We start from the raw sequence: 72,089 nt of genomic DNA on the forward strand, positions 1-72,089 counted from the left end.
TTCTCAGCCCACCCCCTTCTCTTGTCCCTTGCACTTCCCCCTGCACTTCTGAAGGTGGTTTTCACAGGGTTGCCTCCTGGAAGGGGAGCCAGGCAGGGCTGCTGGGGCCCTGTCACTTCCATGCAGATGACCACGCTGTTCTCCTAGTGCCCTGTCGCTCAGCAGATGCTAAGTGTGACGAGGAAGAATACAGTGCTACTCTCAGTGGTTTTATAAGAAAACCGTAGCAATGAAATCTTTAGATGAGGATTAGCAGTCCTTTTTCTTTTTTTTTAACAAATTAATTTTATTGATACATGTATGTTTTAACAATTCCGTTTTATTGATATTAAGAAAGCCTACAAGTCATTCAAAGTGTACAATGCATGGTATTTAGTATAATTACATGGATGTGCATTCATTACCTTGGTCATCATTAGAATATTTTCATTATTTCAATAATAAGAAAAATAAACTAATGAGAAAATTCTTCACACCCTCTGTTTGCCTGCTGGATATAACTTCCCTTTCTGGCAGCTCCAGCACAATTATTGATGTATTAAGCAGTTTTATTGAGATATATTCACAACGATATGAACTGTCCAAAGCGTGCCATCAGTGGCTTTTAGTATAATCACAGTGTGGTGCATTCATCGTTATAAAAATTTTTAGAATCTTTTTCAGTACTTTAAAAGGAAAATCTCAAGCCCCTTAGCAGTCATTCCTTAGCCCTATATAACCACTAACCTAACTTCATCTTTATAAACTGATTTACATTTTCTATCAGTGGAATCATGCAGTATGTAGTACTTAGAGTCAGGTTTCTTTCCCTTAACATAAGGGATATATTAATATTTTGTAGTGTTAACGTACATTTGTTCAATTTCAAAAATTACACTGATATACGCAGTTTTATCCATATTCATATTTCACACGTGATTTTTCCTATGCTAAAAAAGAACGTTTTGGTTACTCTATCTCTTTTGTTACCTCTGTTTCTTGAGCAACAGATGACATTTTAAAGTCTCCAAACTCAACTCTTCGGTGTAACCTCATCTATTTTCTTTTTCTTTTGTGCATTTAATAATTGAATATATAAACAATTTAAAGAAAAGAAAACACTTGAATAAAAACAATACAATTATAAATTGAATATATTGGGTATCTGATAAGTTTTTTCCAATCCTACATTATATTACACGATACGTTTGGTTCATAGTCAACACAACCATATAGTATTTGATCTTTTGTGTCTGGCTTGCTTCCCTCAGCATAATGTCCCCTAGATTCAGCCGTGGTGTCATGCGCTTTATGACTTCATTTCTTTTTACTGCTGCATAATGTTCCTTCATGTGACTACACCGCAGTACGTTTATCCATTCATCAACGGATGGACACCCGGGGTGTTCCCAACTTCCGGCAATAGCGAATGATACTGCTTTGAACATGGGTGTGCTGATGTCCGTTTGTGTCCCTGCTATCAGGGCTGTATACCCAGTAGTGATGTTGCAGTGTCATGTGGCAAGTTTATCTTTAACTGCTTTAGTAACTGCCAAACAGTCCTCCACAGGGGGTGTACCACTGTGCTTTCCCACCCACAGTGAGTTAGCGTTCCTGTGTCTCCACGTCCTCTCCAGCACTGTGGTTCTCTGTCTGTGGCAGGATCACTGGAGTGGGATGTCAGGGACGGGATAACGTGGGAGGAAGCCCACCTCGCATACATATAAGGCCCATAAATGTACGTTCGTGGGGCATCGCCTCGGTGGATGGAGGTTCAGACGGTAACCGAAGGAATGTCAAATTCCCATCCTGGGGAGCTCTGCCACGTTCTCTAAGACGTCAGCAAGAATCCCCCTAGAGTACAGGGACAATGACTAGTGGAGGAAGATGGTCTCCTGATGGACACTTGATATTGATGACTGTGTGTGCTTATGAACCTTCACACTCGAAATTGAAACTTAGCCTTCTGTTACAGGGTGCCTAAGAGTTGCCTCCTGGGAGCCTCCTCGTTCCTCACGTGCGGCCTCTCTCTAAGCCAAACTCAGCCTATAAATACATTGTCTGTCCCCCAGTGTGGGATATGACTCCAGGGTATGAGACTCCCTGGCACCGAGGGATTACTACCAAGTACCAACTAGCAATGCCACTGGAAAAAGACCTCGACCAAAATGAGGAAAAGATAAAAGAGAAATCAGTTGAGGTGCTAAGAGTCTGCAAAGGGAGGTGAGCCCAGAGGTTATCCCAGGGTTGATGCTTATGCATGTCTCAGCAGGGTCTCTCACTGCCAAAGTCGATGCTACCCCAGAGAGCTGGTGTCCTGAGTGTTCTGAAACATCCAGGCGCTGGAGCCAGGCAGACAGCTCAGGAGTTTGGTGCCCTGCCAGTGGTCCCTACTTTGGAATTTATGGTCCCGCCGAGTGCACTGACTTGGGCCCAGTTGTTTCCCCACACGTGGCTCTTCTGTCCTTCTATTTATGTCTGTAATTAGCACTGAAGTTAGTCCTGTAGAGGCCTGCGTGTCCTCCAGGTAGGTTGTAGACAGGCCTTGGTGGGCTGCTTCCAAGGGCAGCGTGGTGGGGAGGTGCCTGAGATTAGATAGGTAGAGGTGCAGATCTGTTTATGGATGCACCGCCTTTTGTTATCCATGCTCCAGCTCATAGACGTGTGTGTTTTTTTTCCTCCAGTTTTGGCTGCCGTACAGTTGCTCTAGGAATCATTGCACGGATACAGTTTCGTTTGTTTAGGAAAGACTTTTTGGAGTGGAGTCGGGATGAATTACGGTAAGTTCACATTTTTAAGAAACTGACAAAATGTTTCCCAAAGTGGCAGCACCGTTTTGCATTCTCACCGGAAATGTGTGAGGATTCCAGTTTTTCCACATTTTCTTTAACGGTTGGTATTACGTCTCTTGATTTTAGCCATTTTATTATCTATAGCAGATTTTAGCATGTATTTCCCTAGTGATGAAAAGGATCATACGTTTCTCCTTTGGTAAATGTGTATTCTCGTATTTCTCCCATTTTTAAGTGCTGTTTGCCTTTGTTTTAAAGAAGCATACAGTTCATCCACAGTGCACAATCGGTGGTATTTGGCACAATCACAAAGTCATGAGTTGATCCCCTCAGTCATCATTAGAGCATTTTCGTTAGTTCAATAATAATAATAAATGAAAAAAACAACTAGTAAAATACATCACCTCTTGATCTCTCTGTGCTTCCCCTGCTGTCCGCAGATCCCATTTCTAGGTATTTTTGCACAAATACTTTTTTTCCCTCTATACGTTGATTTATAGTGACATCTTACGTAGATGGAATCATACGTTATGTTACACAGTGCAATTAGGTGAGAGTAGTGCAAGCCTCCTGTATTTGTCCCGTTGTGTCTGGCTTGCTTCACTCAGCATCCCGTCCTCCAGTTCATCCATGTTGTCATCGGATTCACGACTTGACTTCTTCACACCCCGGCACGATGTTCCTCCGTGTGAATACAGCACAGTGTGTTTATCCAGTCACCGGCTGATGGACACCCGGGCTGTTTCCGGCTTCTGGCAGTTGGGATAACGGCACTCTGAAGGTAGGTGTGCAGGTGTCTGACATGTCAGTGCTCTCAGTTCTCCTGGGAATATGCCCAGTAGTGCTGTTGCAGGGTCCCGTGGCAAGTCTATATTCAGCTTCTTTAGGAACTGCCCGACAGTCCTCCACCGTGGCTGTGGCCTTCTGCATTCCCACCAACAGTGAATAAGTGTTCCTGTCTTTCCTCATCCTCTCCAACACTTGCACTTCTCTGACTTTTTCATAGTGGCTATTCTGATAGCTGTGAAATCACATCTCATTTTGATTTGCGTTTCTCTAATCATTAATGATGTTGAATATTTTTTCATGTGTTTTTTGCCATTTGTATTTCTTCTTTGGACAAATGTCTATTCATGTCTTTTGCCCATTTTTCTATTGGGTCGTTTGTCTTTTTATTGTTGAGTTGTTACATCTCTCTCTATATCTTGTACATTAATCCCTAATTGGACATGTGGTGTCTAAGTGTTTTCTCCCATTGAATTGGCTGCCTTTTCCCCCGTTTGATAAAGTCCTGGGAGGTGCAAAAGTGTTTAATTTTCAGAAAGTCCCATTTATTTAATTTTTCTTTTGTCGTTTGTGCTTTGGGAGTAAGGTCCAAGAAACCACCACATACTACAAGGTCTTTAAGACATTTCTCTACATTTTCTACTAGTAGTTTTATGGTCCTTTTTTTTTTTTTACAGAAACAATAAATGTATAATAGTTGTGAACTTAAAAAACATGTAACATCTCACTCTACCACCAGTAACTTGTATTGTTTTTAAACCTTTTAAACTAATGATTAAAGAACATTGTCAAAATATTACTACTAAACAAAGTATTTTTCCTCTAACCAATACAATTATTATCTTTATATCATTTATATATGAACATACATAAAAAAGTCTATAGCAAAAGTTGCGAACTTACAAAGCAAACATGCATAACGTCATGCAGGGGTCCCATACATCAACCCTCCACCAAAACCTTGTATTGTCATGGGACGTTTGCTGCAAACTATGAAAGAACACTGTCAAAATCTTACCACTAATCACAGTTCTTATCTTACATTTGGTGTGTTTTTTGGCCAAACCGCCCTATTATTTTTTAAATATGTATATTTTTATGACAAAAGTTGTAAACTTATCAAACAATTATGCACATGTGCAGAAATCTGATTATTGTCATGTCCATAGCATACATTTGGCTCACTTTTCCATACTGCCTCAGTATCAACACAGTACATCTTTTGCATAGATGCAAGAATAGTATATTATGACTACTAACCACAGTCCATAGGTCCCTCCAACTGTATTATTCCCATGCTTCTCCACATTCCCAACACCTGCCCTGGTAATATACATTTGTTGTAGCTCACAAAGGACACTCGTGCATCTGTGCCATCAACCACAATTCTCACCCACCTCTTGGTTTACCGTGCTATCCAGTTCCTAGATCATTCCCAAGCATTCCGTCAATTGGCATTTACATAACTAGACTACGATTTTCAGTCACATCCCCATTTATAAAGTAGCTGTTACTCACTGTGTGTTACCATCCACTCTATACATTTCCCCAATTTTACAGCACAGCTAACTAAAACTTCTACATACATTAAACATCAGTAGCCCACTCAGTTCCCCTCTTTTCTCCTTCAAGAATCCACCCCCTACCACTCGGTCTTGAAGATATTTTCCAATAATTTCTTCTAGAAGTTTTACGGTTCTTGTTTTCATTTTTAGTTTTTTGATCCATTTTGAGTTAATTTTTGGATAAGGTGTGAGATAGGTGTCCTCTTTTCCTTCTTTCAGCTATGGATGTCCAATTCTTTCAGCACCGTTTGTTGAATGGATTGTTCTGCCCAAGCTGTGTGAGTTTGACAGGCTAGTCAACAATCACTTGACCATACCTGTGAGGGTCTGTTTGTGAACCAGAAATTTGGTTCCATTGGTCTATTGTGTCTGTCTTTAGGCCAGTACCACGCTGTTTTTACCACTATAGGTAGGTATTATGATTTAAAGTCTGGAGATGAGGGTTTGCTTTTCCTTTTTATGGTGTTTCTGGCTATTCAAGACTCCTTTCCCTTCCAAATAAATTTAATGATTGTGTTTTCAATTTTTTCTTTAATGCTGGTGGAATTTTTATCAGGATTGCATTAACTCTGTATATCAATTTGAGTAGAACTGGTATCTTAATGATATTTAGCCTTCTAATCCATGAGCATGGAGTGTGCTTCCAGTTATTTAGGCCTTTTTTAATTTGTTTTAACACTGAGGTGCAGTTTTCTGAATACAAGTGCTTTCCATCATTGGTTCAGTTTATTCCTATTTGAGTTTTATCTGTCGTATTATTTTCCCCACTTTTTTGACACTCTTGGTTACTCTTTTTGATATAATCTTCATTTCTAGACTCTCTTCCAGGCCTCTCTCTCCTGTCTTTCTTTTGCACACCCTTTAGTATCTCCTGAAATTCTAGTCTCTTGCTTAGACATTCACTCAGTTTCTGTTTATCTGTGAATATTCTAATTTCACCCTCATTTTTGAAAGGCAGTCTTGCTGGATATAAGATTCTTGGCTGGAAGTTTTTCTCTTGTAATATCTTTAATATATCGGACCACTGTCTTCTTGCCTCCATGGTTTCTGGTGAGAAATCCGTACTTAACCTTACTGAATATCCCTTATATGTTATGCATTGGTTTTCTCTTGCTGCTCTCAGAATTCTCTGTCTTTGGCCTTTGACGTTCTGATGAGTATGTGTCGGAGTCGGTCTATTCGGATTTTCTCGGATGGGAGTATGTTGTACTTCCTGGACAGCGATACCTATTTTCTTCAATAGGGTTGGGAACTTTTCTACCATTATTTCTTTAAATAGTCCTTCTGCCCCTTTTCCCTTCTCTTCTCCTTCTGGGACACCCATGACACATATGTTTGCATGCCTTTTGCTGTCATTTAGTTCCCTGAGACCTTTTACAATTTTTTTCCATTCTTTTCTTCAACTCTTCTTTTGTAAGTTCACTTTCAGAGGCCATTTCTTCAAGCTCACCAATCCTTTCTTCTGCCTCCTCAAACCTGCTATTATATGATTCCAATGTTTTTTTTAATTTCATGAGTTGCACCTTCTTCATTCCCATAAGATCTGCTATTTTTCTATGTCTGCTTTCAAAGTCTTCTTTGTGCTCCTCCAATGTCGTCTTAATATCCTTAATCTCTTTAGCCATCTCATTGAATTTATTAAGGGGATTTGTTTGAACATGTATAATTAGTTGTCTCAACTCCTTTATGTCATCTGAAGGCTTATCTTGTTCTTTTAACTGGGCCGTAGCTTCCTGTTTCTTGGTGTGGATTGTAATTTTTTGTTGGTGTCTTTGCATCTGGCTTCCTAGAGTATTTATTCTGGGTGCAATCTTTCTCTTTAGTTTAGGGCTTCCTATCCTTCCTCCCTTGCTGATTGTGCAGTAGGAGCCAAGCATGTAGTTGTTGCTGTGAGCTGTGGAGTTTCAAGCCCCCTTCATTGCGCCGGGACCAGTGAAGCTTCTTCCAACTTTCTCCTTTGCCAGGGGTAGGGACAGAGTCACAGCCCCTGTGACTGGAATAATCCACGTGCAGGCCTAGACTGTAGTTGCCCAGAGAGACTGATGGAGCCTCACATCCCTTTCTCCCCTGCCTGGGGCAGGGATGGAGCTGCAGGTGTGGGCAGCAATCTATGCAGTGCGGGTCCTAAGATGACCACAGTGGCGCTGGTAGACTTCTGATTTTCAGTCTGTGCCAGCCAGAGTTCCCTGCAGTTACCTGTACAGGCTGGTGCAGGGCTCCTCAGTGTCCTCCCTGCCAGAGGCAGGGCTGAAACTTAGGCAGGCTGCAGGCTGATCTGCGGGAAAGAAACTGGTTCCTGCTGACCCTGAGAGTTTCAGTCAGCCCGGCTTCCCCTCAGGCTGGGGGTGGAGTCAGAATGGCGTCTGCTGGCCTGTTTCTGACTTTCGGCTTGGCTCGTTCTCACCCTTCCTGTTCCCAGAGTTATCTCTTAGCCAGCCAAGTCTCCCAATCAGTAGGTGAAATGGGCAGCCAACTGTCTTCTCCTCCTGTTTCTGGGAAGTGGATCTTCCAATTCCTGTCACAGAGCAGCTCCTGGGGCGGCTCGTGCCGCCAGAGTAGGATGATCACGGGCCTCCCTGGCTTGGCCGGTAATTTCCCAGAGAGGCTGGCTCAGGTCCCCGCAGCTTCCTCCCTGCTGGCTGGCGGTGGCACTGGGGCCTAGGCTGGAGCTGCAATGTGATCTTGGTGGGAAGAAGCCGGTCCCCGCCAGCACTGGGATCCTCAGTCCACCCCGCTTCCCCTCGTGACAGGTGTGGAGTTAAGATGGCAGCTCCCGGCCTCTTTCTGACTTGGACAGGCTCAGACTTCTCAGGATTATACTGTAGCCCGCTGAATTTCCTCATCAGTAGCTGAAGTTGGTGCCCATCCATCTCTTCCTCACCCATTTTTTAAAAAATTGTATTTACTTATTTATTTATTTATTTCTCTCCCCTTCCTCCCCCACCCCGGGAATCTGTGTCTCTTTTTGTTGCATCATCTTGTCATGTCAGCTCTCCGTGTGTGCCACACCACTACTGGGCACTCTGCACTTTGTTTTGCGCTGGGCCGCTCTCCTTACGGGGCACACACCCTGCGCGTGGGTGTCCTGCGTGGCACGGCACTCCTTGCGCACATCAGCACTGCACATCGGCCAGCTCCACACGGGTCAAGGAGGCCCAGGGTTTGAACTGTGGACCTCCCATGTGGTAGACGGACGCCCTAACCACTGGGCCAAGTCTGCCGCCTCTCACCAGTTTTGGGAAGTGGAGCTTTGATTCCAGCCTCGGAGCTGCTCCTGAGGCGGCTTGTACCTCCAGTGGAGGATGGCACCGGCCCCCAGGGTGTGGAGCCTCTACTTACGAGTCTTCTCTGCAGACGGGCATCTCCTCCTTCCACTCCCCCAAGGATGTTGCAGGAAGCTCTTCTGGCCTACTGGAGCCCCCAAACAATGCTTCAGCTGGCTCAGAGAGCTCTGGGTGTTTGCTAACTGCCCTGCAGCAGGAGCGGACTGTAGGAGCCCCTTACTCCTCTGCCATCTTCCTGGTTCTCCGGTACTTGCTTTGACATTTAGGTGTTTGATCCATTTTGAGTTGATTCTTGTATAGAGAGTGAGATAGGGGTCTTTTTTAATTCTTTTGGTTATTTATAACCTGTTCTATAGGAATTTGTTGAAGAGTCTGTTTTTTCCCATTCACACAGACTTGGTAGGCTTGTCAAAAACTGCTTGACCATAGAGGTGAGAGTATATTTCTGTACTCTCAATCTTATTGCACTGATTGGTGTATCTCTTTTTATGGCAGTGTCATGCTGATTTGTCCACTGTAGCTTTGTAATATGTTTCAAGGTCAGTGAAATTTTTCCTACGTTGGTCTTCTTTTTCAGAATACTTTTGGCGCCTCGTGTGCACTTTCCCTTCCAAATGATTTGGCAATTGTCTTTCCTATTTCTGTAAAGTAGACTGTTGGAATTCTCATTGGTATGGCAGTGAATATATCAATCAATCTGGGTACGATTCACCTCTTTATGATATTTAGTCTTCCAGTCCATGAACACGGAATGTCTTTCCAATTGTTTCGGTCTTTTTAAATTTCTTTTGGCATTGTTTTGTAATTTTCTCCTTATAGGTCCTGTGCTGCTTTTGTTAAATTGATTGCTAGATGTTGGAGTCTTTTTGTTGCTCTTGTACATGAAATTTTCCCCTGATTTCCTCCTCAGGTTGTGCAGCACTAGTGTACCTAAACATTACTGATTTCTCCGTGTCGATCGAGCTGCCTGTCACTTTGCTGAACTCAGTTATTAGCTCAAGTAGCTTCGGTGTAGACATTTCAGAATTTCCTAAATATAAGATCATGCCTTCCGAAAACAGAGTTTTCCTTCCTCTTTTCTTATTTGGATGCCTTTATTTTTTTCTCTAGTTGCTCTACCTAGAGCTTCTATTGCAATGTCAAAGAACAATGGTGCTAGTGGACATCCTTGTCTTGTTCCCGGTCTCAGAGAAAAAGCTTTCAGCCATTCCCCCTGGGTACGATGTTAGCTGTGGGTTTTTTCTTATGTGCCTGTTACCATATTCAGGAATTTCGCTTCTACTCATCTGTTTTGAAATGTTTTTATAAGAAACAGTGTTGGATTTTGTCAAATGCTTTTTCTGCGGTGATTGAGATGATCATTTGGTTTCACTCCGTTCACTTTGTTAATGTGGTGTATTACATTGATTGATTTTCTTGTGTTGAACCAGGTTTGCCTACCAGGAATAAATCCCATTTGGTTTTGATAGATAAGTCTTTTGATGTGCTGCTGGATTCGATTTATAAATATTTTGTTGAGAATTTTTGCATCAATCTTAATTATAGAGATTGGTCTGTAATTTTCTTTTCCTTCCAGTGTCTTTGTTTGCTTTGTTATTACGGTGATGTTGGCTTCCTAAAATGTGTTGGGTTATTTTTCTTCCTCTTCAATATTTGGAAGATTTTAAGCAGGATTGGTGTTAATTCTTTTTGAAATGTTTAGGAGAATTCACCTGGGAAGGCAGATGGTCCTGGAGTTTTCTCTGTTGGGAGATTTTTTAAGACAGATTCAGTGTCTTTAATTGTAATTGGTTTGTTAAGTTCTTATGTATCTTGTAGTGTCAATGTAGGTTAGGTTGTGCATTTCTAGAAATGTGCGCCTTTCATCTAGGTTGATTAGTTTATTGGTATACAGTTTCTGGGAATGTCTTCTTAGGATCCTTTCTAGTTCTTGGGTTGCCCCTTTTCATTTCAAATTGTATTTAGTAGGTTTTTTTTTTTTTTTTTTCTTTGTTAATCTTGCTAGGAGTTTGTGAATTTTACTAATCTTCTCAAAGAATCTGCTTTTGGTTTTGATTTTCTCTTTCTTTTTCTTCTCAATTTCATTTATTTCTTCTCTAATCTTTATTATTTCTTCTCTTTTCTTTGAGGATTGGTTTGCTGTTCTTTTTCTAATTTCTCATTTTGTTCACTTAATTCTTTGAGTTCCGCTCTGTTCTCTTTATTAATACAGGCTTTTAGGTCTATAACTTTGCCTCTCAAGACTGCCTTTGCTGCATCCCATTAGTTTTGATAAATTGTGGTCTCATTTTCATTTGTCTGATTTCACTTGCAATTTCTTCTTTCACCCAGTAATTATCTTAGAGTGTGTTGTTTAACCTCCACACATTTGCCAAGTTACCTTTTTCCTGTCTGTTATTGATTTTATTTCATACCCCTATGATCTGAGAAGATGCTTTATATAATTTCAATCTTTTTATATTTATTGAGAGCTGTATTATGCCCTACCATGTGGTCTATCCTGGAGAAGGATCCTTGGGCACGCATAAAGAATGTATATCCCAGTGAATTTGAATGCTGCCTTCTGTCTATGTCTGTTAGGTCTAACTCATTGATCGTATTGTTTCAGTTCCCTCTTTCCTCGTTGGTCTTCCATCTAGTTCCATCTAATGATGTGAGAGGTATTTTGAAGTCACCAATGATTATTGTAGAGATGTCTGTTTCTCCCTTCAGTTTTCCCAGAGTTTCTTTCATGTATTTCGGGGACCTCGGTTAGGTGCGTAGATATTTATGCCTGTGACATCTTGTTGGTTGATTGTCCCTTTTGTTAATATTTAATGGCCGTGTGTATCTCTTCGTACTTTTTTGCATTTATAGTCTGTTTTCTCCAATAGTAGCATAGCTACCCCTGCTCTTTTTTGGTTACTATTTGGATGGAGTATCTTTTTCTGACCTTTCACTTTCAGGTCTCTGGTTTGGCATACCGTGTGTTTACGTATTGCTTGGCTGAGTAGCCTTGGTATAAATTTCCCCCGAAGATTGACACTGATGGAGAAGAGAGGGGAGGGTCTAGGACTCTGGGATGGCAGAGGTGATACCACACTTGGGACATGTGATGAGTCGGAGTTGTGAAGGAAAGAGGTTGACATAATGATTTCATGATATTATATATTTTAATGATTCATTATGACCCCTACCCTCAACACTGTCCAGTACCGACAGCTGCATATCAAGAAATGGCAGCTTCCTGGTGCTTTTCCTTTTTTCTCTCTAATAACTTTTTTTAAAAAGATTTATTTTATTTCTTTCTCTCCCTTCCTCCTTCCCCCGCCCCATTGTCTGCTGTCCCTGTCTGTTCCCCGTGTGTTCTTAGGCAGCAGCACTGGGATACTGCGTCTCTTTTTTTGTTGCGCCATCTTGCTGCATCAGCTGTGTGTGTGGTGCCAATCCTTGGCGGGATGCACTTTATTCACGTGGGGCGGCTCTCCTTGTGGGGCGCACTCCTTCTGTATGGGGCAGCCCTACATGGGGCCCCCGTGCGTGGCGCAGCACTCCTTGTGCGCGGCGGCACTGCGTGTCGGCCAGCTTACCCCACGGGTCAGGAGGCCCTGCTGATTGAACCCTGAACCCTCCATAAGTAGAGGGACGCTGTATCAGTTGAGACACATCTGCTTCCTGCCATTTTTTTTGGTAAAGCCACTAGCAACCTTTACTTTTGCCTTTAAATTTAAAATAAAAGATTGTTTGATTTAAAAAAACATACATTTTTTCACTTTAGTAAATTATAACCTAAAACAGTTATAAAAAATACTCTAAAATATAATAAAACCCGTTATATTTATTTTAATTTTAATATTAGAAAATAAAAAAGGAACTTATCCATTCACTCATCCCAAGTGATCACTGCAAGTACATTTTCCTTCAGGCTTTGTTTTCGTTGGTATTTTACATACATATTATTACAGAATTTTATGTAACCTCAGTTCGGGACAAGGTGCCATGGGGTGACCTGGGCCCTGAACAGGCCTCCACTGGGGCAGAGGGCCCTCAGCACTTGGGCAGCTCCCAGTCGCGCCTGCTGAGTACCCACTAGATAGAAAGCTGGGCCAGAGGAGCTCCCCTGCTTGCATGGGGGGGCACCCCAGAGTGCCTCAGTCTTTATTATGGGTTGCATCGTGGCCTCCACAATGACATGTCAGGTCCTGATCTCCTACACTATGGCTGTGAACTCATTTATGAACATGACCTTCAAAGATCCCATTCACGACAGTGAAGCCAGTCTGCATAAGGGTGGACCTCAACTCAGTACGACTGGAGTGCTTGTAAGTAGAGGAAATTGGGACCCACTCAGGAGTGGGAGACAGAGAAGAGATGGCCAGGTGGTGGAGGCAGGGATGCAGTTGTGCGTTGCTGGCAACCTGCCACCAGAATGCTGCTGACCGTAAACGTGATCCTGCTGACATGCCGATTTTGGACATCTAGCCTCCCACCCTGCAAGACCATAAATTCCTGTTGTTTAAGGCAGTGAGGCAGTGGTATTTGTTAGAGCAGCCCAGCAAGTGAAGAGTGTTAATGTAACCTTTCCCCTGGAAAGCTTACCCTGAGGCAGTCAAGGCCACCCCAAACTCTCCACCCCTCTCAGTACTTAACTGGTGAAACTCCTTGTTGACCTTAAGGTGATTGGGAGGGCAGGGATCAGTCCTGCAGGACTGATGTTGAACAGTTCCAAGCACACACTTCACCAGAATGCATTGGGAATGGACATGTGGCCTTACAGTAGAGCCCTCTCCTTGTCTCTGTTGGCTGAAAGTGACTCTAGTGGCCTGGAGAGTCTGGTACAAGTCCCCAGCTTCCTCCATGTTGGAGTCGTGGCTTGAGCCCAGCCTAGGTCAGCAGTCGCACCTGCGTGGGAAGAAGCCTGTCCCTACCTTCACTGTGAATTTAAAGTAGCCCTGCTTCCTCTTACGCTGGAGGCATTGTTTAAATGAAGGCTGCCAGTCTCTTTCTGAGTTGTACAGATCAAATCTTCAGCTGTACTTCATCCAGCCAAATTTACTCATCAGTGACTGAAGTAGGCACCCAGTCATTTCTTCCTCCCCTGTTTATGGGACATGAAGCTTCCAACTCCATCCAGGAACTAGTTCCGAAGGCATCTTGCCCTGCCAGTGGGGACTGGGCACCAGGCTCCGCAGCATGTAGTGCTTTCCTCATGAATCTTCAGTGCAGATATGCAGTCTCCTCCTCCCGTTCTTCCAAGGATCTTGTAGAATGCTCTTCAGGCCTCCTGGGTCCCACAAACAGGTTGAATCGCCAGGTAGCTCTGGATGATTCTTAACTGCCCTGAAGGGAACTCCCTACTCTGCCAGCATCTTACCCTTCTTACAGTACACGTATTCTCCAGGTTCCCTATTAAGGAAACTAATTAGTGCATTTCATGCAACCACTGATTCAGCGATTCCATGAGTGGACATAACTATCAATACTCTGGTTGAGCTTTGGAAACCATCACAATTGCTCTTTTGTCCACAATATTTTCCTCTACCTGAGGATGGGTGGGATCAAGGGAGTTCACTTCTGCCCAGTAGTTTATCAAAAATTGGGAATAAAGCTCAGTGAGAGCAATCTGAAATGGGAGGTGAAATTTCATCATGAGGAGATTGTTGTTGTTGTAGCTTCATTCAAGTTTAGTGCTAATTTGGTCCCAGCATTGATTCAAGTATTCAGCTAAGTTCTGGGAGCTTGTCAAGACTGGAAACACCAGAGCACCTTACCCAGGTATTAGTTGCATCATATTCATCAGACTGTGCAGATTTTTTTATTGTTATTTATTTATTTATTCATTTTACTTTTTAAAAAGTTACTTTGATTACGTGAATGTTACATAAAATTATAGGGGTTTCTCACATACCCCAATCCCTACACCTCCCACATTTTCCCATATTAGCAATATCCATCATTTGCGTGGTCTGTATCTATCACTGCAATGTCATTCAGGCAATTCCCAAGTCCCAAAATTACCCCGGTATTACACCTGATTTTCCCTCTCCCTGCCCTCAGAACCTCCTGTGACCCCTGCCTCCACATCAGTCATATAAGTTCTTACATTGCTAGAATCACAGTAAGTCTATAGTCGATTACCGGTAGATCTATTTTAGTGCATAGTTCACTCCTCAATCCTGAGTATTCTGGGATGGTGATGCCCACTCCACATCTAATTGAGAGGGGTCTTTGATTCCGTAGGGCAGATGGATGGGACTCTCTTGCTTGCAGTTAGTTGTAGACTCTCAGTTCCTTGGGATGGTTGTTGTCCATCATCATCTCCTTCTTTGTTGTCCTAGGTGAGTCCAATGAACTAGAGAGTAGGTGTTGCAACTCTGATGAGATTCAGGACCCAGCTGATACAGAGGCAGCAGAAAGATTGAAGTGTCTTAGACATATGCTGTACTAATTATAGGTTCAAATAGAAGGGTCAGAAAAGCCATGTGTAGGGAAACCACAACCTAGTCCAACTCTTTCACACTGGGGAGCATAAGTTCTAAAGTACGGCCCATTGTCAAGGCAACAAGTTCCTCAGCTCTCTGCCCCGACTTTAGTGTCTGCATGTCTCCAGAGCCAGCAGTAGCCCTGCTACTTGAGGTAGTGTTTACTTTGGCAGTCAGTGAAATCCTGCTGAAATTTGCATTAGCATAACCTCTAGAATGACCTTTGATTCACTTTGAAGTGTTCAGCCACATAAACTCATTTTTCTTTAACTTTTCCCCCTTTGATCACAGTCTTTCTCCAGTTGCATTGCCAGTTGGTGCTTGGTAGTAATCCCTCGGTGCCAGGGACGCTCATCCCTGGAGTCATGTCTCACGCTGGGGGAAGTTTTCTAAGGTGTTTCATTTTTATTTTTTTTTAACAATTTTCATTTATTTCTCTCCCTTTCTCCCCACTCCCCAGTTGTCTGCTCTCTGTGTCCATTCACTGTGTGTTCTTCGGTGTCCGCTTGCGTTCTTGTCAGCGACACCAGGAGTCTGTGTTTCTTTTTGTTGCATCATCTTGCTGTGTTAGCTCTGTGTGTGTGTGCGGCTCTCTTCTGGGGCAGGCTGTACATTTTTTTGCATGGGGCAGCTCTCCTTACAGGGCATACTCCTTAAAGTGGGGCCCCCCTACGTGGGGGACACCACTGTGTGGCACTGCATTCCTTGTGCGCATCATCACTACACATGGGTCAGCTCACCAAAGGGGCAGGATGCCCTGGGTTTGGACCCTGGACCTCACATGTGGTAGGCGGACGCTCTGTCAGTTAAGCCAAATCCACTTCCTCTAATCTGTTTTTAATCTCATCCATCATGTCTTTAATTCTCATAAGCTCTGTTACTTTTCTTTGCTTGCTGTCAGATAGTTCTTTAAACTCACCCAGTGTTTTCTTAATATCCTTAATTCTTCAGTCATATTTTCCTTTAACTCCTTGAATTGATTTAGGAGATTTCTGTGATTATTATTGATTCGTTGCCTCAAATCCTGTATTTCCTCAGCATATTTGGTTTGTTCCTTTGACTCGCCCATCTCCTCCTGTTTCCTAGTATGGCTTGTAATTTTTTGGTGATGTCTTGGCATCTGAATATGTCTGTGAATTTATGCCGATGACAAATTTCTTTCTGTTACTTAGCGTTTTTTTATCACAGCTCTTCTTTGATTTTTGGTTCAACTTTTTCTAAGTCTCAAAAATTGCCTAGTTTGTGTTATCAAAATTGACCAGAGATCACTGTACATACAGGGCAACACCTATTCCAGTGATGAAAAGCAAAATGTCAAAACATTTTTTTATGATATTTTTCATTTTTTAATATACCAATTTATTTTTACTTTTAGTTTTTCTTAATTATTATGTATTCTATTTCTAATCATTAAACCTGTCGTAACTATTTCATTTTCCTATTTATTGGCAGTATATTAGTCTTCACTTTTGAAGTTTTGGATCACAGTTTCCAGTCCGGCCAGCAGTTGGCACTCATCAGTGAAATAGTTCTTTCAACTTCCACTTTGAGTGCGTTTAGTCTGGACGGAGCCAAGATGTAAAGTAAGCCCTCCTGGGCAAATTCACTGAAGAGAAGCTCTCCAACTCACCCTCCCTCTTCCCTTGTGACAGTTGACAGGGAGGAAGGCATCTGTTTCCCTCTAGGTCAGCTGCAGTGAGAGACACCAAGAACAGACAACCGGGGGGGTGGGTGAATTAAATAAAATAATAAATCTTTAAAAAAAAAAAAAAAAAAGAATGAATAGCGGGATGAGAAGAAAAATACTTTGGCTTCAGAGACAGGATATTAAATGTTAATGACATAGACTTCATTCCTCTTAAAATCCTTCAGTATAAAGTTAGATGCTTTTCACTAATATGCCCCTGCATTGCCTAAGGTATCACACAGATATAGAAGTTGGTTTATAATTTCCTTCAATAGACACTGGGTTGAGGGTCTTTGCAGAGAATCCCCACCATGGCCAGACCTTCAGCAGAAAGGGGCCTCTGGACATCTATATCTCCATCTCCTGGTCATGGAAGTCCATACGTTCTCTTCTAGAGCTGAGGTGTGCTTTTTCACTCTCTGTTCCATCTGTCCTTCACTCACATGTTCTGAAATCAAGAAAACCCTGAGAAGTGACTACTCGTGGAAAAGCCAGGAGTCTGAGTTTTGACACCACTCTAGGCTGACATACAAGATGCCATTCATTTCAGGCCATTCAGGAACACGGCATGGACTTACTCCCTGCTACTCTGTGGGTAATACCGAAGAGTTATGAAAATGAGACACCATAACACATTTAAGAACCCTTGTCTGAACCTACAGTGTCAACAATAAGTCCTCATTCTCTCCCCGATAAAGTGTCTATTTATTGTATTCTCGTTTCTTTCATAAGGTTACTTAACTGCTGAGATGTTTAGTAACTCCTTGAGAAGAATCTAGCAATTTCATTAATATATTACAGTATTATGTAGAGAAAGGTCATTCATTAGAAGTGAAAGTGAATAAAAACCATTTTAACGTCTTTGATTTGTACAACTGTGATTCAGCTCTTACTAATCATTTGGTATGTATGCACTGAGAACAACCTAGAGCATATTTTATTTCTATCTGATGGTGATATAAATTAAATTTCCTGCCCATGGTAGTGACCTTCAGCTAGGAAGAGGTGGAACCAGGATCGGCAAGCAGTTCTCCCTCTAAGCCTTAGGCTTCTTTGCATTTGAGGCACAGCCTTGGAGAACTGTCCGTGGTGCTGGCCTTGTCTCGCTGAAGTTCCTTTAGCTTCAGATGGTCATAGTCTGAGTGACCACGTTAACTTTTTTTGATTAGAAAAAGAAAATATTTTATTTAAACCTCATTACTCCAACAATAATGCTGTAACTTTCATTCAGAAGATGAGATTTTCGGATCTATATCTTTTTCTTTCTCCCGGACAAATTTTTGAAGGTTTCTTTTAGGGCATGGTTGTTAGGAAGAGGCTTTTCTACTTTATTTCTCCCTAGGAAAGTATTTATTCTTAAGATTTAATGCATAATTTCTCTACATACAGAGAATTTGACTGTATAGGTTTGGAATTTTTTAACATTATATATTACAAGTAACCCTCTTCTTAGTTGCATGACTTTTCAGAATTTATTTTCCTTAATTCTATCATTGTTTTTGTTTTTATTTTTTTTAAAGATTTATTTATTTATTAATTTCTCTCCCCTTCTTCCCCACCCCCGTTGCCTGTTCTCTGTACGTATTTGCTGCGTCTTTTTGTCTGCTTCTGTTGTTCTCAGCGGCTGGGAATCTGTGTTTCTTTTTATTGCGTCATCTTGTTGTGTCAGCTCTCCATGTGTGCTGCGCCATTCCTGGGCAGGCTGCACTTTCTTTCGCGCTGGGCGGCTCTCCTTACGGGGCGCACTCCTTGCGTGTGGGGCTCCCCAATGCGGGGACACCCCTGAATGGCATGGCAGTCCTTGCGCGTGTCAGCATTGCCCGTGGGCCACCTCCACACGAGTCAAGGAGGCCCAGGGTTTGAATCGCGGACCTCCCACCTGGTAGACAGACGCCCTAACCACTGGGCCAAGTCCTCCGCCATCATTGATTTTTTAATAGGTAATCTTTTTTGTTTAGTTAACTGACTTCTTTCAATCCTTTCAAAACTAATACAATCTGGACATAATTTGCCTAGATATATATTTTTATTTACTTTCAAAAGATACGTAGATCACACAAAATGTGACATTAAAAGCGGTAGGAGGTCCCGATGCCCCACCCCACACCCCACACTTATCCCACATCAAGAACTTCTTTCGTTAGTGTGGTACGTGCATTGCATTTGATGAATACATTTTGAAGCACCGTTACACAGTATGGGCTATTCCTTACAGTGTAGTTTAAACTCTCTTCAGTCCATCCAGTGGATTCTGGTAGGATATGTCATGTCCTGCATCTGTCCCTGCAATATCAATCAGCACATCTCCAAGTCCTGAAAATGCCTCCGCATCACACCTCCTTTTCCCTTTCCCTGCGTTTAGCAACTCCAGAGGCCACTGTGTCCACATCAATGATACAATTGCTCCTATTGCTAGAGTAAAAATAATTCTGTTGTAGAATACCATTAAGTCCACTCTAGTCCATATTTTCTTTGTCTATCCCTAGGACCCTGGGATGGCGATGCTCACTCCTTCTATCGATTGAGAAGGGGCTTCTTTCCCACATGGCTGGTGGATGTTACTCTCGTGCCCACAGCCATAGACTGTCTTGGTTCCCTGGTGTGGTTGTTGTCCATCCTCATCTCCCAATCAGCTGACCTGGGTAAGTCCAATGAAGTGGAGTGTAGGTGGTGCAGCAACACCACTGAGACTTAGGGCTCAGGTGGAACCTGGACAGCCCAGAGATTGAAGTCTCCTGGGCATACAGCAAACCCAGCACCCAAAAGAAGTTCAATAAAAAGGGACAGAAGAGGCATTGTAGAAAGTCATATCCCAGTCTAACTCCATCACAGGAGGACAAACTACTAATTAGGGCCCATTGTTAAGGGACTGAACCCTGCATGTATCTGCCATGACCATAGGATGAGGGTGTCCCCATAGCCCCTGGGAGCACCACTACCTGGGGTTGTGTTGTGTCATCTTTGGCTGTCTATGAGATCCTGCTGAGAAGTGCATAAGCACAATCCCTCTGATGACCTCCTGACTCATTTTGAAGTCTCTTAGCCATATAAACTCATTTGTTTTTACCAATTCCCCTTTAATTCAAGGTCTTTTTCCAGTTGAATCACCAGCTGGTGCTTGGTTGTAATCCCTGGGTGCCAGGGAGCCTCATCCCTGAGAGTCATGTCCTATGCTTGGGGGAATGTAATGCATTTATATACTGTTTATTTAGAGAGTGGCCATATTGGAGCAACGTGGAGGTATTTCAGAGGTAACTCTTAGGCAGCCTGCAACACTAGGCCAGCTGACACTTGAAGCGCAACAGGGTCATAAGCATAGTCCTCAGTATCAAGGGCACATCCTTGGACCATCCTTCTTAGCTGGTCATTGCCCTTGCACTTGGGGGATTGTTGCTGTTCCATGGGGAATGTGGCAGAGTTCCGCAGATGGGAACCCAGCCCTCCTTCAGTTGTAGTGTGAAACTCTCCCCACTAGGACAATACCCAACGTATATCCAAACATGTCTAAGTCATACGCTTGCCAAGGCGAGCTCCCTCCCATACATCCCCATCAATGACACCCACACCAGTGCTCCTCCCCTGCCATAGCTGACCCCCTCTGCTATCCAAAACTTCTTAAAAAATTAAGCCTAATATATTGCCAGATTTTGTTAAGAGGAAAATGAAATAATACTGATTGGTTTAAGAATTACAATGCAAATACATATAAGTTTAGAAAAAAGTAAGAAAACTTAAAAAAATTGGGGTATTGAAAGAGGAAAAATACTACAAAATTTTTTTTTGACGTTTTTCCTTTCATCACTGTAATAGGTGTTGTCTTGACTGTACAGTGTCAAGGCCATCTCTTCCATTTTTACCTCAGGGTCTTACCTCTTTATTTTCTTCTTTATGTCTTCAAAGAAGTTTTAGGTCGCATTAAAGTCACATACAGAACATAAGGGACTCCCATATACCCCAACATCCTCCCTTTACCCCTTCCCCACCAATGATCTTTTTACATGTGGACATTACATTTGCTATACTGATGTATAAGTATTGAAACATGGCTACCAACCATGGTCAGTAGTTTACATTTTGGTTTATATTTCAGACCGTACAGGTTTATAAGTTTTTAGTGAAATTTAACATGACCTGTATCCTTAATTTCACGATCATGGAGAATACTTCCATTTCCCCCCTCCAGTTTCCCTCTTCCATCTATCCTATTCCCCTGTTCCCCTCCCCTCGGAGACCACAGTGACAACGAAGCTTCACTACTTGAAGGACAAGATTCGTCTCTAACTTGCAACAATGCTGAGGGCTTGACACGCTAGTCTGTCCTCCCCCATTAGGTGTCTGTCACCCATGCTCTCGAGAGACACCCTCCCCTCTGTTTGAGAACATCAGGCCTCCCCAGGAAGTGGGTACAACCCCTTCCCACTCATTGTATGGCTCTCCACTCAGCAATATAACACACTGTGACATGATGAGTACTCACACACTCCCTAGAAGCCTGCTCCAGTTGCATTCTATGCCAGATGCCTCCTATTCAGCCCCTTAAACTAGTAATCCTTCCTTGTCGTATTGCCAGAGTGTTTACTCAACACTGTAGTTTCAACCACATACCTGTGAATCCACAGTGTTCATCTGCTCCTTCCCCCAACATTCCCCTGAGTTCCATGGACATCTGATCCATCCTTCCCACCCTAGAACCTGTGACGCTTGCACTGCTCAACCCAGTGGTAATCTTATACCCCTACCATATCCCTTCCCTGCGCAAACACTCATTTCCACGTTATCATAGATTTTGCCTGTGTGGGTATTTACTCACAACCTTCTCTTTCCTGTAAGCCTGTCTTCCAGACTGTAGCTCTCTGAGTCGGCTCGATTTGCTTACCTCATATCTGAGAGTTCACGTAATGTTTGTCCGCAAACTCGTGACTTGCTCACTCAACAGAAGGTTCTCAATATTCATCCTTGTTACCCGTGTGTTCACACTGTATTCCTTCTTACAGCTGAGTAGCATTCCATTGTATGTGTATACCACATTTTGTGTATCCCTTCATCTGTCGAAGGGCATTTGGGGTGATTCCGTTTGGCAATAGTGAATAATGCCAGTATGCATATTGGTGTGCATAGTTCTGTTCGCATCCTTGTTTTCAGTTGTGGGTATATACTCAGAAGTGAAATTTCTGGGTCATGTGGCAGACCTATAGTTAGTTTTTGGAGGAAGTGCCAATCTGTCCTCCACAATGCCTGGCCATTCTACATTCCCACCAGCAGGGAATGAGGGTTCCTCTTCCTCCACATCCTCTCCAACACTTGAAATCCTTTCGTTTTTAATAGTAGCCAGTGTAATGGGTGTAAGATGGTACATCATTATAGATTTGATTTGCATTTCCCTTCTAATTATTGATGTTGAGGATCTTTTCATGTGCTTCTTAGCCATTTGTATTTCTTCTTTGGAGAAATGTCTGTTCAAATCTCTTGCCCATTTTTTAAATGGGTTGTTTGTCTCTTTATTTTGAGAAAAAGGATTCCTTTCCATATGCTGGATATTAGGCTCCCTCAGGTATATGGTTACCAAATATTTCCTTGCATTAGGGAGGCTGCCATGTCACTTTCTTGAGAAACTTCTTTGAGGTACAAAAGGTTTTAATTTTGAGGAGGTCCCTTTCATCTATTTTTTCTTTTTCTGTTCCTGCTTTGAGTGTGAAGTTCATGAAGCCATTTCCTATCACAAGGTCCTGTAGATTCTTCCTTAGGTTATCTTCCAAGGTCTTTATGGTCTTGGCTTTTATATTTGGATCTTTGATGCACCTCATGTTGATTTTTATATCAGGTGTTCATCTCTCATTCCTTTGCGTATGGATATGCAGTTCTCCAAGGACCATTTGTTGCCGAGGCCATACTCTCCCAGTTGATTGGGCTTGGTGCCCTGTCGAACATCAGGTGACTCTATACGTCAGGATCTATATCCCGACTCTCAGTCCAGTTCCATTGGTTAGTACGTCTGTCTTTGTGACAATACAATGCAGTTTTGACCACTGTAGGTTTGTAATATGTTTTAACGTCAGGTAGTGCTCTTCCTTGATTTCATTTTCCTTTTTCAATATGTCTGTGACTGTTCAGGGTCCCTTGCCCTTCCAAATACATCTCATAGGGAGTATTTCCAAATCAGTAAAAAATGCTGTGTTGATTTTTATTAGGATTGCATTCAACCTGTAGATTATTTCGGGCAGTATAGACACCGTAATGACGTTTATTCTTCGTATTGATGGACAGGGACTATTTTTTCCATTTATTTACGTCTTCTTTGATTAAAGTGTTGTGTAGTTTTCTGTGTTTGTCATTTACATCTTTATTTAAATTTATTCCTAAGTATGTGATGTTTTTATATTATTATTATAAATGACGGTTTATTTCTTGATTTCCTCCTTCTATTGGTCATTATTGGTATAGGTGTTTGGTTTTTGCACAGGTGTCCGGGGATCAAGCCGGGTAGTAGGTGATTGGGTGCCTGTGGCTGTCCGTCAAGGGTAGGACAGGCCCCCGTAGGGGCGTGGCATCCCGGAGCGGGACGGAAGCTCATTGGCTCAAGCGCTGGCGCCGACGCAGACGCTCCGCCCCTCAAGCCCCGCCCCGTTCCGGGCCGGGGGCGCCTTGAAGAGCTGGCGGCGTGTGGGGCGCACGAGTCCCTGCTGGGTGTTCCGGGGGTGCCGCCCAGGATCCCGAGGGCGGGAGGGCATGTGGTCGGCGGGCGTGGGGGCTGCGGGAGCGCTCGGCCCCGCTCCCAGGGACCCCGCCCATGTCCCACCTCGGGTAGCGGTAAGTTTGGGATGGATTTGGCGTCGGGGCGTGGCAGGCGGGCGGGCACCACCTGGGGCGCGGAGAAGGGGGCGAGGAGCCCCCCTCTTCCCCACCTCCCCCCTGCCACGTCGGGGGCGGGGGTCCCGGGAAGTCGTGTGCGGCCCTGGTCCTGCGCGCCCTCAGGGCCTGGTGGGGCCTGGGCGGGGCCTGGCGGGGGGGGGGGCGCTGCTTCAGGGCAGCGCGGGGCGGGAGCGGCGGTGCATGGGGGGGGTGTCTCAGGGTGCAGTCGGAGGTGTCGCAGGGTGCAGTGGGGGGGGCTCGGGGTGCAGTTCGTGGGGTCACAGGGTGCAGTCGGGGCTGGGCAGATTTAGTCGGTGTCTCGGCCCACCTGGCAGGCCTGGGCTGCGGGGCCGTGTCGTAGTAGGGGTCCCGGGGTTCACGGGAAGGGCGGCCCGTCTTCCCCACCATGGTGCGTTCTTCCCCTCATGGTCCCTCCTGCCCCCTTTGGTCCCTCCTGCCCCTCATGGTCCCTACTGCCCCCTCACAGTCCCTCCTGCCCCTCTAGGTCCCTCCTGTGCTCTGGCCGTCCCCCCCACAGGTTTCTCCCGCCCCCCCCTCCTCCCACACAGTCTCTCCTGCTCCCTCGGTCCCTCCCCCTGCAAGGCCCCTGCCCTCCCCAACCTTCCTAATGCCCCCCCCCCGCTCGTCCCTCCTGACCCCCACTGCCCTTCCAGCCTCAGCATGTCCCTTTCCCTGCCCTAATCTCCCTCCCGCACAGGGTCCCTCCTCGGTCCCCATGGTTCCTCCTGCTCCCCCAAAGTCACTTCCCCACTTGTCTCTCCCCCCATCATCACCCCCCACAGTACCCCCCATGGTCCCTCCTCCTCCCCCTCCGTCCCTGCCCCTCCAAAGTCTCTTCTCCTCCCTCCAGTCCCCCCTATGATCACACCGTTGCCCACTCTTCCTTTCCCCACAGTTTCTTCTGTCCCCCCGTGGCCCCCACTTCCTCCCCTACTGTCTCTTCTATACCCCAAGTTTCCTTCCTCCCCCAAGGTCCCTGCTCCCCTTCAGGGTCCCTCTCCCGCTTCCCGCCATCCTTTCCCCCCCACAGACGGCCCAGGACAGCCTCAGCCTTGGTTTCCCTCAGAGCTCCCCTTGGTCCCAGGACACTCTTTCCTTGTGTTAGTGGTGACAGGTTTTCTTAGAAGTGTGATTTCCTGGAGTAATGCCGGGTGGAAATGGTTCGATAGCTCTTGCTAAGGTGATAGCTTGCTAGGGCCTGAGAAGGGCAGCTGGCCAGTGGGCCACTGCATTTGGGTGCCTGCTAGGACCCTCTGCACAGCCTGGGAAAGGGCGCCTGCTGGTCAGGCCATGTGCCCGAGGCTGCTGAGGGAGCCCAGGGGTGTGCTGAGCATTTCCAGGAGCCCCAGGAGCCTCTCCTTGCCATGGGGGTGACCTGGGTGCCTTGGGGACACCATTGTCGCCCTGCTTTGTCTGCCAAGAGCAGTCACCCAGCTGCCCTTAAAAGAGCCTGGCTGCAGAGGACGCCTCTGTGCTTACTGTTCTCGGCCTCTTAGAAGAGTTGGTCCCGTTCTAGGGAAGCAGCTCAGGGCTGTGGAGCCGCTGCTCTCACTCAGGACAGATGGCTGGACCTTCTCAGCCCACCCCCTTCTCTTGTCCCCTGCACTTCCCCCTGCACTTCTGAAGGTGGTTTTCACAGGGTTGCCTCCTGGAAGGGGAGCCAGGCAGGGCTGCTGGGGCCCTGTCACTTCCATGCAGATGACCAGGCTGTTCTCCTAGTGCCCTGTCACTCAGCAGATCCTAAGTGTGACGAGGAAGAATACAGTGTGCTCTCAGTGGGAAAATCCAGGAACGTTTTATAAGAAAAGCTTAGCAATGAAATCTTTGGATGAGGATTGGCAGTCCCGTTTTTTTTTTGTTTTTTTTTTAATGATTTTCTTGATCCATGTATAGGTTTTTAGGAAATCAGTGTTTTACTGATATTTTAAGAAAAGCATACAGTTGATTCAAAGTGTACAACCCATGGTATTTGGTGTAATCGCGTTGATGTGCATTCGTTACCTCAGTCAGCATCAGAATATTTTCATTATTTCAATAAGAAGAAAAATAAAGTAATAAGAAAATTCTTCAAAACTCTAACGGATTTCCATGCTGGAAATAGAAGCACAATTATATTTATGTATTTAGGAATTTTATTGAGATATATTCACATACCACACAATCTATCCAAAGTTTATAATCAGTGACTTTTAGTATAATCACTATGTTGTGCATTCATCACCATAAAAATTTTTAGAACATTTTTAGTACTTTAAGAAAAAACCACGCCCCTTAGCAGTCCTTCCCCATCCCTACATAACCACAAATGTTAACTTCATCTTTATAAACTCATTTACATTTTCTATAAATAGAAGCATGCAGTAGGTTGTAGTTTGTGTCAGGTTTCTTTCAGATAGCATAAGTGATATTAACATATTAACATTTCGTAGTGTTAACATACATTTGTTCAATTTCAAAGAAAACCGTCATATATGCAGTTTTATCTATATTCATATTCCACCCTTGGTTTTACTATGCTGAAAAATAACGTTTGATTACACTCTCTTGTTTGTTACATCTTTTTCTTAAGTAACAAAGTTTAAAGTCTCCAATGCTCAAGTCTTTAGTGTAACCTCACTTTATTTTTCACTTCATTTTTTACATTTAATAATTGAATATATAAAGAATATTTTAAAAAGAAAACCCTGTTGGATAAAATCATACATTTCTAAAATATATTGCATACATATACACTTTTTTTCAATGATACAATATATTACACAATATATTTGGTTCATGGTAACTTGCTCATATGGTATTTGTCCTTTTGTGTCTGGCTCGCTTCCCTCAATATAATGCCCTGTAGATTCATCCACGGTGTCATATGCTTTATGACATCATTTCTTTTTACTGCCCATATAATGTTCTGTCATGTCAATACATCACGGTTTTTTAATCAGGGCAAGTGCCTGACAGCCACAACTGGGAAAAAAATACGAATATCTATTGGCTGGTGCCTGGGATGTGCTTCACTCACCATCCTGTCCTCCAGGTGCATTCCCGTTGTCGTGTGGTTGATGACTTTATTTCTTCTTAGCACTGCATGATCTTCCATCGTGTGAATACAACACAGTTTATCTGTTCACCGGGTGATGGACACCTGGGCTGTTTCCAGGTTTTGGCAATTGTGAATAACGCCACTATGAATGTAGGTGTGCAGATTCCTGTTGATATCACTGTTCTCAGTTCTTCTGGGAATGTACCCAGTAGTGGTGGTGCAGGATCACGTGGCGAATCTATATTCCACTTCTCTAGGAACTGCCAAACAGTCGTGCACAGTGGCCGTAGCATTCTGCATTCCTACCAACAGTGAATAAATGTTCCTGTCCTTCCACATCCTCCGCAACACTTGTAGTTCTCTGACTTTTTAATAGTGGCCCTTCTGATAGCTGTGAAATGATATCTCGTCGTGATTTGCATTTCCCTAATCATTAATGATGTTGAATATTTTTTCATGTGCTTTTTGACATTTGTATTTCTTCTTTCAACAAATGTCTATTCATGTCTTTTGCGTCATTTGTATTTTTATTGTTGAGTTGAAACATCTCTCTATATCTGGGATATTAAACCCTTTTGGGACATGTGATTACTAAGTATTTTCTTCCATTGAATTGGCTGCCTTTTCCCCCTTTTGACAAAGTCCTGGGAGGTGCAAAAGTGTTTAGTTTTAAGGAGGTCCAATTCATTTCATTTCTGTTTTGATGTTTGTGCTTTGGGTGTAAGGTCCAAGAAACCACCACTTACCACAAGGTTTTTAAGATGCTTCCCTATATTTTCTTCTAGTAGTTTTTTGGTACTTGCTTTTATATTTAGGTCTTTGTATCCATTTTGAGTTGATTCTTTTTTTTTTATGTTATTATCATTTATTTATTTATCAATTTTTTAGAAAGCTTTTAAATATACTTCTCTCCCCTTCCCTTCCCCCCACACCCATTGTCTGTTCTCTGTGTCCATTCATTGTGTGTTCTTCTGAGTTTGCTTGCATTCTTTTCATTGGAAGCGGGAATCTGTGTCTCTTTTTGTTGTGTCATCTTGCTGTGTCAGCTCTCCGTGTGCGCGGCACCACTCCTGCGCAGGCTGAACTTTTTCACACAGGGCGGCTGTCCTTGTGGGGTCGTGCTCCTTGGGCACGGGGTTTCCCTACGGAGGGCACACCCCTGTGGGGCACGGCACTCTTTGCGTGCATCAGCGCTCCGTGTTGGCTAGCAAACCACATGGGTCAGGTGAGCCTGGGTCTGAACCCTGGGCCTCCCATCTGGTAGGTGGATGCTCCATCAGTTGAGCCAAATCTGCTTCCCTTGAGTTGATTCTTGTATAGAGAGTGAGCTAGGGGATGTCTTTAATTCTTTTGGTTATAGATAACCTGTTCTCCCAGCAGCATTTGCTGAAGAGTCTTGTTTTTTCCCCATTAACACAGGCTTGGAGGGCTTGTCAAAAACCACTTGACCATAGAGGTGACGGTTAATTCCTGCACTCGCAGTTCTATCCCACACATCGCTCCCTCTGTATCTTTTTATTGCAGTATCATGCGAATTTGTCCAGCGTAGCTTTGTAATATGTTTCAAGGTCAGCCAGTGAAATTACTTCTGTGTTGTTGTTCTTTTTTAGAATACTTTTGGCTATTCACATGCACTTCCCTTCCAAGTGGTTTGGTAATTGTCTTTTCTGTTTCTCTAAAGTAGGCTGTCTTGTAGCCTACTTGTAGGCTTGGTCTTGCAGTGAATCTATAAATCAGTTTGGGTAGGATTCACATCTTTATGGTGTTTCGTCTTCCAGTTCACAAACATGGAATATCTTTCCAATTGTTTCGGTCTTTTAAAATTTCTTTTAGCATTGTTTTGTAATGTTCTCCCTATAGGTCCTGTATGTCTTTTGTTAAATTGATCGCTAGGTATTTGAGTGTTTTTGTTGCTATTGTAAATGAAATTTTCCCCTTTTTTTTCTCCTCAGAATGTGGAATACTAGTGTACAAAAATATTACTAATTTCTCCGTGTTGATCCTGCTGCCTGCCATTGTGCTGAACTCATTTATTAGCTCAAATAGCTTTGTTGTACACATTTCAGAATTTTCTAAATATAATATAAGGTGACTTCCTCTTTTCTTATTTATACGTCTTCGATTATTTTTTCTTCTCTAATTGCTCTACCTAGAGCTTCTGTTACAATGCTGAATAACAATGGTGCTGGTGGGCATCCTTGTTTAGTTCCCAGTATTAGAGGGAAAGCTTTCAACCTTTCCCCAGTTGGTACGATGTCAGGTGTGGGTTTTTCATGTGTGGTTTTTATCACATTCAGGAATAATCCTTCTATTCTTCTGTTTTGAAATGTTTTTATAAGAAATGATACTGGTTTTAATCAAATGCCTTTTCTGCCTCGATTGAGATGATCATGTGTCTTTTTTTCCTTCCATTTATTAATGTTGTGTATCACAACGATTGATGTTCGTATGTTGAACTAGGCATGCCCACCAGGAATAAATCCCACTTGATTGTGATGTATAGGACTTTTGATATGGTGCTGGATTCGATTTTTAAATATTTTGGTAAGAATTTTTGCTTCAATGATCATTAGAGAGATTGGTCTGTAATTTCTTTTCTTTACTGTGTCTTTATTTGGGTTTGGTATTACAGTGATGTTGGCTTTCTAAAAAATGGTGGGTTATTTTCCCTCCTTTTCAACTTTCTGGAAGAGTTTAAACAGGATTGGTGTTAATTCTTTTTAAAATGTTTGGTAGAATTCACCTGTGAAGTGACATGGTCCTAGATTTTTCCATTGTTGGGCGATTTTTAAAGACAGTTTCAGTGTCCTTCAATGTGATTGGTTTGGTAAGTTCTTGTATTTCTTGTAGTGTTAATGCAGGCTGGTTGTGCTTTTCTTGGCGTTTGCTCATTTCCTCTAGGTTGTTTAGTTTGTTGGCATACGGTTTCTCAGAATATCCTCTTATGATCTTTTCGAGTTCTGTGGGATCAGTCATAACTTCCCCTCTTTCATTTCCAATTGTATTTATTAGGATTTTTTTTTCGTTGTTAATCTTGGTAGGGGTTTGTGAATTTTACTGATCTCCATCTCAAATAACTGGCTTTTGGTTTTGACTGTTTTTTTTTTTTCTTTCTCAATTTCCTTCAATTCTATTCTAATCTTTCTTATCTCCTGCTTGTTTTGAGGATGGTTTGCTTTTCTTTTTCTTGTTTCTTCTGTTGTTCAGTTAATTCTTGGATTTTAGCTCTTTCTTCTTTTTTAATATAGGCATTTGTGAATTTAACTTTTTCTCTCTGTCATTGATTGTGATTTTGATTCCCTTCTGATCTGAGAAGATGCTTTGTATAAATTGATTATGTTTATATTTATTGAGTGCTGTATTGTGCCCTGATATGTGGTCTGTCCTTGAGAAGGATGCATGGGTATGTTCAAAGAATGTCTAATGCACTGAGTTTGGATGCTGTGTTCTGTATATGTGTGTTAGGTCTAACTTATTGATCATATTGTTTCAGGTCTCTCTTTCCTTGTTGGTCTTCTGTCTAGTTCTGTCTAATGTTGTGAGAGGTGTTTTAAAATCTCCACTTGTTTATTGTAGAGATGCCTGTTTCTCTGTTCAATTTTCCCAGAGTTTGTTCCATGTATTTGGGAGACCTTGGTTAGGTGCATAGATATTTATGTCTGTTATACCTTCCTGGTTGCTTGTCCCTTTTATTAATATTTAATGGCCTTCTGTATCTCTCTTAACTTTTTGCACTTACTGTCTGTTTTCTCCAATATTAGTATAGCTAAGCCTGCTTGTTTTTGGTTACTATTTGCATGGAGTATCTTTTTCCAGCCTTTCACTTTCAGGCAGTTTGTATCTGTGGGTCTAAGGTGGGTCTCTGGTACGCAGCATACGACTGACTCATGCTTTTTTTAAATACATCCTGTCAGCCTGTATTTCTTAATTGGTCAGTTTAATCTATTCATATTCAGTGATATTACTGTAAATGCATTAGTTCTTTCCTCCATTTTCTTCTTTGGTTATCATATGTCATATCACATTTTGGTCTGTCTTTTTACTTTTTTGGTTCTCCTTCTATTCTCCTATTCTCTCCTCCAAGCTTCACTCTCCTTTTTCTTTCAGGTTCTAAGGCTTCCCTTAATATATCCTGCAAGATGGATTCTTTATTATGAACTCTATTTGTATTGGCTTGTGAATATTATATACCCGCCTTCGTATTTGAAGGACAATTTTGGTGAATGCAGAATTCTCGGCTGGCAGTTTTTCTCTTTCGGTCTCCTAATTTTATCATAGTGCTGTCTGCTTGCCTCCATGGTTTCTCATGAGGAATCTGTACTAAATCTTACTGGGTGTCCCTTGTAAGTAATGGTTCTCTTCTCTCTTACTGCTCTCAGAATTTTCTCTTTATCTCTGAGGTTTGACTTTCTCAGTAGTATGTGTCTTGGAATAGGTGTATTTGTATTTATTCTGATTGGGATACAGTGGGCTTCTTAGACATGTAGGTTAATTTCTTTCCCTGGAGTTGGGAAATTTTCAACTATTATTTGCTCAAATACTAGCCCCCCCCCTCCTTCCCCTGTCTTCTCCTTCTGGATATCTTATGACATGTTTGTTGTTGGTTTTTGAGTTGTCATTCAACCTCTGAACCCATGTTCATTTTTTCCCAGTCTTTTCTCTCTGTAATTTTAGCTCTTCTGTCTTTGGTATCACTTATTCTTTCTTCTCTCATTTCGAGTTTGCTGTATGTCTATCGTGTCTTTCCTTCCCATTAGCTCTGTTATTTTTCTATTTCGGGTTTCACATTTTTTTGTGTGCTTGTTCAGTATCTTCTTGATCTCATTCATTTCTTTAGCCATATTTTTCTTTCATTTTTCTTTCAATTTGATTTTGGAACTGTGTATGCATCTCATTAATTAGTTTTCTCAAATCCTGTGTCTCTTTTGAGGCTTTGTTATATTCCTTTTCCTGGGTCATGTCTGCCATTTTTTTAGTCTGGCTTGTAAATTTTTGCTGATGCTAGGCATCTGATTAGGATGCAGTTTCCTCAGATGCTCAGTTTCTTTCTTTTTGTTGGGCTTTGGTGGTGGGAGGCTGTGTGTTATTGCTGCTCTTTGATTCTGTGTTCCTCCTGGATGGTTTGTCTTGTCCTTGTTCTTTGCTCAAAACAGGGCTCCGCACCTAGTGTCAGCCAAAGGGGTGCTGATGCAGAATATCATTAATCTGTTGCCTTTATACAAGGTGTTTATTTGGGGTAGAAGCTTATTTACCACGCTCTGAAGTGCAAGTTACTTCCCTCACCAAAGTCTGTTGCCACAAGTTGGAGGAAGATGGCTGCCGATGTGTGCCAGGGTTCAGGCTTTCTGGGTTCCTCTCTTCCCGGGGTTCATTTCTCTCCACGTCCAGCTCCAGTCTGTTCACCACAAGTTCAGCTCTAGACTAGAAAGCTCTCTAGGCTTTGCCTCTCTCTGCGAGGTCAGCTGTAGAGTATCAGGCAAATATATCTGTCCTCTCCCTTGGGCTTCAGCTGTGTCTAAAGAGCTCTCTCTGTTCCTCTGGCGATGATCTCCTGTGTGTTCACTTCCTGGGCTCCAGCTCAAAAACTCCAGCCATCTCTTTTGTCATGTTGTTTTCTTTGTGCGTCCCACCCACCAAGGGGCAGGGATGCAACGTCCTGCTGATGTGGCCCCATGAAAGCCTTGATCATCATTTAATCCTGTAAACCTCTGAATCCAAGAGAATGTACTATACCCTGAGGAAAAGACCAATTTATGAGCATAATCTAATATTTCTTTTTGGAATTCGTCAGTAATATCAAACTGCTATGCCCAGTAATGGGTTGCAGACTTGCTTCCTGGGGCCTTCGGAGGGAAGCCATAAAGGCTAGCAGAAGCCTCTGCTATTTATTTTTAATTTACTCATGTGTTCTACCTAGTTCTGCTCCTGGAAGGTACTCTTTGGCAGCTCTTTCAGGTCAGTGCCTGGCTGGAGCGTTTTTGCTGTGACACAGACTGGAACAGTGTGGTAGAGGTTCTTGCCTGGAGATGAAGAGCCTTGTAATTTAAACTTTCTCAGAAAGAATTCGTCAGACTTCTCCAGCAACCGCCTCTCTTTTCCTGGGTAGGAAATGGTTCCACTCCCCTCTGTGTCCTCCACAGTCATTCCAGGTTAGTAGAGTAGGAGATTGAGAGGGTCAGATCTCCTTAGTCCTTTGCAGGCTCCCAAGGCAAACAATGAGCTGGTACTGCCCAGCCCGGTAGAGCTCCTGGGACTCCGCAGACCAAATTTGTGGGTTCAAAGTTTTCAGCCTTAGGCTGTGTCCCTCTCTCTCCTCTTTGCTGCAGAGGCGAGTCCTCCACACTCAGTCCTGGCTATAAGAGAGTGAGATTGAGGGGTCCCACCTGGCCTGGAAAGGCTGGTGGGGACACAGCAGACCAGCTGTGTGGGTTAGAATGTGCAGCCTTAGATGGTGTCCCTCTCCGTCCGCTTTCCAGGGGCTGTGGATCCCTGGAGACCCCTTTGTCTAAAGTTGGCTGAGAGGCCTGAGTATTGTGAAGTCCTTAGAGTCAGGGAGGGTGCCAGGAGCAGTAGCTGCTGCTTTCCAGTCACAGTTCTTCTGCCGCGATTCCCCTCCTTTGTCCGTCTCTGTTCTGGGTGGGGTCCAGCCTTCACCTGCTGTCCTAAAGCCTAGAGCTCTTTTTCCAGTCTGTTTCAGCCTGTCCTCCAGCTGCTTTTCTGGAGGAGGAGAGAGTCCCATGTCTTTGTATTCTGCTCTCTTCTTGGAATTCGTGACTGGTGTCTTCTTTTTTTTAAAGGTTTATTTATTTATTTATTCATTTCTTTATCTCCCCTCCCCTCCCCCACCCCAGTTGTCCTCTGTGTCTATTTTGCTGTGTGTTCTTCTTTGTCTGCTTCTGTTGTTGTCAGCCCCACAGGAATCTGTGTTTCTTTTTGTTGCATCATCTTGTTGTGTCAGCGCTCCATGTGCGCGGCACCATCCTGGGCAGGTTGTACTTTCTTTCACGCTGGGCGGCTGCCATTACAGGGCGCACTCCTTGCGCGTGGGGCTCCCCTACACGGGGGACACCCCTGCATGGCACGGCATTCCTTGTGGGCTTCAGCACTGCACATGGGCCAGCTCCGCTCAGGTCAAGGAGGCCCCGGGTTTGAACCGCAGACCTCCCATGTGGTAGGCGTAGGCCCTAAGCACTGGGCCAAGTCCACTTCCCACTGGTGCCTTCTTGACATCTCCAATGAATTTGACCTCCGTGGATCTGCATAAACTGACACTTCATTTACTAAATATACTAATGGAATTTCTACTTGATTGGAGGCAGTCTTTTTTTGGTGGAATCAGTTCCATTCTTGGCAATCCATTCTTTCATATTCATTCACTAATCTTTTTGGTAAATATAATAATTATAGATATGAAAATATTGATATCTTACCATTTAAAAATGACCAGTTAATTATTGTGTATTTTTCCATCCAGTCTTCCTGTTCTTCACCATGTGTGTTTGTTCATTGAATTCTTGGCCCTTGGCAGTGGGACAGTCCTTATGGAGGGACGCAGAGGGTCAGTGCTGACTCCCTCTAAGCTTGCTCTCTAGTTGCATTTCAACCAAGGTTTTGCACACCAGGTTAAGAAACAAGTGGAATCTGAGTTCTTACTCATCAGAGACCCTCCTGTGTGAGTCCAAGATTTGAGAATCTAGGGGGTCCGTGGGAACGCCGTAATCCAGTGCACTAACTTTCCTTCCCAATGCCTGTGCGCTGTGGCAGAGCTCCTGGCTGTGACGTCAGCGTGGAGGTTGGCAGGTCATTCTCTGTGATTCCTCACAACTCCCAGGATTGTGATCTAACGCAGAGTCTTGTGGGCTTTCTTTTAGTTTTGGACGTCAGGAACTAATGCCGGAGTGTGAGGTTGTCTGCACAGCTAGGTTCCCTAGGCCCTGCGATCTGAAGGCCTCCTTATAAAGGTGGACAGTTTGGTCTCTCTGTAGACTCAGGGAATTGTAAGCACATGCACAGATGGAGGAACTCCCTTGTGGTTTCTTTTTTTGTTCTTGTGGTGGTTTTTTTGGTTTCCTTTTTGTTGTTTTTTTAAAGACTTATTTTCATGGCTCTATTTCTCTCTATCCCCTCATTGTATACACTTGCTGTGTCTGCTTTTATTTCTTTAGGAGGCACTGGGAACTGAACTCGGGACCTCTGATGTGAGAGGGAGGTGCCTAATCACTTAAGCCACCTCTGTTTCTGGTCGTTGTTGTTTCTGTCATTATGTTTTTCTGTTCATGTCTCTTGTTGCATCATCTCGTTGTGTCAGCTTGCTGTGGCTTCCCACTGAACCAGCTTGCTGTCATCTTAAGGAGGCACTGGGAACCTCTTCTCCCTGCTTTTTTGTGTCTCTCGTTACATTTTTCCTCTTGTGTCTCTTGTCGCATCATCTTGTTGTGTCGGTTTCCCAAGCCTGCCTTTCATGCAAGCTTCCTGGAACCAAACCAAGAATCTCCCATATGGTAGGCAGGAGCTGAACCTCTTGAGGCACATCTGCTTCCCTACGTGGTTTCTGATGTTCCCATGACTGAGTGATGCCTGCAGGTCTGTAGTGCAGAGCTTTGGAGCCACACGCCTGGGTTCACATTAAGGCCCTGCCCCTTGGAGCACCAGAGCCTGAGCAGTCCATCTCACCTCGGGGAAATGCACACAGAGACCCCCACAAGCTCACACATAGTCTCACAGTCACACCACAGAGACTCACATGGATTCCCTTAAGCCTCCCTCAGCCTAACCTGTAACCCTGAAAGCAAACAGATCCATTCCTGGAAACTCTGCAAAGAAGGACAGTTCCTGAATGGAAGTCTTTCATCATGTCCACATCCTCCTTTGAGGCTGTGACCAGGCTAGGTCTCCAGCCTACAGCTTGCAGGAAGCCCCCTATTTTATCTCAGTTTTTCTCAGCATACTTTGATGAGCCCAGAATAGCTACCATTTTCATTTGCTTTCTTTTCTTTTTGAGGTTTTTATTTATTTATTTATTTAAGAGTATGCACTTTGTCAGTACTACCACAGAAAGAAGATTATGTCCTTCTTAGATGCTTCACATCAGGGGGTACCTCATGTCAGTGTGTGTAGTTGTTGATGAAGTGAATTTTAAAGTATAAAGACAAAAAATTTCATTATAACATAAATAGAAACTAAAATCTAATGATTGTAGGGAAACAGTACATTTACACATAAAAAATAAGACATGAAATCCAGTGTAACTCATTGAAATAACTTACAGATAATTAATTTTGAAAATGTGTAAATATGTTTTGAAAATGACTATATTTGGCAATGTGTTAATGTTTCTCTTCAAGAGAGGAGTGCATATAAGAGGAATACTCAGTAGTCAGTGGGAGAAAGAAAATCGATAAGGTAGAAGTAGAAGTAATGAGAGTGAGGACCCGTTTATAAGAGTGGTAGAAGTACAGAGTGCAGAAATATAATGAAGAAAGCTTTCATCCTTTAAAAAATTCTGTTAAAAATCTAGAAAGAAAAGTAGATCTGTCATTAGAAAAGTTGTTTTGAATCTATCGTCCATAGTTTTTAAAAATTGTACGAATAACAACAAAAAATTCATGTTATTCTCAAGTACTGAAGGAAAAGTGCAGAGTATCCCACCACAAATGAATGAAAACTCTTTATCATGACCTACATGATGTACTGAAATATATTTTCTGAAAAGAAGATGAAAGGCATTAAGAAAATGAAATAATATATGACAATACATCATAAGTTTAAATAAAACCTGAAAAATTAATGAGAAGAAGAAAATAAGGACAATGGGAAAAGAGTTCAAGATTGAAATGTAATCTCCACGAAGTAAGGTGACAAGATAATGCTTAAGTCTAAAGAGAAGGATAAAAAAGTAGAAAGGACTGAAAGTCTTAAATGGAGAATGGTAAAGATAAAAAACAAGGCACAGGCTGAGGAATGGTGCAGCTGGTCCAGCGTCTGCCCCCTGGGGTGCCTGAGCCAGGAGGTGGGCGGGGCCATCGCAGTCCCTCGGCCCTGGCTGTCCCTGGGTCTGGGGAGGGCCTCATGTGGGTGGTCCTGGAAGCTGCCCCCTCCTCCCATGATGCTCAGCTCCGGGCTGCAGGCCTTGGCAGTTGGTGGTGTCCAGGCTTCAGCGCCAGGCCTTGGGCGACGGCTGTGGCTCCTCAGATCTAGGCCGCCTTGAGCTCTGCACCTGGGAGGATTGTGGTAGGTGTGAGTCCTGTGCACTGAGGGGGCCCCCCTTCATCTGAGCTCCCTCTCCTTTACTCCACTGAGCGTCCCCGCGCCTGGAGCCGGAGGTGGTGCGTGTGTCTGCTGTGGACCCGAGGGGACTCCAGAGCCCTGATTTGTACCTTAACGTGGTGTGTTCCCACCTGTCCAGGGCAGTCCTGGGTTATGTCTGTTGTCCTCCCTTTTCATGTCACCCGTTCCACTAAGACTATTCTGATGTGACTTTATGTTATATTGTCCCGTTATTAGGTCTGTTACAGAAATTTACTTCAGGACGGTTGACTTAATATCTGAATAACTGAATTATTTGGGTAAAAATTTTAAAATGCACAAAAAATAGAATGTCCAATGAACCATAGATATATGTGCTTATACCTGACTGGCCTGTTCATGCAAAAAGATGAGAGGAATTGGTAAGTGGTGTCTGGGAGGGGGTAGAACTGAGGAGCAGGGCCTGGATGAGAGGGAGGCTTGCCTTTAGTTGTGTACTTGTCTCAACATTTGATTTTTACTAATATGAGCATGTGTTTCTTTTCCACCAAATACAAAGTAATAATAAAGATAGATAATAATAAAGATAGGTATGTCCTGTTATGTGAATTTTCCTTCCAGGAACCTCTAGTCAGCTGGACATTCCCCGAGAATGGGAGAAAATTTGTTTTTATGTTCATGAGACATATTGGTGTGTAATTTTCCATTTTAAAAATATCTTTATGTGGTTTTAGCGTTAGGGTAATGTTGGGTTCCTAGAGTGAGTTAGGAAATGTTCCCTTTGTTTTCTGAAAGCGATTGTGGAGAGTTTTCATTTATCCTTAAATGATGGATAGTATGAATCATCTGAACCTGGTCCTTTCTTTTTTCAAATGTCATTGATTTTCGATTCAGAATTTTAATGGCTATAGGTCTATTCTGATTATACATTTGTTCTTGTATTAGTTTTGATAGTTTGTATCTCTGAAGGCGTTTTGGGCCATTGCATCTAAGTTATCAAAGTATTGGATGTAGGGATGTTCGTAGTCTTGTTCGAATATCCTTTTTTTTTTCTCTCCCCTCTCCCCCACCCCCCAGGTGTCTGCTCTGTGTGTCCATTCGCTGTGTGTTCTTCTGTGTCCACTTGCATTCTTGTCAGCAGCACCGGGAGTCTGTGTCTCTTTTTTGTCGTGTGCTCTTGCTGCGTTAGCTCTCCATGTGTGCGGTGCCACTCCTGGGCAGCTCTCGTCACGGGGCACACTCCTTGCGTGTGGTGCTCCCCTTTGCGGGAGACACCCCTGCGTGGCAGGGCACTCCTTGTGCGCATCAGCGCTGCCCATGGGCCAGCTCCACAGGGTCAGGAGGCCCGGGGTTTGAACCACGGACCTCCCGTGTGGTAGGCGGACACCCTAACCACTGGGCCAAGTCTGCTTCCCTGAGTATCCTTTTAATGTCCGTGGAACCAGGAGGGATGACCTCTCCTCCTTTCCTGGTAATGGTAATTTGTATCTTCTCTATTTTATGTTTGGTTAGCCTAGAGGTTTATCAGTTTGATTAATCTTTCAAAGAAGAAAGTCATGCTTTAGTTGGGCTTAGTTTTCATTTCTCTGTGATTAACGTGCAGGAGTGCCCTTGCCGGGCTGTATGATAAGTGTATATTTAGTTTTAGAAGGAATTGCTAACTAGTTTTCAGAGCGACTATACCACTTTATATCCCTTCGAGCAATATACGAGAGATCTAGCTTCTCTGCCTTCTAACCAGCATTTGGTGTTGTCACTTTATTTTTGTCTTAATTACATGTAGTTATACCTCATAATGGTGTAGTTTTCATTTCCTTGATTGCCAATTATATTGCGCATCTCTCATGTACTTATTTCCCATCCATATATCTACTGTAGTGAAATGTTTGTTCATATATTTTGCCCTTTCTAATAATAATGTTTTTATGATTGAATTTTGGAAATTCTTTTAATACATCCCAGATATGAGGGTTTTTATTTATTTCCTAGAACAATGTCCAGGCATTGAACTCGGGATCTCATAAGTGGGAAGGCAGCCCTCAACCCCTGAGCCAAATTGGCTCCCTTGAGTTGTTCTTTTGTTTTTTTGCTAGTTCTCTGTTGTTGTTGTTTTTTTCTTAAGGGGTATCGGCGCTGCAGCTGGAACCTCCCATATGGGAAACAGGCTTTCTACCGCGTGAGCCACATCCACTCCCGATTTTCTAGATACCTGTTCCATATATCAGCTCCAGATTTTCTAGATATCTGTTCTTTCTTTGTGTTAGTTAGGTTTGCAAATATTTTTTCTGGTCAGTAGTTTGCCTTTATAGTTTATGTTTTATAGATCGGTATTTTAAAGTTTGTCGAAGACTGATGTGTCATTTTTGTTTTTTATGGATCATTCAGCGCACTCTCCCTTAGGATTCCGTCTCCATGTTTTCAAATATGAAATAGGTTTGATGATGCCTCAGTATTTCTATTGCCTAGCCTGACCGAGACTCCAGTGATTCTTCTGCTTCCATGTCAAAATAAAAAAAAATTTTTTTTCTTTATTTATAAAGTAGCTTTAGATGACATACATATTCCATCAGAAATAGAGGGGATTCCCGTATACCCCACCCTTCCCGCTAGCACACTTTCCCTCAGGAACAACATCTTTCATTAGTGTGGTCCATTTGTTACACAGCTACTGCTTTGTCTAATCCACCATGTCTCTTACCTGGAATACTGTGATAGCTCCTACCTGGTCTGCATTGTGGCCTGCTTGCCTCTGTGGTCCATTCTTCTCTTGTAGTCAGCATGATCCTGTGAAAGCCTAAGGCAGGTGTTGTCCCTTGTTACTCTTTACTGAACCCCATACGTTCCCAGGTTACAGTAAAATCCAGAGTTCTTATACTGAACTAAAAGGACCTCCACGATGTATGTACCAAGTTTTAGGAGCAGTTTTCTTGAGATACATTCACATACCAGACAATCTGTACAAAGTGTCCATGGTGACTTTTAGTATATTCAAAGAGTTGTGCATTCATCACCACAGTCAAGTTTAGAACATTTTCTCACTCCAGGAAGGAAAGCCCCATAGCTCTTAGCAGTCACCTCTCAATCCCTCTGTTATTCCCCAGCCTTGACTAACAACTAATCTATTTCCATCTCTATAAATTCATTTATCCTTACATTTTATAGTAATGAAATAATAGAATATGAAGTACTTTATGTCTGGTTTCTTTCAGTTAGCCTAATGCTTTCTTAAATTTGTGCAATTTTGTAATAATTAGCGAGGTTGTATATTTATAGTAAAGTCATGTGAAAAACACAATGTTCTCATGTATCCCTCCATTGATACCTTGCATTGGTGTGCTACCTTTGTTAGGACTGATGAAGGAAAATAAGATATTACTGATACCTACAGTCCATAGTTTACATGAGGGTTTCATTTTCCATATACCATCCTATTATTAACAACATGTCATAGAGTCATATATTTGCTATGATTCATGAAAGAACAGTCTTGTATTTGTACTGTTAACCGAGTCCATCATCCACAACAGCGTTCAGTTAAACAATCCTGTTTTGGCTTCTAACTTTCCTTCTGTAACGTATATTACCTTAAACTCCTCTCAACCACATTTATAAACATAATTCTGCACAGTTAACTACATTCCCAGTAGTGTGCTACCACCATCACTGTCTATTTCCAAACATTTACAGTCACCCGAAATAGAAATTCTGTGCGATTTAAGCATGAGCTCTCCATTCTCTACCCCCATTCTATCCCTTGGTAAATTAGTCTGGAGTCTAAATGTATGAGTCTGCTTATTATCATTAGTTACTATCCGTGAGAGCATACGATGATTTTCCTTTTGTGTCTGGCTTATTTCACTGAATATAATGTCCTCAGTGTTCATCCATGCTGTCACATGCATCTGGACTTTTTTCTTTCTTACAGCTGTATAATATTCTGTCATATGTATTTCCCACATTTTGTTTATCCGTTCATCAGTTGGTTGGCTTTTTTTTCTTTGTATCTTATTATTACAGTTTTTAATGTAAGAATTGTGCGTTGTTACATATACATAGTTGGATTAATTTTTTCTATCAAGATTGTGTCACTTAGCTACAGGGTTCCAAGTAGTTGGGCCGTTGCCTTTTACAAAGTGGTTTTCGGTGTTCTCCTAACAAGGTAAAAATCACTACAAGAGTTTGTGCGAATTCCATCAGAACATCACACTGTGTTTTAATTACCTGTTTATCAGCCTGCCATTAGTCTGAGAACTCTGTGGCTCACCTTCCCTTGTAGAATGCCTGGTACACATAGTTAGATAATTATTAGCTAAATGAGTAATGAATAATATTTTTATTTAAATGGTCTAAGTACATTTATCATTAAAAACCTCCAAATATCCTACTGCATAGTATGATTTTAAATTCTCAAGTTTAAACAATTATAACAAGGCTTTGTGCTAACTCATTTCTTACAAATTACGGCTTAGAGGCATTTTATTATAAAAATTGGTAATCATATGCATAAATTGATATGAACTTAAAATTCATCCTACATTTACTTCATTTCTTAGCCTGACCTTGTAGTAAATCTTTAGCTGCATCGATTTTGGCTGCTAAATAAGGAGATCCTCCCTTGCCTGGGTGATGTAAGAGCATAATTTGTCTATGAGCATCCCTTAGTTTTCCTTTATTGGCAGTAGGGCTTCCACCTAGTATGAATGCTGCCTCTGGTTTTGTCGTTTTGGGCTGAAACCCACCTCTGTAATAGCCACCACTGAAGGCAGATGTTGGGAGACTTTGAAAAACTCGTTTTACTTGAGGCTCCATTTGCTTCATGGCTTGCAAAACCTAACGGCCTGCAAATCCTGCAGCAGCAATGGTCAGTCCAGCTGCTACCGCTGTGCTGGCTTTAGCTCGGGTTTGGCTGTCCTGCCTCCAGCAGGAGCGCGGTTCATCCCAGCCCAGAGGCCGCGGCCACCCACGCCTCTACCAGAGAGCGAGGCTCACCCCTCCCGCAGCTACAGCCTTGGCAGCCCTTGTTGGTGGATATTTGCTTCTACCTTTTGTGTACTGTGCGGTGACCATTGGTATACAAATACTTGTCTGAATCCCTGCCTCTTCATTTGTTTTGGAAATATATCTAGAAGTGGAATTGCCAGGTCATATGTTAATTCTAAGTCTAACTTTTCGAGTTACTGCCAAATTGTTTTCCACACTGGGTGCATTTTTATATTCCTGCCACCCATGTATAAGGTTTGCTATTTACATGCTTCCTCATTAGCACTTGCTCTTTTCCAATTTTTAACATAATAGCCCTTTTAATGGGTGTGAAGTCATAAGTCCTCATGCTTTTGATGTGCCTTTCCCTGATGGCTAATGGACTTGAGCATCTTTTCATATGCTTATTGGCCCTTTGTATATCTTCTTTGAAGAAATGTCTGTTTAAATAATTGCCCATTTTCATGTGTTTGCTTGCCATGCCCCCTCCCTTGGAGGTTAGCCAGTGACTCTCTTCTGCTATTGTCACTGGCTATTTCTTTGTTGTGTAAATTCCCCCTCAGGACTTCCCTGCTTCCTCCTCCTCCTCTTCTTCTTTTTTTTTTAAAGTTTATTTTATTTATTTCTCCCCCCCTCCACCGTTGTCTGCTCTATGTGTCTATTTGCTGCGTGTTCTTCATCGTCCAATTCTGTTGTTGTCAGCGGCACAGGAATCTGTGTTTCTCTTTGTTGCGTCATCTCGTTGTGTCAGCTCTCTGGGTGTGCGGCGCCATTCCTGGGCAGGCTGCACTTTCATGGCACTGGGCGGCTCTCCTTACGGGGCGCGCTCCTTGCGTGTGGGGCTCCCCTACGCAGGGTCATCCCTGCGTGGCAGGGCACTCCTTGTGCGCATCAGCACTGCATGGACCAGCTCCGCACGGGTCAGGGAGGCCCGAGGTTTGAACAGCGGACCTCCCATGTGGTAGACGGACGCCCTAACCACTGGGCCAAGTCTGCTTCCCATCCTCCTCCTCTTTTGATCCCAATCGCCGGTCTTGTCTCCGCTGACGTAGGTAAATTTTTCGTTTTTCTTTTTGTGGTTGCAGGAGTGGACGTTGATCCTGGGACCTTATTGTGAGAAGCTGGCACTGCCCCCGCTGAGTCATGTAGTTAACTCCCGTGAGTTGGTTTATTCACTTGTTGTGCTAGTTTGTTTTTAGGAGCATTTGGTATGAATGTTAACTCTCCTACATGTCTGTAAGGCTCCATTAACTTTAGTTCAGTCTTTTTTCCCCCGTGATCCTCAGTAAATCATTTTACTCATCTCACTTCCATCTCACTGACGCTTGCCTGTTTTACCTCCATTTTCTTATTGATCGCCCCCAGGGAACTTTTGAATTGTGGATTTTCTTTTCACTTTTGTTCATTTATTGAAGTATATCACTCATACCTAAAAATACATAAACTATAAATTTATAGTAATAGTTGTGAACTTACAAAACAAACATACTTAACGTCATCCAGGGCTCTCATACCTCACCCTCCCAGCAGTGCCTTACATGGTTGTGAAATATTTTTAACTAAACATTAAAGAGTATCCTCAAAATATTACTACTAACCAAAGCATCTTACCTTTGGTGTATTTTTCCCCTAACCCACCATAGTAGTATTATTTTGTAGGATTCATACGTGAACATAGGTAAACAGTGTGTATAGTAAAAGGTGTGAACTTATAATGTAAACATGCATACAGTCATACAGGGGTCCCATACATCAATGCTCCTGCAATACCTTGCATTGTTTTGCAACATTTGTTACAAATTATGAAAGAATATCATCAAAATCTTACTACCAACTATAGTCGTTATCTTACATTTGTTTGTTTTTCCTCCAATTGGGCTGTTTTTATTTTTTAAATATATCTTTATGACGGTAGTTATAAACCTAGAAAACAATCATGCAGATATGCAGAATTCTGATTCAACACCCCTCTATCAACACTCCACAACGTGGTAGCATATATGTTACAGGTTATGAGACAATATCATCAGGTTATTACCAAGGCCATAGCTTACAGTTGGCACGCTTTTCCATCCTCCCACATTATCAACACAGTACATCTTTGGCATTGATTGTGAATATTACATTATTATCATTAACCACAGTCCATAGGTCACTCCAGTTGTATTTTTCCCATGCTTCTCCACATTCCCACCACCCTGCAATAGTGATGTATATTTGCTCTCCATCACAAAGGACACTCTTGCATCTGTACCGTCAGCCACAGTTCTCATCCACCTCTGGTTTTACTGTGGTATTTAGTTCCTAGATGATTCTCCAGCTTTCTGTTAACTGACATTTACATCCCTAGAGTACACTTTTCAGCCATATTCCCGTTCATACACCGTCTGTTACTCACTATAATGTGTTACCATCAATTCTATACATTTCCACACTTTTTACAGTAAGGTTACTTAAAACTTCTACCTACATTAAACATCAGTAGTCCATCTCAGTCCTTCTCTTATCTCCTTTAAGAATCTACAACCCACCACAAGTCTTGAAGATATTTTCCTACATTTTCTTTTAGAAGCTTTATGGTTCTTGCTATTTTTTTTTAAAGGTTTATTTATTTATTTATTTCTCTCCTCTCTCCCCCACCCCGGTTGTCTGTTCTGTGTCTATTTGCTGCATCTTCTTTGTCCGCTTCTGTTGTCAGCGGCACGGGAATCTGTGTTTCTTTTTGCTGCGTCATCTTGTTGTGTCATTTCTCCGTGTGGGTGGCGCCATTCTTAGGCAGGCTGCACTTTCTTTGGCACTGGGCGGCTCTCCTTACGGGGCCCACTCCTTGCGTGTGGGGCTCCCCTATGTGGGGGACACCCATGCGTGGCACGGCACTCCTTGCGCACATCAGCACTGCGCATGGGCTAGGTCCACACAGGTCAAGGAGGCCCAGGGTTTGAACCGCGGACCTCCCATGTGGTAGACGGATGCCCTAACCACTGGGCCAAGTCCGCCTCCCGGTTCTTGCTCATATGTTTAGGTTTTTGTTCAATTTTGAGTTAATTTTCGTACAAGGTGTGAGGTAGGGGTCTGTATGAGTCACCCAAATGCGTCCTGATGCAAAATAACAGAAATGGGCTGGTGTATTAGTCAGCCAATGAAGTGCTGCTGCAAAATGCCAGAAATTGGTTGGTTTTTATAAAGGGTATTTATTTGGGGTAGGAGCTTACAGATACGAGGCCATGAAGCTTTAAGTTACTTCCCTCACCTAAGTCTATTTGGAGCAAATGTCTGCCGATGTCCGTTAGGGCTCTGGCTTCCTGGGTCCTAATTCCTTGGGCTTGCTTTTCTCTGGGTTCAAGGTTCCTTTCTTCCTGGGGCTGACTTCTCTTTCCTCTGTGAGCTTACTTTCCAGGGCTCCAGCTTATGTCTTGACCATCAAACTCCAGCATCAGAAACCCTCGCATCAAAAGCTCCAACTCTGTCCTTTGTTTGGCCTTTTATCTGTTAGTCCCCACCCACCATGGTGTGGGGAATCAATGCCCTAATGAGGTGGCCTAGTCAAAGCCCTAATCATAACTCAATCACGCCCATATACAGATCAGATTAGAAGCATAATCCAGTATTTCTTTTTGGAATTCATCAATTATCTCAAACTGCCAGAGTTAGGTTTCTATAAAGGGTATTTATTTGTGGTAGGAGTTTACGGATACCAGGGCATCAATCATAAGTTGCTTCCCTCACAAAAGTGTGTTTTCAGTTGTTGGATCAAGACGGCTGCTGACATCTGTGAGGGTTCAGGGTTCCTGAGTTCCTCCCTTATTGGGGCTTGCTTCTCTGACCTCTGTGTGCTTACTTCTTGGGCCTCCAGCATAAGGCTTCAGCATCAAGTTCCATCATCAAAACTCTAACATCAAAACCCCTCAACTCTGTCCTTTGCCATGCCTTTTATCTGTCAATCCCCACCCACCAAGTTCAGGTACTCAATGCCCAAGTGACATAAGAGGTTTACTTGATTAACTACTCAAGAATACTGAGTGCAGTATAATCTCATATGTCCAGAGGAAAAGACCAGTTTACAAACACCATCCAATATTTCTTTTTGGAATTCATCAATAATTGCAAACTGCTACACCCCACCCTCGAAATTCCAAAAAGACATCCCCAATAAAAAAAAAATTTAAGTCAGTTACAGTGCAAGTACTAAATCACATGGCCATCAATTTAAAGAAATACAGTTTGTGCTGGAGCAAAGTTTTCTATAGACCTGTGAAACTTACAAAACCATTCATCTACTTCCAGTACAGAAAAGGACAGACAAAGGGTAAACATTTTCATTATAATCAAGAGAAATTGGGAGGGAAACATGAGTCATGGGTACTCTACATTTCAGTAAAGCTGCCGGGCATCCTCCATTCACTGTCAGTCTTCGAGTTATTCTTCAGATGATGATTTCTTCTTCTTGGGTCCATATGTGGAACCACCCGTACCACTGACTTGTCCAATGGTTATTTTCTTGTTTCTACCCTCATGAAGCATCGTGGCATTGACCAAGGTCTAGGTGTCTCCCTCCAAGTGTGTTGGGGTGATTGCCACACCTTACCCAATCTTTGGGTTAGAGTCTTAACCCCCCCCTAGTAGAGTGATGTGAAGACACCATTCTCCCTAACCTATGGCATACAACCTCAGCTCTCTCAGAGCAATGAGTTGACCACCTGGCCTTCCTTAACCTTCGGCATACAGGCTCAACCCTCTCACAGAGTAGTGAGTTGACGACCTGGCCTTCCCTAACCTTTGGGGGATGGGTCCACCCATCTCAGACCTGTGGGGTGCTGACTTTAACTGCCCTATTCCTTGGGGAATGTGTTCCACCCTCTCTGTACCATGGGGCAGCAAAACTCTCCCAGAACATCGGTCAGGAACATCCACCCTCTTCAACTGCTGGCAAAATCACCCTCTGTCCATATGAGTGGGGTTCCTCTCTTGTCCCAAGGTGATGTCCTAATTCCAGATCTCAACTTCCATGGTTTTCCTCTTAAAGCTGTTTCTCCTTCAATCTCTCCTTTCCCTGTCCTTTTTATTACAGGCTGACAGGTTTTTTTTGTTCATACAGCTCTTTCATAAACTTTGTTGGTTTAGCATGTAGTAAGCAGGGGTACACGCGTTCAGACAGTAAGCCGTCCCACAAATCTTTCCTAGATAAATATATCTTCAATCTTGATTTACTAGTTCCTAGTTTAGTTAAGTCCTCCAATGGGGCACTTCCATCAGGGATCTTCATCTCCAGAAGCTTGGAAATTCTGGAATCCGTTTCTGTTTTCTTTATTCCTGACAGTTCAGTCCTCAGCGTATCTCTCTTATCTAGCATTTTGCTATAAGCTGAAAGCAGACGCCAAGCTGCATTCTCCAGGTTCATTTGGAAATTCCTTCAGCTAAATGCCCAGGCTTGCCATTTTCAAATTCTGCCTTCCATGAAATACCAGGAGTTAATCTTGCTAAGTGCTCTGCAATTTTAAAACATGGATCGCCTTTCCTCCAGTTTCCAATGATAGTTTCATCGCTTACTTGTAAGGCATCATCAAAAGTCTCTTTAGCATCCGTATTGCTATCAGCAGTCTCTTCAAAGCACTATAGGTCTTTTCTTCCAAGTATCTCACAATTCCTTAAAAAAATACCCCTTTCCCTTTTTTAAAACCATTCCAGCATTTTGGTAATTGCCAAAGAACTTCCCCACACCTCGGGAACAAATTCTGTATTAGTCAGCCAAGGGGGTGCTGATGCAAAATACCAGAAATTGGTTGGGTGGGAGGTTACAGATGCCAGGCCATGACGTATAAGGTGCTTCCCTCACCAAAGTCTGTTTTTGCTTGTTGGAACAAGATGGCTGCTGCCATCTGCAAGGGTTCAGGCTTCCTGGGTTCCTCCCTTCCTGGGGCTTGCTTCTCTTACCTCTCTGTGCTTCCTTCTTGTGGCTCCACCTTAAGACTTCAGCATCAAACTCCAGCATCAAAACTCCAACATCAAAAACCCTCAATTCTGTCCTTGCCATACTTTTTATCGGAGAGTCCCAACCCACCCTGGGGCTGGTGCTCAAGGCCCTACTGACACAAGTAGGTTAAGTTTACTGAATCAAGTAAACCTGTGAATCCAGTATAATCTCATATACCCAGAGGAAAAGATAATTTACAAACATAATCCAAAATTTCTTTTGAAATGTATGAATAATATCAAAGTGCTACAGGGTCCTTTTTCTTTCTTTTGTCTACGGCTCTACAGTTCTCCCATGTAGATTTGTTGAATGGACAGTTCTGCCTGAGCTGGGTGTGTTTGACAGGTTTGTCCAAAATCTCTTGACCCTAGATGTGGTGGTCTGTTTCTGAAACCATCATGTTGTTTCCATTGGTCTGTGTGTCTTTCTGTATGCCAGGACCATGCTGTTTTTACCTCTGCAGGTAGGGAATATGAGTTAAAATCCAGAGTGAGAGTGCATATGGAAGTGAGAGTCCTCCAAGTTCGCTTATCGTTTTTATGATGTGTCTGGCTATTGAAGACCCCTCCCCATTTCAAATAAATTTTATAATCCTGCTTTCCTTTTCTTTTTTAAATGCTGGTGGAATTTTAATCAGATTGCACTGAACCTGTGTATCAATTAGAGTAGAACTGGCATTTAATATTAATTTTCCAGTCTACGATCATGGAAAGTCCTTCCAATTATTTAGATCTTTTTAAAATTAACAATGAGTTGTAGTTTTCTGTATACAGGGGCTTTGCAATGTTGGTTAAGTTCATGCCTAAACATTGAGGTTTTTTCTATCATCTTTTATTTTCACCACTCTTTTGATACTCTTCAGTTACTTTTACTGCTACAATCTTCATTTGTAGACTCTCTTCCAAGCCTCTCTCTCCTCTTTTTGTTTTTTCGAGCAGGAGCACACCCTTTAGTATTTCCTGCAAAATTAGTCTCTTCGTTATAAACTCTCTCAATTTCTGTTTATCTGTGAATATTCTATACTCATCCTCAATTTTGAAATACAGTCTTGCCAGATGTGAAATTCTAATTTCAAAGTTTTTCTCTTACAGTGTCTTAAATACATCATTCCACTCTGTTCTTTCGTGCATGGTTTCTGATGAGAAATCTGTGTTTAGTCTTACATGCATTGCTTGTCTCTTGCTGCTCTCAAACAGAGCACTGAATGAAAATGATTATAATGACAATATATATTCTAGTCAAATAGGTGGGCTTTAAAGAAAAATAGAAATCCTTTGTGCATTTAGAAAAAACCAAGTGGCATAATTGAAAGAACATTAGAATATCATCAACGTTTTGAAAACAGTGCATCGTGTCAAAGGAAAATGGAGTCATTAATTTTATACCCAAGAAAACTGATGTGCAAGTATAAAAGGCATGGAAGTCCAAGTATTACATTTAGTCCATGGGTCATGGGTCATAATGTTCCGTTGTTCCCTTCCATGTGAGTGAGCAGAGTTCAATAAAGGAAGTGTTTAGAAAGACATTGGCCTGAGGACAGATGCTAAGTATTAAATTTACAGTTGCTTGTTCAGCTATGACTCAATGAGGGTTCTATGAGAGAGGGAGTGTCCTTGGTGGAAGCCACCGGGAAGACAGACTTCAGATAATCCAGGGAACTCTGTCTCTCTTTAGGGTGCTTATCTGTATATGTGTTTGTTTTATTGATCAATATTAAGAAAAAAACTAGTTGGGGTAAAATATTGTTTAATATAATACCTAATATTAAAAGTAAAGCCTTTTTCTAAAACTCACTTTAGATCTATTGTACTAAAACCCCGACTTTCACAGAATTGGCTCATTAGAGAAAGGGTATAAGGGGTCGAGTCCTGAGGCATCTCCATTTCTTTGGTTTTATGCCTCCTTTCAGTCTCCAAACAACAGATCTTCTGAGATTCCTGCAAAGACCCTCAGTTCATGCATGGTCTTTGTAGCTGTCAGTACTAGGATCTGCAACACAAACACTTGTTCTGGAATCTGGGAAGGCAGAGAGAGGAATGGAGGAGGAAGCTGTCCATGTTGACCCTACAGACAGCTACAAGCCCTCTTCTCCAAATTGAGGAGCCTTTGGGTGAATGACCAAGCACCCTAGGGGCTTGTATGGAAGGGGTCTCTGTTCCCTGTGTAGTTCTCAGGACACCTTTCACTTCCTGTGTCTGTTTTCATCAGCTAGTTCTATACTTCACGTGCATGGTGACATAAGACATTAATTGCAGCTACCCTTGTGTTCCCTTCAGTATTCCTGAATTTCCTGAAATGCCAAAAAGAAAGCTAGGAAAGCCGTGGATTCCATGTGCACTTGTTTCCCTTCTTCTCTTCTTCTGATTCCACATTTCCTCTTCTTTCTTTTCATCTCTTTTTACTTCCCAAATCTCTTTATTTGACCCTAGTACAGGATAATTTCTAGAATCAGACTTGTTCTGGAACAGTGTTGACAGCTGGGGGAGGGAGGGGGGAAAAGATTTATGCGTGTCCACGTGGCCCAGTGCAGGAAAACCCGCAGTGGCCTGAGGAACGTTGTCAGGGAGGGGCATGAGTAGAGCTTGGGGGACAGGGCAGCCCTGTCTGGCTGGAGCTGTGGGTGCTGAGAGGAGCAGGGAGCCCTGGGCCCTGTGGTCCAGAGACGCTGTGGTGGGCCTGGTTCATTCCAGGAGAGCAGGTCAGCAGAGGGGGAGAGCCAGGGTGTGAAACAGGCCAGTCAGTCGCCCCTTCCCCAAGTCCTCCAGAAACCCTGCCAGGCCTTGGGCAGTGCTGAGGGGCAGCTGGACAGCACTTTCTCTCAAATGGGAGCCAGTTCAGTTTCATTCCTAATCCTGGAATTTTGGATTTGGGTGAAGAGTGGAGGCTAGAAGTGTGTCCCAGGATATGTCCCCCACTGCCCCTCTCACTCACACCTCCTGCCTTGACCCCACATTCACAAGCACCCCCACAGGCTTGCACATAGAGAGTTCCAAGTCCCTGTACCCAGAATCCATGCCAGCTTACGGGACCACTGATGCTTATAAGAACGGTAGTTCTTTACCTGGAATATCAGTTTCTCTAACCATACCCCAATCCTTGTTTCTTCTAGCATATGGAACCAGAATGATTCTTCAGACAAAGCCAGCAGTCAGTCTCTTATCTTCTTATACAGATTTTTCCTCAAAAGTGAGTGATTCCAGAATATGCACTGTTTTTGCTTGCTTTTAGAGTCATGCCCAATTACAGAAATGAAAACTCTGTATCAGATCATGCTGTGTAGTGTTTGCTCAGGTCCTGTGTTCTCTTGGTGCTTTAGAAGAATAGGTGGGAAACGGTGGTTAAGTCAAAGGCCCCATAAGGAAGTATCAGGACATCTGTGGAAGGGCCAGGCTTGGCTTTGCCCGGACATACGTCTCTCAAGTCCATGTTGCTTTGCAATTACAGAATTCTTAATAGATGGAGGGAAAAGTGTTGCTGAGGTAATGACCCCTACCATATAGTTAATAATCTGCTGCTGCCTCTTGAGAATCCCTTTTTATAAAGGGGTCAATTTGAATAGGACCCGATTTGACACTTTCTTCTCGTACAAAGTTGTTTATCTCAAATACAGGTACATGATTATGTCTCTTTATAAGAAATCACTGGAAAGATAAAGAAGTAAAAAAGGTAAAATTTATATCGTAGAATGGAATAGCATCCCCACCTGAACATTAGATAGTGCCACCTCATCTTCTTAGTCATTGAGAACCTCAACCATCATTTATTCCTTGGGAGCTGGGAGGACATAGAGTATCTCCGAGCACATTGGCATTTTAACCATGAATTACTTGGAATATTTTGGCCTTGGACAGGTGGGTAGAGTGTTTGGAGTTTGTGGATTAACAAGTTCAGTGTGAGCTGCTGGTTTAGCCATCTATCTTAGTATAAGAAGAATAGCAAAGACAGTGGGAGGCAAGAAATGTGAATTAGAGTGCTTGGTTTTGTAGTTAATGGCAACCTAACCTAACTTGTGATAATTAGTGTAGAAATGGTATTAAAATTCAATGGCAACTATACAGGAAGATGGTGGCAGAGTAAGGAGCTCCTAGAGTCAGCTCCTGCCACAGGGCAGTTAGCAAACACCCAGAGCTCTCTGGAACGAGATGAAGCACCTGTTGGAAGGCTCCAGGAGGCCAGAAGAGTGTCCTGCGTTGTCTTTGAAGGAGTGGAAGGAGGAGATGCCCATCTGCAGAGAAGACTCGTAAGTAGAGGCTCCACGCCCAGGAGGCCGGTGCCCATCCTCCGCTGGTGGCACAACCCATCTCAGGAGCTGTTCCGAGGCTGGAATTGAAAGCTCCACTTCCCCAAAACAGGAAAATATCTTGAAGACCTGGTGGTAGGTGGTGGATTCTTAAATGAGATAAGGGAAGGACTGAGTGGAGTACTGAAGTTTGATGTATGTAGAAGTTTTAATTCGCTTTAATGTAACATTGTGGAAATGTATAGAGTCGATGGTAACACACAGTGAGTAACAGCTAGTTTATAATTTGGAATGTGACTGAAAATGGTAGTCCAATTATGTAAATGCAAATTGACAGAATGCTTGAGAATAATCTAGGAACTGGATAGCACAGTAAACCAAGAGGTGGGTGAGAATTGTGGTTGATGGTACAGATGCACGAGTGTCCTTTGTGAGCTCCAACAAATGTATATGACTACTGCAGGGTCTTGGGAATGTGGAGAAGCATGGGAAAAATACAGCTGGAGTCACCTATGGATTGTGATTAGTAGTAATAGTATAATATTCTTGATTTTATGCAGAAGATGTACTGTGTTGATACTGAGGCAGTATAGAAAATGTGAGCCAAATGTACACTATGGACATGGCAATAATCAGATGATATTATTTTATCTGTAGCAAATGACACACCACATTGTGGTGTGTTGATGGAGGGGTGTTGTTTGGCAGTTTTGCGCATGTGCATGATTGCCTTATAAGTTACAGCTTTTGTTATTAAAAATGTATATACATATTTTAAAAATAATGTTAGGGTGTGTTGGAGGAAAAACACACCAAATGTAAGATAAGAACTAAGATTAGTAGTAAGATCTTTGACAGTGTTCTTTCATACTTTGTAACAAACGTCTCATGATGGAGGGTTGATGTATGGTACCCCTGTACGATGTTATGCATGTTTGCTTTGTAGGTTCACAACTTTTACTATACATTGTTTATGTATATTCATATATAAATAATATAAAGATGATAGTAATCGGATGGTTAGGGGAAAACTACTTTGTTTAGTAGTAATACTTTGACAGTGCTCTTTAATCATTAGTCAAAAAGGTTTAAAAACAATGCTAGTTATTGGTGGTAGGGTGAGATGTTATATATGTTTATTTGATGTTATGTATGTTTGTTTCCTAAGTTCGCAACTGTTATACATTTTTCTTTTTATTTCTCTCCCCTCCCCACCCCAGTTGTCTGCTCTCTGTGTCCATTCACTGTGTGTTCTTCTGTGATGGCTTGTATCCTTAGCAGCAGCAGCGGGAATCTGCGTTTCTTTTTCTTGTATTTGTTCATGTGTGCTGCACGATTCTTAGGCTGCACTTTCTTTTGCGCTGGGCGGCTCTCCTTACAGGGAACACTCCTTGCACGTGGGGTTCCCCTACGCCGGGGACACCCCTGCGTGGTAGGGCACTCCTTGCGCGCATCAGCACTGCACATGGGCCAGGTCCACACGGGTCAGGGAGGCCCGCGGTTTGAACTGTGGACCTCTCATGTGGTAGGTGGATGCCCTGTCTGTTGGGCCAAGTCCCCTTCCCCTATTATACATTTATTGTTGATATATGTTTATGTACGTATGTTATATTTCTATTTAAAATAATTCAACGACAGTGTCCCGTGGTGCCTATCCTAAATTTCCAACATTGCTGTTGTCCTTTTGACATCTTCCAGATCTTTTCAACCACATGGATCCACATATGCTGACCATACATTTGCCATATGTTCTCTAGGAATTTCTAGTTGATGCAAAGCAACCATTTTGGTGGATTGGATTCAATTCCAGGCAACTCAAATACTGTGGTTTTGAAATCATCTACTTTTTCCCCTCAAAGCTGAGTGATTCCATAATATGTACTCTCTTAGCTTGCTCTTGAAGCCCCCTGCAATTAGAAAAAATAAAACTCTGTGAGAGTCATGCTGTACAGTGTTTGCTCAGATCTTGGTGAGTTTTGAAATAGCAGTAAATTCAAAGACCCGAAGAAAATTGTAGCGGGTACCTGCATGAGCTGTTCCTGTCCATTTGGTGGCAATTACAAATGCCTTAGTTCAAGGAGGAAAAATTGCTTTAGAGGAAAAGGCTCCCGACCATACACCTTATAAGCTGAGGCTGCCTGTTTTTATCAGGTGTCTTTTATTAGGAGTTCCCTCTTCGATATGTCTCCTCCCCCAAAATGGCAGCTGGCGTCTGTAGTGTACATGGTCGTGTTTTCATGTCTGTACTCATTTGAAAAAGAGTGAACGCAAGAAAGGAACATCCGTTTTATAGAAAAACAGGTGACTTTATCTTGGCATTAGATATGGCCCTTGATCTACCCTGTCAGTCAGAAGCTCCTCTAACATGTCCTCCAAGGCAGCTGGGAGACAAAGACACTGTCACCTTGCTCAGGGAACTTGACTTGACTAGGACAAGGAAGGGGCTAGAGGGTATGGAAGCTCTTGGTTAACAAGCAATGTATCAGCGCTCTTATTTATTCACATTCTAGGACTTATTCTTTTCCTTTCATGTTTTTATTTTGGCTATCGTAGTATATAAGTTGTTTTCGTTTGAATTTCCCTAATGAATAATGTCTTTGAATACCTTTTCATGTCCTCGCTGGTAATTGGTATATCCTCCGGAGACTTACCTATTCATATCCTTTGCCCATTTTTAATTGTGTTGTTTTTCTTTCTGTTATGTTGTGGGTGTTATTTTTATTTCTTAGTATCTTTTTTTTAAAGATTGAGAGATCAGACAAAATGTTACATTAAAGAATAGAAGAGGTTCCCGTATACCCCACTACCTACCCCCCAACTCCTCCAATATAACAACGTCTTTCATCAGTGTGTCATATTCATTGCATTTGATGAATATATGTTCAAGCGCTGCTACACAGCATGGATTATCGTTTACATTATTGTTTACACTGTCTTTCCATCCATTCATTGGGTTATGACAGGATATATAATGTCCTGCATCTGTTCATGCAATTTCATTCAAGACACCTCCATGTCCTGGAAATGTCCCCATATCACACGTCTTTTTCCCTCTTCCTGCCTTCAGCAATTCCCATGGCCACTGTCTCCACATCAATGATATTGTTTCTTCCATTGCTAGAGTCACAATAATTTTATAGTAGAATACCAATAACTCCATATTTTATTCCTCCATAATTTGTTCCTCTATCCTGATAACCCTGGGATGGCGATGTCCATTCCACCTATAAATCGAGATGGGGCTTAGATCCCCCATGACCAATGGATGGGATTCTCCTGCTTGCAGTTGAAGACTTTCTCAATTCCCTGGTGTGGTGTTTGACCATCCTCACCTCCCTGTTAATTAACCTGGGTAAGTCCAACGAACCAAGGAGTAGGTATTGCAATTCTACTAAGGCTCTGGGCCCAGCTGGCACATGGACAGCCCAGAAATTCAAGTCTTCTGAGCATATACCCATCCCAGCACCAACCTCAGGTTCAGTAAAAGTGACAGAAGAGGTATATGTAGAGAGATCACATCTGAGTCCAACTCCATCACACTCAGGGGCACAAGTCCAGAGTAGGGCCCACTGGCAAGGCACTGAACTCCAGAGCCATCTGTCATAACTGTAGGACCTAGGTGGGCAAACACTAGTAAAGAAGGATTGCCCAGTGATGCTCCCTCGATTCTGATGACTGTCATCATAAGCCTGTGTGCATGAAATTTCTACTGGGCATAGAACTGCAGAGTGCCTAAGAGTTACCTCTGAGAACCTCCATGTTGCCCAAATTGTTTATGTATGTTCATATATATATGACATGAAGATAATAATAGGGAGGCTTGGGGGAAAACACTTTGGTTAATAGTAATATTTTGACAAAGCTCTTGAATCATTAGTTTAAAAGGTTTGACAAGAATATAAGTTGTTGTTGGTAGGTGAGTCATGGGAGTCCTGTCTGATGTTATATATGTTTATTCCTTTCTTTCACAACTGTTAGTATACACTTATTGTTTATGTATGTTTGTGAGTGGGTGATGTATTTCAATAAATCAATTTTTTAAAAAAGTGCCTTTCGGGGAAGCGGCTGTGGCTCAAAACAGTTGGGCTCCCACCTGCCATATGGGAGGCCCTGGGTTCAAGTCCTGGGCCTCCTTGGTAAGGGAGTTTTGCCTGCCCATCACAGAAATAGACGGTCTCTACACCGCGGAGAGCTCACATAGCAAGACGACACAACAAAGGGAGACAAGCAAATATAGCAAAAATGCACAGCAAATAGAAACAGAGAACAGGTAGCCAAAAACATGTCAAAAAGAGGGGTTTTTTAAATAAATAAATAAGTAAATCTTTTTTTAAAAAAGTGCAATATCTTCCCTGAGATCTCAGAAATTAATAACTTAGAGGTGGATTCACAGCTGGGAGTGGAAACTCCAAGGTCAGTGTCCTGTCCATGAAACACAGCTGTTTTGTCAAAAAATATCCACTTTATTTTAATCCTTTCCCAGTTTTGAATGAATCAGACAAGGGTGTCAAATTTAAGTGTCTCTCAGAAATGGCATAAAGGGCTGTGAGCCAATGTCCATATGGGCAAAATCTATGGTAAGGTAGAAGGGTGTAGTTGTGCGCTGGATGGACGTGACAGTGTTGCAGTGATGGTATTGGGATGGGCGGTGGTGGTCTGTGGGGGCGGTAGGGTGGGGGTTTGCACTGTCCATGGAACTGGGGGCAGTTTTGGGGGAGGGAGTAGATGATCGCTGGGGTTTTGCAGTAGAAACTAGAACATTAGGGATGTTCTTTTGGCCTTTGCAGCAGTGGAGTTGTACTGGTTTAGGGTGTTTGATGAGGGGGCGATGCAGGAGCGGGTGCACCTTGGCAGGCTTGTGGGGAGTGTGAGAATGCTCATCCTGTCATAGTGGGCTGTTTCAGTGTATGGAGACCCACAGTGAATGGGAAGGTGATGGACTCCCATCTTAGGGAGTGCTGCTATGTTCTTAAATACAAGGGTGGGAGTCTTTAGAGAGAGAAGACAGAGCCTAACAGGTGAGGATAGGCCAGTATGTCAAGCCTTCGATGTTACCATAAGTAATTATGAATCTTGTTCTTCAAGGAGTGAAGCTTGGTGGTTGCCGTGACTCCTGAGGAAAGGGGGAGCAAGAATGGAATAGATGGAACATGGGACATTGGAATATTTCTACTTTATCTTACAGTGATGGGTCAGGATATGTAAAAATTCATCAAAATTTTTAGAAGTGCATGGTCCAACTTGTAAAGCATAATGTGAATCATTGACCGTTGTTAGCAGAAATGCTTCAATATTTTTACCTCATTTGTAACAAATTCACCATCCACATGTAAAATATAATTAATAGGGGAAACATGAAAAGGGGGAGGATGTTGAAATATGGGAATGCCGTGTATTCTCTGCATGACTTTACTATAACCTAAAGCTTCTTTAAAAAAAAAAATTAAAGAACGGGGGATATTGAAAAAAATGTCACTTTGCTTACAGGACAGTAGATCTTATAGTGATGAAAGACATAATGGAATTTTTTAAATTGAATTTTTTATTTCAAAATTTAAAAATTTTTAAATTTTCTTAGTTTTAATAGTTTGATTATTTCATTTTCTTATTAAATGTATTTGGTTATTTTGTCGACTTCGTGTTGAAGAAATTTTGGATCCCAGACAGGTTACAGCTGTGGAAGGGGTGGATCATTGGTGTGGGATGTCAGTGTTGGGGGATATATGGGAAGAAGTTCACCTGGGGCATACTTACAAGGCATTTGCATGTGGTGAAATGTTCATGGGGTATTGTCAAGATGTGTGGAGATTCACCCAATAAACAATTTAATATAGAATTCCCATCCTGGGGAGCTCTGCCACATTCCCTAATGAGTAGCAAGAATCCCCCAAGTACAGGGGCAGTGACTAGTGAAGGAGGATGGACCATTGATGGACCCTTGATATTGATGACTATACTTAGGAATCCTTACTTTTGAAATTGAAGCTTAGCTTAGTATTATGGGCTGCCTAAGGAATATCTCCTGAGAACCTCCTTGTTGCTCAAGTGTGTCCTCTAAGCCATGTCAGCATAGAAATGCACTATCTTCACCCTGGCATGGGACATGACTTCCGGGAATGAGGCTCCCTGGTAACAAGGGATTGCTACCAAGTACCTAGTAGTTCAACTGGAAAAAGTCATTGAAGAAAAGGGGGAAAGGGTAAATGCAAATGAGTTTATATGATAAGAGAGTTCAAAGTGAGCCTGGAAGGGGTGTTGGAGGAAATAATGGCTGAAAACTTCCCAAAACTACTGAGAGAGATGGATGGACATGTCCAGGAAGCACAACACACCCCAAACACCATAAATCCCAACAGGCCGAGCCCAAGACATATACTTGTCAAATTATCCAATGCTCATGACAAGGAGAAAATGCTAAAAGTAGGAAAAGAAAAGAGAACCATTGCATACAAGGGAGACTTCGTAAGATGAAGTGCTGATTTCTCATCTTAAACCATGGAGGCAAGAAGGCAGTGGTCTGATATAGTCAAGGTACTACAAGAAAAAAATTTCCAACCAAGAATACTCTACTCAGCTAATCTGGCATTCAAAAATGATGGTGAGTTCAAAATATTCACAGATAAACAGAAATTAAAAGAGTATGGCAATAAGAACCCCGCCCTTCAAGAAATGCTAAAGGGACTACTTCAGGAAGAAAGAAAAAAACAGGAGAGGCAGAGCTGGAGGAGAGTGTAAGGGCAACAAAAAAGACAGAAAGAGAAGGAAATAAACAATATATGACAAACACAAGTCCAAACAAATTATGGCTAGCATAAATAATTCCTTGAAAGTAATAACACTGAATGTAAATGGATTAAACACACCTGTCAAAGGATTCAGACTGGAAGATTGGATAAGGAAATATGACCCACCTGGGTGCTGTCTACAAGAAACACATCTTAGACCCAGGAATTCAAGGAGGTTGAAAGTGAATGGCTGGAAAACAATCTTACATGCAAACAATAACCAAAAAAAAAAAACAGGCAGGAGTATCTACATTATTATCAGACAAAATAGGCTTGAAATGTGAAACAATTTTGAGAGACAAAGATGCATACTACATATTAGTGAAAGGGATAATCTTTCAAGAAGGATGAACAATCATAAATAGTTACATTCCTAAGAAGGGTGCCTCCAAATACGTGAGGCAAACACTGGAAAAAGTAAGTGAAAGAATAGGTATCTCTACAATTATTGTGGGAGTATTTAATACACCACTATCAATTTTGGACAGAACATCTCCAAAGCGAATCAATGAAGAAACAAAATCTTTGAACAGTATATTAGAGGAGCTGGACCTAATAGACATATATAGATCATTACACCGAAATACAGCAGGATATACATTCTTCTCAAGTGCACATGCATCATTCTCGAAGATAGACCATATGCTAGGCCACAAAGAAAGGCTCAGTGAATTCAGAAAGATTAAAATCATACAAAATAATATCTCTGATCACAGTGGAGCGAAGCTGGAAATCTTCAAGGGCCAGAGGCCCAGATTTCACACCAAGATATGGGAATTAAACAGCACACTCTTTGAAAAACAGTGGGTCAAAGAGGAAATCTCAAAAGAAATTACTACCTTGAAACTAATGAAAATGATAACACAACATTCCAAAACTTATGGGACGCAGCAAAAGCAGTACTGGGAGGGAAATTTATAGCCATAAATTCATACATCAAAAGAGAAGAAAGAGCAAAAATTGAAGAACTAACTGCACACTTGGAGGAATTAGTAAGAAAACAACAAAGTAACCTGACAGGAAGAAGAAAGAAATAACAGAGATAAGAAGAGAAGTAAATGAAATAGAAAATAAAAAAGCACTTGAAAAGATAAAACCAAGACTGGTTCTTTGAGAAGATCAATAAACTTGACAAACCCTCAGCTAGACTAAGAAAGAAAAAAAGGGGGAAGATGCAAATACACAAAATAAGAAATGAGAAAGGAGATATCACCCGGCCCCCTCAGAAATAAAGACTATCTTAAGAGGATACTTTGAAAAACTCTATTCCAACAAAAATGACAATTCAGAGGAAATGGACAAATTCCTAGAAACACATAAGCAGCCTTTATTGAAAGAAGAAATTGATGATCTCAACAAACCAATCACAAGTAAAGAGATAGAATCAGTCATTTAAAACCTCCCAACTAAGAAGAGTCCAGGGCCAGAAGGCTTCACAGGTGAATTCTACAAAACATTCTGGAAAGAACTAACACCAATCTTGCTGAAACTCCTTCAAAACATCGAAAGAGAAGGAACATTAACTCATTCTATGATGCCATCATTACCCGATTACCAAAGGCAAACAAAGACACTACAAGAAAGGAAAATTGCAGACCAATTTCTCTAATGAACCTAGTCGCAAAAATCCTCAACAAAATACTTGCTAACCGTATTCAAGAACACATTTAGTGAATTATACACCATGACCCAGTGGGATTCATTCCCGGTATGCAAGGATGGTTCAACGTAAGGAAATCAGTCAATATAATACACCATATAAACATATTGAAGGGAAAAAAAAAATCACGATTATATCTATAGATGCAGAAAAAGCATTTGACAAAAATACAGCACCCTTTCTTGATAAAAACACTGCAAAAGATTGGAATATAAGGAAATTTTCTGAACATGAGAAAGAGTATTTATGAAAAACCCACAGTCAACTTTGTTTACAATGGTGAAATTCTAAAATCTGTCCCTTTAAGATCAGGAACAAGACAAGGATGCCTACTGTCATCTCTTTTATTTACATTATTTTAGAAGTACTTGCTCGAGCACTGAGGTAAGAACCAGATATAAAAGATTTTCCAATTGGAAAGGAAGAAGTCAAAATTTCATTATTTGCAGATCACATGATCGTGTACATAGAAAGCCCTGAGAGGTCTACAGCAAAGCTTCTAGAACTCATGAGGTTAGTATAGTCGCAGGTTATAAGATCAATGCAAAAACATCAGTAGCATTTCTGTACACCAATAATGAGAAAGCTCCAGAGGAAATCAAGAAATAAATACCATTTACAGTAGTCAATAAAAAAATCAAATACCTAGGAATAAATTTAACTAAAGATGGAAAAACCTGATAAACAGAGAACGACACAAGATTGTTCAAGGAAATCAAAGAAGACCTAAATAAATGGAAGAATATTCCCTGTTCACGGATTGGAAGACTAAATATTATTAAGATGTCTATCCTACCCAAACTGATCTACACATGTAATGCAATCCCAATAAAAATCAACACAGCATTCTTTAATGAACTAGAAAAATTAGGTGTGAAATTTATTTGGAAAGGAAAGAGGCCCCAAATAGCCAAAGATATATTGAAAAAGAAAAGCAAAATTGGAGAAATCACACTACCTGACTTCAAAACATACTACAAAGCTACAGTAGTGAATACAGCATGGTATTAGCACAAGGAGAGACACACAGACCAATGGAACTGAATTGAGAGTTCTAATATAGATCCTCATTTATACAGTCATATAATATTCGATAAATCTACCAAACCCTCTCAACTGGAAGAGAATGGCATATTCAACAAATGGTGCCTGGAGAACTGGATTTCCATATGCAAAAGAATGAAAGAGGACTACCAACTCACACCTTATAGAAAGATCAACTCAAGATGAGTCAGTGACCTAAATATAAGTGTCAAGACCCTGAAGACCTAGGAAAGCAGTGTAGGGAAGCATCTTCAGGACCTTGTAATAGGAAATGGCTCCATGAACTTCACACCAAAAGCACAAGCAACAAAAGAACAAATAGATAAATGGGACTTCCTCAAAATTGAAGCCTTCTGCATCTCAAAGGAGTTTGTCAAGAAAGTGAAAAGAGAGCCTACACAATGGGAGAAAATATTTGGTAACCATATATCCGATAGGAGTCTTATAACGTGCATATATAAAGAACTAGTATATCTCGAAAATAAAAAGACATACAACCCATTTAAAAAATGTGAAAAAGATTTAAAAGAGACTCTTCTCCAGAGAAGATATACAAATGGCTAAAAAGCACTAGCTATTAGTGAAATGCAAATGAGAATTACAATGTGATACCGTCTTACTCCCATAAGATTGGCAGCTATGAAAAAAACAGAAGACTACAAGTGCTGGAGAGCATGTGGAGGAATGGGGACACTCATCCACTGCTGGTGGGAATGCAGAAGGATCCAGCCATTCTGGAGGACAGTTTGGCGGTTTCTCAAAAAACTAGGTATAGATTTACCATATGACCCAGCAGTTTTACTGCTGGGCATATACCCAGTAGAACTGAAAACAAGGACACAAACCGATATATGCACACCAGTGTTCATAGCAGCATTGTTCACTATTGCCAGAAGTTGGAATCAACCCAAATGCCCGTCAACAGATGAATGGATAAATAAAGTGTGGTATAGACATACAATGAAATACTACTCATCTTTAAGAACGAATACACTACAAACACATGTGATAACATGGATGAATCTTGAGAACCTTATGTTGAGTGAAGCAAGCCTGGCATTGAAGGACAAATGCTACGTGACCTCAGTGATATGAAATAAGTAAACCAAGTTGCCTCAGACAGCTAGAGACTGGATGATAGGTTAAAGGAAATTGGGGGGGCAGAGGAAGGATGTAAGCTGACACGTACATGGGTGAAATCTATGATGAGCTGGAGGTATTTGTACAAGGAAGCGATAACGTGGGGGCATAGGGTTATGTTTGGGTGGCGCTTTGCAGGCTTAAGGAGGGCTAGGGATGGGAGGATGGGTAATATTGCCTAAGAAATTGCGGGGAGGGTGGTTGAACATATGAACTTAGGAGATTGTCAGGTATGTGGCTGAGAGTATAATGCTGCGGAAACTTTTTTGAAAATACAATAAGGAAGGTTACCTGTTTAGGATGCCTAAACGGGATAATCTGACCCAGGACAGGCTCCTAGGGAGTGTGTGGGTGCTCATTTTGCCATAGGGGGTTATATCATTGGATAGAGACGCATATAATGACAGTGAAAGTATGCCCACATCCTGGGAAGGACTGATGTTCTCAAAGAAAGGGAATTGTATCTCTCGAGAGAAATGGTGGCTCCCAATGCATTATGGCAAGTTGAGCATGTCAAGCCCTCAACCCTATTGCAAGTATCTCTGAACAGGGCCCTTCAAGCAATGAAGATTGACCTTCACTGTGGGCCCTAAGGGGAGGGGGAGAGAGGTATTGAATAGATGGAATCAGTGTAACTGTGTGGGTAGTAGAAGTGTTCCACAAGAGTATGCAAGGATAGATATAAGACATGTTAAAGTACACGAAAAACATATAGTGGCTGATCAGCTAAAATGTAAATCATAATGTAAAACATAAGATAACTAAAAATTTAGAAAATTGTATAGTCTAAAATATAAACCACAATGTAAACCCAAATGTTACCTTGCTTGAAAGCTGTTGTCTCAATATCTGTACATCAGTTTCAGTAAATATAATATGAATATGTAAAAAGATTATTGCTTTGGGAGGCAAAAGGTTTTTATGTTGGATATGTGGGGTACTGTATATTGTATATATGAATTACTGGGATCTAAAACTTTTGTTAAGATGAGCTCAATAATTAGGAAAAGAAAAAGAAAAAGAAAGGATGTAGACACCGAGGAAAAGACAGAAGAAGTTGCCTTGCTAACTTGCATACAGGGCAACACTTGTTTCAGTGATGGAAGGGAAAACACCAAAAACAAAGCTTTTGCTTTTTAAAATTTTTTGATACCCCAATTTATTTTTACATTAACTTTTTAAAATTGTATTCTATGTCTAACCTTTAAACTCATCACTATATTCCATTTTACTATTAATGGAACCTGGGAATATATTGGGCTTTATTTTTGAAGAAGTTTTGCGTCACGGAGAGGTTCAACAATGGCAGGAGAGGAATACTGGTGTGGGATGCTATTGACAGGGTACACATGGTTGGCAGGGTGCTCCCCAGGGCATATATCCAGGGTCCATACAAATGTTTGGGTATTTTGATAGTGGTTACAATTAAAAACAACAACTGAGGGAGTGCTGAGTTCCTAGCCAGGGGAGCTCTGTCACAGTCCCTAAAGGAAGAGCAATAATCCCCCAGGTGCAATGGTAAAGACCGAAAAAGAAGGAAGGTCCAACCATGAGCCCTTTATCCTAATGACTGTGTTTGTAAGCCTGTGCACCTAAAATAAGAACAAGACCTAGAGCTGCAGGGTGCCTAGGAGTTACCTCCTGAGAACCTCCGTGTTGCTCAAATATGGCCAGTCTCGAAGCCAAACTCAGCATGTAAATGCGTTCCCTTCCCCCCAGCGTGGGACATGACTCCCGGGAATGAGCCTCCCTGGTGCTGAGGGACTACTACCAGCTGATGATGTAACTAGAAAATGACTTTGAATACAAGGTTGAACTCGAAAACAGCAGAATATCTCAGTCTACATATAATACCAGGAGTTAAAAATACTTTTTGACCTGAATCAAGGGGGAAATGGAAAGGACAAGTGAGTTTATATGGCTATGAGTCTCCAAAAAAGAGCCGGGAGGTTATCAGAGGGGTCGCCCTTATGCACACCTCAGCAGAGTCCCAGAGACAGATAAAGTAGATACAATCCCAGGTATCAGTTCTTCTGAGGGCTACAGAGACCCACAGGTTCTACGGTCATGGCAGATGGAGTTCAACACCGTGTCAGTTGCCCCTTCTTTGGAGTTTGTATTTCTGTGTGATGGAGCTGGACTCAGATGTGATCTTTTTTCACAAGCCTCTCCCGTTACGGTTACCAGAACTGTAGTTGGTGCTGGGGTTTAATATATACCGAGAGGATCTGAATCTCTGGACTGACCATATGATAGCCAGGCCCTGAGCCTCAACAGACTTCAGCTCCTACACTGTGGTTTATTGGACTTACCCCAGTCAGCCAACATGGAGTTGAAGAAATCAACCACACACCATGGAACCAAGAGTGGCTAAAATAGAAAGCAGAAGGATTGCATCCAGCATCCATGTGGAATCTAAGCCCCCTCTTGGTATAGAGGTGGAGTGGACACAACCATTCTAAGGTCCACAGGATGGAGGAATAGAATATGGATTAGAGTGGACTTACTGATATTCTATTCATGAACTATTGTGATTAGTAATCGAAGAATGTGTGGCATTGGTGTGGAGAAAGTGGCCATGGTGGCTCCTGGGTGTGGGGAATGGGAGGAATAGATGAGATGTGGAGGAGTTTTCGGGACTTGGATTTGTTCTGGGTGGTGCTGCAGGGAGAATTACCGGACATTGTGTGTCCTCCCATGGCCCACTGGATGGAGCGAGGGAGAGTGTGGGCTATGATGTGGGTCACTGACTATGAGGTACAGCGGTGCTCATAGATGTATCCACCAAATGCAATGAATGTCTCATGATGATGGAGGAGATTGTTGCTATGGGGGGAGAAGTGGGGTGAAGGGGGTGGGGGATATATGGGAACCTCATATTTTCTGAATGTAATAAAAGATAAATAATTAAAAAAATAAGAAAATGACCTTGAACAAAAGGGTCAACACAGACCAGCAGAAGATCTCAGCCTACATGTAATATCAGGAGTTAAAATGCATTGTGACCTTGAGTAAATGGGGGAAAAGGAAAGGACAAATGAGTTTATATGTCTACGAGTCTCCAGAAAAGAGCCGGGAGGTCATCAGACGGGTCGCACTTACGCACACCTCAGCAGAGTCCCAGAGACAGCTAAGGTAGATACAACCCCAGGTATTGGTTCTTCTGAGGGCTGCAGAGACCCACAGGTTCTATGGTCATGGCAGATGGAGTTCAGTGCCATGTCAGTTGGCCCTACTTTGGAGTTTGTGTTTCTGATAGATGGAGCTGGACTCAGATTTGACCTTTGTCCACAAGCCTCTCCTGTTACTTTTACCAGAACTGTAGTTCATGCTGGGGTTTAATATTTACCCAGGGGACCTGAATCTCTGGACTGACCATGTGATAGCCAGGCAGTTACCGGAGATTGTATGTCCTTCCATGGCCCACTGGTTGGACTGTGGGAGAGTGTGGGGTATGGTGTGGACCACTGACCATGAGGTGCAGAGGTGCTCAGAGATGTATTCATCAAATGCAATGAATGTCTCATGATGGAGGAGGTTGTTGTTATGGCGGGAGAAGGGGGTGGTTTATATGGGGACCTCATATTTTTTTAATGTAGCATTAAAAATCAAAGAAAGAAAAATTAAAAACGTAAGAAATTTTTAAAAATTAAAAAATATTTAAAAATTAAAAAACGAAGTGAGCCTGGAGGTCATTTTAGAGGTTATGATTATGCACGTCTCAACAGGATCTCATTGGCTCCCACAGTAAGTATTGCCTCAATTAGCAGGTCTCCTGAGGGCTCTGGAGACATCCACACACTACAGGGAGGGAGTCAACTCAGGAGCTTGACTCCTTGCCAGTGGGCCCTCCTTTCTCCTTTGGAATTTCTGCTCCCCAGTGTGACAGAGGTGGGACTCAGTTGTGGTTTCCCTACACAAGGCTGTTGTGCCAATTTTATTTGAACCTGTAGTTCGGACTAGAGTTGATAGGTTTATTTCCAAGAGACTTAAACTTCTGGGCTTTCCATTTCCCAGTTGAGCCCTAAATCTCAACAGGTTGCAACACCTACTTTCCAGGTGTTAGAACCAAGGACAGCTGAGAAGGAGATGATAATGGACAACTACCATTCCAAGGAACAGGGAGAGTCTACAACTACAAGAAGATAGTCTCATCCATCTGCCCCATGGGAACTAACCCCTCTTAATTAGAGTCAGAGTTGGCATCACCATCCCAGAATCCTCATGCTTGGTGAATGAATGCTCCACCAGCATAGGTTTATTGCTATTCTACCATAAACTTATTGTGATTCTGGTGGTGGAATAAGTTCGATCATTTATGTGTTGGCAATGGCCACCAAAAGTTCTGAGAGGAAGGAGAAGGCAAAATAGGTATCATATGGGGGCATTTTCATGGCATTCCCTTGCGTGATACACGCCATTATAGATCTTCTCATAACTTACAGAATTGTCTAGATGAGAATTTAAAATATAAAGTATAATCCACAGTTAGTGGCAGTTTTGCTATATGTGTTCATCAATTGTAACAAATGTACCACACGAATGAGGGATGTTATTAATGTGGGCAAGTGTGGGAAGGGGAGAGAGAGGGGCATATGGGAATTGGGAAGGGGAAAGATTTTCCTGAGCCCTTTGATCTACCCAACTGCCAGGGCCTTCTCTTTCTTTCCAAGAGCTCTGAGGAGGGGCTTCTTGTGGCAGATTAAAACTGTTTTCTAGGCTGGGGAATTAAGAATGGGTTTGACCTGTGTTTTCCAATTTAAACCTTTTAACACATTAAAATAAGGGTGGTTATTAATCCTCGTAACAAATTTCATGAAGTAAAAGGAATGTCCTTGAAAGCTATGGAAAGATCTTTTCCAAATTATAATTAAAACAAGTTAAATGAATTGTAATATATTCCAGAACCTAGCATTCAGTGTGGTGTTAAGATGATTCGCAGTTTTACAATTTTATTAAAGAAAATGTTAGAACCCTCTTGTCAAGGAAAGAAAAAGAACATTGCTGGAATAAACTATAATGGCTTCAAGTTTCTTTAACTTTGGTATACTCTCCTTATGTTTATATAATACCAAGTAAATTAATTAACATTTATTAAATCTTTAAGATGATGAAAGTTGTAAGTTCATGTTTAATGAAACTATGTTAAAAGAAGGAAATGTAGATCTGCCCTCCCTTCAAGGAACAAAGTAAATTTCAGTGGTTACTAATTGTAATGTTTTTAAAAGAGTTGTTTTATTTATTTATTCCTCCCAGACTTTGTTGTTTTTGTTCTCATATGTGCTTCTCGTGTCTTCTTTTTTCTTCAAGAGTCACTGGGTACTGATCCCTGGACCTCGGGTGTGGGAAAGACACGCTCAGTCATGAGCTGCCTCATCTCCCGTCTGCTGCGTCTCTCACTGTCTCTCCTCCTCATCTCACTTTGTTGCATCATCTTGCTGCGCCAGCTGCCCACAGCATGGGCTGCCAGCTCTGTGTGGCGCGGGCCATCCGCTGTGCCCCATTCAGGCCATCAGCTCTCCCTGGCACCGGCTGACAGAGCTCTGTGACATGCAGGCCAGCTGGTCTTCACCAGGAGGCCCTGGAAATCAAGCCTGGGACCTCCTATATGGTAGGCGGGAGCCCAGTTGCTTGTGGCATATCTGCTCCCCTGATGTACTATAGGAAAATGATTAATAATTGTGAATTCATAAGCTTTCTAATCAATAGTGTCTTCTGTTTTAGCCTAGACTTGCGAATGATTAACTTGTGCATTGTCGTTTAGAATGTTGTAATGCTGTTATGCAGACAACCCCCATACCTAGTAAGCAAAAAAACAAATGTTTAACAGGAACAAGTTATCAGAGGTGGCGTTTGCACCTCCCGTTTGTATCCTCTGTAAAACTAAAAGCTGAATATCTTCATGTTCCTGCTCAGAGTGCCGAGTATAGAACAGAGCTGTTTGGGGCACAGTGTCCCTCCTCAGGGGAACTGGCCATTGCCCTGGAGTTGTACGTTGTGGTTCCAGGTGGAGCTGACAAATCACAAGTTGCATGATCACCTTGAAATCATAGATTTGGTCTCGTATAAAAGTGGGGCATGTTTTGGCTTCTGGTTCAAGTCTCACCCAGGCGGGGCTGGTCTGCCTGGGACTGTTTTTCCAACTGGGACTCTGATTGGCCACTAAAGGGACTTCCCGGCCTTGTGAAGGATCAGATGTTATTTTCCCCCAGTTTGGTGAGTGTTTATACATACTTTGTTTCTTTGCTATACCTCTAAGTAATTATTTTCTATTGTGATTACCCAGTTATTATAATCATTTGATATAACCTGAAAGTCATTTAATTGAATAAAGCTGTTTTTATATCGCATTTAGACTTTCTGCCTTTTTCTTAGCAAAACATTCCCTAATTGTAATTTAATAAAATTATTTCAGGGAAACGGACTTGGCCCAGTGGTTAGGGCGTCCGTCTACCACATGGGAGGTCTGCGGTTCAAACCCCGGGCCTCCTTGACCCGTGTGGAGCTGGCCCATGCGCAGTGCTGATGCACGCAAGGAGTGCCCTGCCACGCAGGGGCGTCCCCGCGTAGGGGAGCCCCACGCGCAAGGAGTGCACCCCGTAAGGAGAACTGCCCAGCGCGAAAGAAAGTGCAGCCTGCCCGGGAATGGTACCGCCCACACTTCCCGTGCCGCTGACGAGAACAGAAGCGGACAAAGAAACAAGACGCAGCGAATGGACACAGAGAACAGACAACCTGGGGAGAGGGGGAATTAAATAAATAAATAAATCTTCAAAAAAATAAAAAATAACAAAAAATAGAATTATTTCAATGAAAATTATCCAGTGTATGTGGTTATGCTTCATTATGAGTTTGTAAAAGCATCTTCTAAACTGAAGCATATAAATGGCTAATTCCAAGAAGCCATTATTAATTCAGAATGTAAATCGATATTAATAACAAAAAGTAACTTCATTACAGGAAATCCTGTGAGAGGCCACGTCAATCTGCATATTAAAGTATTGGTAAAGGGAAGGGGATTCGGCCCAATGGATATGGCGTCTGCCTACCACATGTGCGAAATAAATAAAAATACATCTAAAAATAAAAGTAGTGGTAAAGGAAGGTAATCTTGATTGTATTGGGAACTCTTAGTTTTCACAAAATGTTGGAGAAACTACTTTCTACTGTAGTGCTCAAGTATAATACCCATTAATGTACATAATCTTGTCAAAAGTAATATCATTTAGTATGTTATATGTTGCCTCTGAAGTATTTAGAAAGTATATAAAGATTAACAATACTGAAGTCCATCTCATTTAAACTCTCTTGTGCATCCCACCCTGGCTGAAATTCCCTGCATGTTGCCTCTCCATTTGAGTTGTTGGCTGAGGTGGTCACTGATCTCTTCAAAATGATCTACCGCATCTCTGGTTACGTTCCTGAGGTGGATGGAGAGGACGTTGCGGTTTCAGACTCCTGGAGCAGCTGGCGAGGGCTTGATATGGCCAGTTGTACAATGAACACTGCCTTCAGATTGGTTCAGTTTCTTAGTGCTGAAGGCCTCTATGCACAAGGCAGATGAAACCCTGGAGCCTTATCTTCCTAGTCTGTCTCTAGGATCAAGTGTGCTGCAGCATGCTGGCTGTGTGAAGGACATAACAAGTAGAGCAAAAATTACCAGAGTACCGTGAGGCGAACTTAAACCACAATTGGCGTTATGACCTGCTCCTGTGGAGAGGGACCATGTATGGTATTGCAAAACTGGATCTGAGATGTATTCACTGCAGTTCAAAGAGAAACTTATGCATTGATTAGTGCATTGATTAGTATTAAGTACTGTACGTATACGCCTGATGAATATGATAATTTCTCTTCTAGATCTTATGCAGAATGGTATTGAACATGTTCAAAATCTTGATAAGTTAATTCATTTTATAAGGAGTGAATGAATGTGGCTAAAAGATAAAGAAATGGCTCTCTTAAGTGTCACCTTTATTTTGTTTGCGATAAGCTTATCTTGTTGTTGCGTATACTATCTTTGTGAGTTTATGTCTAAGGCAGTGCCTATCTTCACACCTCTCCTAGCTGTCCTAAGCATAACCACTACTGTGGGAACCTGGGTTGGCCGTTTATACCCACACTCATCAGGTTCACCACAGTCTGCCCCTAGGGTTGACCAGGAGCATAAAGAAGTCAAGGAAGATTGCTGTTTCCATCAACTTTGGGAGAGAGTGGCCTCTGAAGGCCCCTGGCTTTTCCCACTCTTGGGTTCCAGGACATCGTGGCTGGCCCCCTTTTTGGGTCTGTTCACCACCATCTTGTTTATCCTTTTAGTCAGACCATGTATCTTCAAAAGTCTAATTAAGGTTATTTCTTTTGTAATCAATGCTATACTAGTCATTTGGGGATTTCATCCAGTTCCCGCCAGGGTGCTGGACCCATCTTCCCTCAAACACAGTAAAATTGCCAAGTAGGTTCATTCCCTGTCAGGCAGGTACTGCCACCCTAAGCAGCAGGAATTAACTGCAGAAGAATGGCCTTTGCCCCTCAGCAGCCCTTAAGAGTAATGACATGAACTCTCTGAGGGGGGAGTTGAGGCTGTTTAGTATAGGGAAATGAGAAGACGAGCCACAACATGGCCAGCAGTCAGCGTGGCCATGAAACCCCATGGAGTCCTTGACCTTGAGGTTCCAGTTGAGACTCTTTCCTGGGCTGAGGGGAGGTGCTGGATATTCCAGAGCAGACTCAACATTGGCCCCCACTATTGGTAGGGTAACCAAGAACAGCTTCGTCCCCTCCTATTAGCATTGCTAAGGGGAGGAAAAATTAATAATTTTAAAACTGTCATACAAGCCAGTACTCATTTACTCTGCCTAGAAGTGCTCACACCAAATTTTTGTGACTATTTCCATCCATCTCTCCATTTCTCCGCAAGCTCTGTCCTTTCCCCTATTTCTCAATATATAAATTCTTTTTCCTGGCCTAACTAAAAAAGAAAGGAAGAAAAAAAGAAAAAAGAGAGATGCTACAAGCAGGTAGTATAGATGATGATGTGAACATGATTCAGTGACTTCCACAACTGACAGTTCCCTCAGTGAGCAGCAGAATGTCCCCAGGGTACAGGGACGCCTGCATGTGCATTTCTGAAATCTTAGAATGTTGCCCCATTGGTAGGAGAGCAACATCTTCATGGTTTCAATCCACATAGATATTACTACTATACATTTTTTCAAGGTGCTTAGTAAGAGAATCACAGTATAATGTGGCTTGCAGAATTTTTGTGTTCATAAAAATCTAAGATATCAGTGCACAAAATCAAATCAATTCTTTCTTTGTAGAGGTTATTTGTAAAATAAAGTGTTGACATATAGTATGTGCAAAAGTTACTGATGAGTCCTTGGACCCTGTGATATGCACAATTCACAAAATGTGTATGCCAAATGTGAATATATCCATACAATGGAATACTACTCAGCTGTAAGAAGGAACACAGAACTAATACGTGAGATAACATAGATGAATCTTGTGTACCTTATTTTGAGAGAAGCAAGCCAGGCATTGAAGGACAAATACTACATGAC

At 42.3% G+C, this 72,089-nt stretch overlaps 1 long non-coding RNA gene across 1 annotated transcript; it reads left to right on the top strand.

Moving 5' to 3' along the window:
• Window positions 1-3,448: 3,448 nt before the first annotated feature.
• LOC139440113 (uncharacterized) lies at window positions 3,449-50,924 on the top strand. Its single transcript, XR_011650167.1, has 2 exons — window positions 3,449-3,552; window positions 50,767-50,924. It is a non-coding gene; the product is annotated as an uncharacterized lncRNA (long non-coding RNA).
• The last annotated feature ends 21,165 nt before the right edge of the window (window positions 50,925-72,089 follow it).

The sequence above is a fragment of the Dasypus novemcinctus genome, chromosome 12 (assembly GCF_030445035.2).
Source record: "Dasypus novemcinctus isolate mDasNov1 chromosome 12, mDasNov1.1.hap2, whole genome shotgun sequence".
NCBI lineage: Eukaryota > Metazoa > Chordata > Mammalia > Cingulata > Dasypodidae > Dasypus > Dasypus novemcinctus.